At 40.8% G+C, this 72,089-nt stretch overlaps 1 long non-coding RNA gene and 1 pseudogene across 2 annotated transcripts; both read right to left on the bottom strand.

Annotated features, from left to right (window-relative positions):
* Positions 1–9,017: 9,017 nt before the first annotated feature.
* Positions 9,018–22,359, bottom strand: LOC309630957 (ATP synthase subunit beta, mitochondrial pseudogene; annotated as a pseudogene). Its single transcript has one exon. The product of its transcript is annotated as an ATP synthase subunit beta, mitochondrial pseudogene (transcript).
* Positions 22,360–29,368: 7,009 nt separating this feature from the next.
* LOC309630967 lies at positions 29,369–41,981 on the bottom strand. The gene is made up of 2 exons (XR_014245983.1): positions 32,073–41,981; positions 29,369–31,777 (listed from the first exon to the last, which is right to left on the bottom strand). It is a non-coding gene; the product is annotated as an uncharacterized lncRNA (long non-coding RNA).
* Between the last annotated feature and the right edge of the window lie 30,108 nt (positions 41,982–72,089).

The following is a 72,089-nucleotide window of genomic DNA, read 5'->3' on the forward strand; positions in this document are numbered from 1 at the left end:
ATACATACAAGGATATAAAGCTAGGTAGATAGATATAGATTGTTACAGCTATAACATGTTATATATACATATACATGTTACATACGCATATGTTATATAAATATGTAGAAAGATTTTGTTGTTTGTTTACGGGAAGTGACTATTGTTTTGCATATTTGTCATTGAGCAGCATTTCTGTCCTGGTGTCATCAGCACTAATAAAACTTGTTTTAATTAAGTAGCTACACCAAGATGTGTGTGTTTGTGTGTGTATATCTACACCCTGGGAGGAATGGTCTAAGGCAAGAATAATACACAAGTCCTTCACCGAGATCTTCCATCATATTTCTGATTTCGTCCTTGCGTATGGACATCCTTGAACTGTTATTTTTAACAGATTTTTTATGGTATTATTTATATGCTATGTAATTCACACATTGTGAAATACAGTTCAGTGATTTTTAGTTAATTTAGACAGTGTACACCATCATCACCATCCAGTTTTAGAGCATTTCTATCACCCCATAAAGAGTCTTTATTAATTCCCATTTACAGTGGATTCCCATTCTACCTCTAGCCTAAGATAGCCGCTGATCTGCTTTGTCTCTATACTTTTGCTTTTCTAGGAATTTCATACAAACGAAATTTTACTACATGTAGTATTTTACGTCTGGTTTCTTCCACTTGGCACAATGTTTTCGGGTTCAGCCGTGCCGTTGCATATACCAGTAGTTTATTCCTTTTTATTGTGTGGATAAACTGCATTTTTATCCATTCACGAATTGATGGACATTTTGATTGTTTTGGGGTTTTAGCTAGCTATTATAAATAATGCTACTACGAAAATTTGAGTAAAAGTTTTTTTCTGGGGACACATATTTTCACTTCTCTTAAGTAGATACCAGTAGTGTAATTGCTGGGTATATGGTAAGTGTATGTTTAACTTTTTAAGAACCTGCCTGTTTTCCAAAGTGGCCACATCATTTTACGTTCACACCAGCAATCTGTGTGCTTTGAGTTCTCCATATCTTTGCCAACACTTGGTATACTGTTAGTCTTTTTGATTATAGCTATTCTAATGGGTGTGTACTAGTATCTTCTTGTGGTTTTAATTTTCATTTCCTTAATGATTAATGATGTTGAGCATCTTTTCATATACTTATCAGTTATTTGTATATCTTCTTTAGTAAAATGAAAGCCCAATTTTTACTTGCTTGTTTGTCTTATTAAGTTTTGAGTGAGTATAATATTTTAAAAGTTCCTTTGTTTGTGGCTTTTTTCAATAGCATTAGAATTGTCCCTTGAATGATGGTGTCATGGTCAGATAATGTTAATACATTAAGTGGCCTTGGAGATCATTTCTAGTATTTCCTAAAGTGGTGCTCCAGGGAGGAATGTCTTAGGAGCTGTTAAAAGTGTTCTTTGGTTAAGAGTTCCTTTGGAGAGTTCTATTTACTGTATCCCTCATCTTGGAGGGTCATAACATATGTCAGTATATTAAAGGCCCTGAGAAATTCTGCAATAACAACCTGTTAGCTCTTTAATCTAAGATCTTCTAAACTCACCTGAGCCTAGATCACAACAACAATTAAGTAAGACTAATGATATTAACATATTTATAAAGCAGAATTTTTCCAATCTGTGTTCCATGGACCTCGTTAATAGATGAAAGGTGAAAAAGGACGTCCAGAGAGTTTAAATGATTTGTTCAACTTAGTGACAAAGTTGGTGGGTAGAACATAGATTTTTGGACAGCCACCTTAGTCCTCTTTCTTCACTGCTCCCTTAGGTTGCCACCAGCTACTGTCAAAAACCAATAGAAAAGAAAACAAATGAAGTTGAAATATGTATGATCAATTCCAGCCAATGAGTTGACAAAGGATGCCTTCCAAAAGACCTCCTCTCACATCCAGCTGGTAGGGTACATGCTATTCTACAAATATGCTTCTTTTCCCTAATCTTTTGTTTTCAAAGGTTAATCTTTAATTTAAAAATTTATATATTTTTATATTTATATTTTTTATAGATAAAAATTTATATATTTATCTGTGAAGTAGGGTTAGGGAGACCTTAGTCTGAAGCTTCTTTAATAGAACTGATTATAATACAGTAAAGCATTGGGCCTTCCTCTACTTCCTCTTTTTCTTGCAGGATTCTTTGGTTTGTTATTTCAGTAACTACTTAATTATATCCAGGTATGTAACAGGCAAGGCCTTAGGGACAAGGAGAAGACCAGGGGACAAGGCAGAGTCCCTGTGTTCATGCAGTGGGTGTGAGCACAGACAATCAAGGAATAGGTAGATAGATGATGTTATGTCTGGTAGTGTTATGTGCTATGAGGAAAAAATAAACAGGGAAAGGGGAAAAGGAATATTAATAATGGAGTGATTTTAGTAGAACCTTGGATGAAAGGAGGGTAATAGTCATGTGACTATCTTTGGCAAGAAAGTATAAAGCACATGAATGGAAAATGTAAAATCTTGAGCCAAGGGTAGGCTTGGTGCCCTTGAGGGGGGCTAAGGGGAGTGAATGAGCGGGAGAGTGGAGGAAATGAATGAGTTTAGGTGGGTCACTAGAACCACAGCGGGGGATACAAAGAATTATAAGGTGCATCTGCTGCCCCCAAGGAGTTGATAACCCTGGAGGGTTGGGTGGACATTGTTTAAAAACATGAAAACAACCTTTATGATTGAATTCAATTCAAAAATATCTGTTTTTCTACATGAGTTTTCATGGCACTGATTAATAGTTGCTCCAGGAAAATAAAAGGTGGTAGGAAGGAAATTTCTAGATAATTTTGGGAATTGCTCACCACACACTCATCTTGGAGATTTACAGTGTACATACCCACTCACCCCCACCCCCGACATGCACATGGCTCTGAGACATTCAGCAATGAAGAAATATCTTGACTTTTTAAAACTTCACGCATTTTACATTTTATTGTTGAATATTCTATTATTGAAATCTTTTTCTTCTTAAAGAATGTTTAGCAACATCCTGAGAAATTGTAGGGTGAGGAAACTTATTTCATAAATTGACGACTCTCTCCTTGGATGATCAGAATTCTCAGGGATTGTTTTCTCTGGTTTCCAGTAGACATATTCTGTTCTGTTCACAGAAGGTGTTGAATGCAGCACATTTAATATGCACTAAGTCCATGGAACTAAAAAGGTATAATTAGGAGTTTTCAAAGTTGTATCTTTATTTAAAATTAGACAACTGACACTTTTTACTTTGAAGTACTCTCCAACTTTTTATCATGTCAGCTGTAAAGACCAAACTTAATAAAGATGAGAAATGTACAGTCTTCTTAGATCCTGGCTCAACTGTTTGGCTCCTCTAAAGTCTAGTCTTCTGATTTATGACTCATCTGAAACATAATAATTTAAAAAGTCCATCGTAACAAAATTGTTAAAATGCTAGATAAATTCCACTGTGGATATCAGATGAGAAATATACCTTCCATGAATGATATATTTCAAGAGCCAAAAAAAGTGGAATTCACATGAAATGTTACGTGCTTCAGAATGAAATAATCCCTGATTCGTGCAGAGAGACCATAAACACGAATGTATGCACATTTATGGACACGAAACTGTGAGACTTGGCATGCTGCCCCCATCTGTGATGGCTTTTCTGAAAAGGACAATAAAGTCCACCTGTTTGACTTCCATTAGGCCTGCAAATGTAAGGCAGGCCAACGAGGTCCTGAGCCTACTTTTAATATGTGACTTTTGGAAATTGGTCTCATTACGTTGAACCCCACATCAGAGGAAACGCAACTACTCAAAACAAATTTGTCAGGAAAAGCAGAAAAATGAATAAAAAGCCAGTTAACCAAGTCAATATCCTGCTTCCCTTCACAAGTACTTCTTCCTTGGGCATATGGCAATGGTCAGTGTGTGGTCTCTGCCTGATATTATGGAAACAATGCTTGCAAACAATTGGGCTTTCATACTGGGGGCCTTGGGGAAGGTGTGCCTTCATACAGGCACCACACAGGTGGGTGCTTTTCTGAAGTCCTGCAGCAGAAAGAACGCCATCCTGGGAGGGGGTAGATGTGGATATTCAATAAGACACTGGGTTAAGGAGTTGTGTGAAATTAGGAAAACCACACCTTCTCTCCTGGCTTCAGTTTTCTTCTCTGAAGGGAATTTTGAGTTCTGAAAGCTCTGTGACCCTACATTTTTTATGCCAAAATTATTTCCAGGTTATTGTTCCTTTCAATGGCTTAAAGGCCAAGTAAATAAAAATAATTAAGAAATTCACTTTGGCAAATGTTTCGCGCTTTTATATTCAATATTGTATCTTTTGGAACCAAAACCCAAAAGCCTCAAATTATTATTTCACTATTTCTCTCACTACACTTTTAAGCCGTACAGGAATTTTAGAGTACTCTTAGATATGTGTTGATCTCCCTGTGCTTTTTTGGATAGCCCGTTATACCAGCTCTCAGCGGGACCCGGAGATGGTTTACTTCTCTCATTTCTCCCAAATTGGGGCCACATGGCCTTCTCACTGAGTTCCTGTTGGAGGAAAATGGGATTTTAATCTATGAGACTTAATTGCCATCAAGGTTGGTCTGTTCTTCTACTGAAACCAGAGTCCACTTTTCTTAGTTGCAGCCTTTCCAAAAAGCCCACCTACTGTAATTAGAAGGGAGGACCTCTGCGCCCGAAATGCCTGTGGTCCCTGACTTGATCTGTTACTTCCCCGCTTCCTCCTGATTGCTTGCATGTCGGCCACTTCCCCAACATCTACATTTGTGTTTTCACATTCTCCGTGTGTAAGAGAGAAAGAGAACCAGCACCGTATCCGCGTCCTCTGACGCATGTCTGCTCCCCAGGATCAGTTTCACAAACCCTCTTATTTGAAACACTGAGGTTAAATATCCAGCTGGAGAGAGACCACGATGGGAGGTTGCATGACAAGTTAAATCATTTTCTAGGGAACATCAAGGAATCGTCTCAGTTCTTTGACTGCTTGGCAATTTTGTTTCACTGCTTCTTGCCTTCTTTTTCTGTTTTTGTAATTCTGTTTTATCGGCAATTTCTCAAGGTGAGTACACTGCTAGTCTTGGTGACATGTTGATTGTATTCAGGTCTTTAGGACAAGGAAAATTTCTTGTAATGTTCATGAGCTTGTAGATGTGAAGATGAGAACCTTCCTTTGCACTGCCTCATGTTTCCATGGTGTGGGAGTCGTGTGTTAGAGGAAAACCCCTATTGTCCACTGTCCCACTTTCATTGGTCTCCAGAGCATAAAGAGGGGCTTTCTGATGGGTTAGTTTGGGAGAAAGAACATGATAGAGCCCTTTCCTCCTCTCACTCTCTGTTTCTCTGTCTCTGTCTCTCCTTTTTGTATATCTGTCATACTGCAGACACCATGCATTCTGGTCCACTGCTGGCTAGGGGGTTTGTATTTGCCCAGCTCCGGAGACCAGAGAAATGCACAATCTGGTTAAATTCAAAGGTGAAGTATCAACACTTTCAGTCATAACTTTAAAGCCACATCCTCCCAAATAGCCTTGCTTCCTCCTCCTTCTTCTCTTTTCCTTTTTCGTAAGTAATAAACCTAATATTTTGGTCTCCAAGTATCTGATTCCTATGTCTTTCAGTTTTCTCTGAACTCTGGAGGGGTGCTTGGCCCTCAGTCCTTTTAAGTTTGGAGACGAATGGCTTCTTCTGCTCCTACATTTTCCATTTTTTAGAAGATTTTATTAGACTGAAAGAAACTTCCAGAAACTTTTTACAAATAGAAACTAGATTAGTCTTTCAGAATCAATTAAGACAAATAACAACGTCGCTAGGGAAGTTTACTTAGCAACATAACAATCATCAGGATGGAATGATTTAATCATCTCCACCTAAAATGGAAATAGGAATAATGACCCAGCCTCAATTTTCAGAAATGTTTAAGTGCGTAAACATATGTCCTTTGGGGCTGCAGTTTTCCAGCAATCATTTTCTGTTTCTTACCCACCTGTACAACAGTAGGGATTAGTTGAAAACTTTCAACTACACATCCTACCCCACACACGCCATGTGGGAAATGCAGTGTATAAAGAACACAATTTCTAGCTTTCAAAACAAACATGAAAAGGGATATTACACAGCGTGGCTCTGGAAAATGGAAGAGTGCATATAATAGTTATGGATGTGTGCAGAATTGCGTATGTTGAATAGAGAGAAAACTGGCTTGGGACAAGTGAGAGAGAGGGTTTCAGAGGTGGTCCTTGAATGCCCAGCTGGTTGCGTAGGGCATACTGTAATATTCTTCCAGGAGCATCCATATTATGTATTGATTTTGTTTTTAAATTTTAGCTTTCAGAGGCAAGAAAATTTCCATACAGTATTGTACTTTAGTGATACTGAGATTGTTTGACCCCTAAGGAAAAATGGCAGCTAATAAAGGTCTCTTAGAAGAAATTTTTTTCCACGAAGCTTTAAGTTGACCTAAAAAGTCTAACCTTTATTTTTTAAATTAATTAATTAATTAATTATTTTTGGCTGCACTGGGTCTTCGTTGCTGCGTGCGGGCTGTCTCTAGTTGCGGTGAGCAGGCTTCTCATTGTGGTGGCTTCTCTTGTTGCGGAGCACGGGCTCTAGGCGCACGGGCTTCAGTAGTTGTGGCTCACGGGCTTCAGCAGTTGTGTCGCACGGGCTTATTTGCTCCGCGGCATGTGGGATCTTCCCGGACCAGGGCTTGAACCCGTGTCCCCTGCATTGGCAGGCGGATTCTTAACCACTGCACCACCAGGGAAGCCCTAACCTTTATTAAGGTGGAATCATTTTGGAAATAGAGGTGTATTTTCAGAAATTTCACTTGTTTTTCAAATGTTTCAATATTTCTTACAATTATGAAGATATGTATGAATACAAAGAGTTTCCAAAAGCTTTGACTTTTCTCATAAATATTTTACATGGCAACAGAAAGAATATTTTTCTTTCTCTGGTGCTCCTGGCAAACCTTTTCATTCCCTGGAAAATGAAGCAGAGACTGAAAGCATTGGGGTAATGCCTCCTCTGGTTGTATAGGTCAAGAAGGCTTTATCCAGGCCATTTCTGATAGCAGCCCCTCCCACCCCCATGAATGTCTTTTTGGTTGGAGACTGAATTTTTGTCCTCGATTTGGCACCTCCCGTTCTGCTGGCGGGGACTCTTTCCTGTGCACCTGTGAGAGTGCTCAGGGAAGCAATTCACAGTTGTTCTTGGACTTCTTGGAGAATTCACAACAGCCTGATTTTAAAAACATGGGTGCTGGAGCACTGCTTGATTGTGAAATGTTTTTGAGGTGTTATTATGTTTTGCAATGCCTGCATTTTAGACACAGAAATAAATAAAAAGTTCGAAATGGAGCCATGCATAGGTAGAAAGAAAATATTTGAAAAACAGTAATAAAATGTTGAAAGTAATTGGATGTGTGGAGAATTGTGTCTTGGACTGTCTTCTTTTATGATTCGGAAAAAAAAAAATTACCAGGCTTAAGAGAAAAGTAGAGTAAATGCATTTATACTGACGTTTCTCCAGCAGATTCCTTTTTTTAAAAATTTTATTGGAATAGAGTTGATTTAAAACGTTGTGCTAGTTTCAGGTGTACAGCAAAGTGAATCAGTTATACATATACGTATATCCACTCTTTTTTTTAGATTCTTTTTCCATATAGGTCATTACAGAGTATTGATAAGAGTTCCCTGTGCTATACAATAGGTCCTTATTAGTTATCTATTTTATATATAGTAGTGTGTCATTTGTAGCAACATGGATGGACCTAGAGATTGTCATACTGAGTTAAGTAAGTCAGACAGAGAAAGACAAATATATCACATATGCGGAATCTAAAAAATAATGGTGCAAATGAACTTCTTTACAAAACAGAGTCACAGATGTAGAAAACAAACTTATGGTTACCGAGGGGGAAGGGATGGGGAGGGGTAAACTGAGAGATTGGGACTGACATATCCAGCAGATTTCTTTACAGTCAACTCAACTTAAAGTCATGTAGGTTTGATTGAAAAATAGTTCTGTATATCTGGCAAGGATGTGTTCCTCAAGGGAGCATGTATCTTTGGGAGAGGTGCACGTGGGATAGAGGAGGGAGAAGGCAGTATCCACTTGCAGAGAGATGGCCACTGGTGTGGAGGGCACGGCTGATTGGTTCCCTAGCACCCACTTCACCTCTGCCCCACTGTAGAGCTGCATTTGGTTTATGTAGGATTGATCTTCAGCTCTAGTTTATTGGGTGGACATTGAAGGGCCTGACCCTAGAGTAATTCTGCACCACGGGCTGCTATAGTGAATGGTTCACAGGTGAGCGTATGATAAATAGAGTGGAGCTTAGGTCAGTTGTAGAATTAGAAGCATCTTCTAAATGGGTGGTCTATGGATGTGAGGCCTGGAATTGTTATCCATTTTGCTACCAAGAGAGAGGAAGCCAGCTTGAATACAACCCAACTAAGACTAAGCCAACCAATGCATATTATTTTCTTGGTCACTGAGGTTAGTTCAGAGGTGGACACAGGATTAGAATTGGTCCTTAAGAGAGAATATGATGACTTTTGTTCAATGATTGGGAGGACATAATTCTCACTTCTTGTGTGTGAGGTGGTTTGAGAATCTAAGGCCATTTTCCCTCAGGAAGGTGGAGGAAGGTGACCTGAAGCCAGATTCAGCACACGGAGGAGGCAGAGTCTGAACAACTGTAGAGAAATGGTGCTGAAACTTTGATCAAACCTCTCCTGAAGGTTTTTTTAATTTGACATACAATATTATATTTTAATTATTTATATTTTATTTTATATTTTAATTTGAAATATATTTGACATACAATATTATATTAGTTTCATGTGTACAATATAGTGATTCAACATTTGTATGCATTGTGAAATGGTCACCACAGTAAGTATAGTCACCATCTGTTACCATACAAAGTTAATACAGTGTTCGTGACTTAATTTCCCATACTGTACATTATAGCCACATGACGTATTTATTTTACAACTGGAAGTTTGTACTTCTTTTTAAAAAAATTTTATTTATTTATTTATTTATTTTTGGCGTGTTGGGTCTTCGTTTCTGTGCGAGGGCTTTCTCTAGTTGTGGCAAGGGGGGGCCACTCTTCATCACGGTGCGCGGGCCTCTCACTATCGCGGCATCTCTTGTTGCGGAGCACAGGCTCCAGACGCGCAGGCTCGGTAGTTGTGGCTCATGGGCCTAGTTGCTCCGCGGCATGTGGGATCTTCCCACAACAGGGCTCGAACCCGTGTCCTCTGTATTAGCAAGCAGATTCTCAACCACTGCGCCACCAGGGAAGCCTGGAAGTTTGTACTTCTTGACCCCCTTCACCCATTTTTGTACTCCCCCAACTTTCCTTCTTTTAGGGAGGAAACAAACACCAGTTTGTTCTCTATATCTATGAGTCTGGGTTTTATTTTTTTGGTTTTATTTTTTAGATTCCACATATAACTGAAATCATGCAATATTTGTTTTTCTCTGTCTGCCTTGTTTCACTCAATACCCTCAAATTCCATCCATTTTGTTGCAAATTGTAAGGTTTCTTTCTTTTTTTTATGGCTGAGTAGTACTTCATTGTACATATATGCCACATCTTTATTCATTCATACCTTGATGGACACTTAGGATGTTTCCATCTCTTGGCTATTGAAAATATACAGTGAACATGGGGTGCATATATCTTTTTGAATTAGTCTTTTGTTTTCTTGTAATAGATACCAATAGAAATGGAATTGCTATATCATATGGTAGTTCTATTTTTAATTTTTTGAGGAACCCCCATACTCTTTCCATAGTGGCTGCACCAATTTACATCCCCACTAACAGTGTGTGAGGGTTCCCTTTTCTCCACATCTGGCGACACTTGTCATTGCTTGTCTTTTTGATAATAGCCATTCTGACAAGTGTGAGGCGATATTTCATTGTGGTTTTTATTTGCTTTTCCCTGATGATTAGTGACGTTGAGCATCTTTTCATGTGCCTGTTGGCCCTCTGTATGTCTTCTTTGGAAAATTGTCTATTCAGATCCTCTGCCATTTTTTAATTAGATTTTTTTTTGTTATTGAGTTGTATGAGTTCTTTAAACATTTTGGATATTAACCCTTTATCAGATACGTGATTTGCGAATATCATCTCCTGTTCAGTTGATTGCCTTTTCATTTTGTTGATGGTTTCCTTTGCTGTGCAGAAGCTTTTTAATTTGATGTAACCTCCTGAAGTTTTTTGCTTTTCTCCACTTTGAGTTTTGTAAGCCAGTAATTTCTGTTACAAATAAATGAATTGTTTGAGTTGGAAACATTAGTTGATTTAAATGAACTTGAATCAATGTTACTCCCTAAAGAGAAGTTAACACACTATCCTGTTATATGCTATCATACATACAAAAATGCACATTACTTTTTTAGGTGTCCTAAGAAGAATATTAACATGCAAAGGACAAAGAACAGTAAAACATGCACATTTAAATCTACACCTTCACTATGTAGGTCAAATGCCACAGTCACTTAGTTTCAACTGATTTACTGGAGAAAACACAAAAGCATATAATAAGAATCAGATGTACTACAAGTTGCATATAACTAATTGGATTCAACAAAATCTTGGAGATGTTTCTGCTTGTTTTTTTGAGCAATCCAACAATTTAATCAAAATAAAAACGGTCTTCTTTCAGTTCAGAGCAACAAATGAAAAGTATACAGTACAACATAAGAAAACAATGCAATTTTGTTCAATTGAGAGACACACACACACATACCAAGAAAACTACAAACATATACACAAGCACACAGAAAAAATTATGCAATGACACACACACAAATAATTTACCTAAACACAAAACTAAACTATCTCACATGCTGAAGTCCATGGATACCAATGTACAAAGAAAGGGTATCTGCCTTATCTCAACAATTACAGTTTGCTCTAAGGTGACAACCCAAATAATTGAAATACCCAGTGGTTATTAAATTTATGATACTTTAATATTTTTATGTCTTTTCCTTCTTTAACAAAGCAAAGGGCAAAGCCATTTCATAAAATTTTTCAAGAACCAAATCAAACTCTAATGTAAAACTAATGGAATTATAAAGTGCCTTGAACTTCATTTTTTGTTTGTTTGTTTGTTTGTTTTCAATCTAAGACCACAAGGCGGGTAGAATAAAGGAGGAAGAAGACAGAGGGTTTCATAGGGTAAGAAAGAATGAAGACACAAGAAGAAGAGAATGAGAACTAGAATTGTTACTTAGCAAATGAATAATGAATAAATTAGAGGGTCAGAGGAAAATGCATAGATAGTAGTTTCAGGATCTTTAAGTCTCATCATAACATCATTATTATCATCAAGCAATCCATCAGTTTAGCTTCGGTCATGCTTATGTCAAAAAATCATTTGAGTTGGTCAAATCAGTTATATTAATAATTGGTTATCTTGATAAAAATTTAAATCAAAGTTTTTGGAATTGTCAAAGCAAAACCAAAAATTGTTCTGAAGATGATAGTTGCATAACTGTTTTGCTCACAGCCCCATCTAAGGGGAAAATGCCCTGCCTACAGTGCCTGTTAAATTGATTATCATGTTTTATACTTTATCTGGGTCCTGTGTTCACAGATTATTAAACTAGATATGGGCATCTGATTCCAGGGTACCAACACCATAAGCTCTCCAGCAAATCTGAGCATGTTCTGGTGCTAGGAGACAAACTGGACCAATTAGATTTTTCCATCTCAGGGACTGAAATGAAGAAAGACAAAGGAGTCTGTCAGTTGACAATAAAGCAGAAGCTGAAAAGTTGCTTTGAGGTGAACTTAGACATCATAAGCGAAAGTCACGGGCAGCCAGAAGTATGAAGAAGCAGATATTTGGAGGAAGAACAGCAGGAAGCCGACCGTGGCGGGTATAGAGTCCTATAGTCATAAAGCACAGTCATACTGTTAGCAGAACATAAAGAGCCAGGAACTTCGGCTTCCTGGCATCCCTGGAGATATTGTGATCTCCCAATTCTTTCTGAGGTGGGGACCTATTACAGCAGCTGTTTTGTGAAAGATCTAATTCCCTGGTGGTGCCAAGGGTATTTCTGCAATAAACTCCCCTATTACTTGAGCTAACTTGAGTGTGTCTCTTTCCCTGCAAACCAGAGGAGTTGGATGAAATACTTCTCAACTCATTTTGAGCATTTCTGCCTCTAAGCCTTCGATTACATATAAGAATTAGCTGGGGAGTTCGTTAGAAATATGGTTTCCTGAAACAGAACTTTGGAGATTCTGATTTGATGGTATGGAGAAAGCCCTGGAGTCTGTTGATTTTTTTCTGATGTAGCCGTCAGGAGACTGGTATTTGGGAAGCACTGCATTGGCTTCTGTTCCCCTTTACTGGGAATCCTCTGATCTTGTGGCCCTCAAACTTTTTGGTCTCAGGACCTTTTTTTCACTCTTGAAAATTATTGAGGACACAAAGAGCTTTTGTTTGTGTGCTTTATGTGTATCAGTATTTATGATATTAGAAATTAAAATTGGGAAATTATAAATGTTTTTGTAAATTCATTAAAAATAATAAACCATTGCGGGTTGTTAGTTTCCTGGTGCTGGTGTAAAGGAATGGTTTAACAACAGAAATTTGTTGTCTCACAGTGCTGGAGAATGGAAGTCTGAAATCCAGGTGTAGGTAAGGTTGGTTTCCTCCGAGGGCTGTGAGGAAGTTCTGTTCCGTGTCTCTCTCTAACTTCTGGGAGCCTCAGTTGTTCCTTGGCTCGCAGATGATATTCTCCCTGTATCTTCACATCATCTTCCTACCTCTGTAGGAAATGTAAGAAACGCAAATGTCTGTCTGCCTTTGTGTCCAAATTTCTCCTTTTTATAAGGACACCAGTCACACTGGATTTGGTTTCACCCTAATGACTTCATCTTAACTTGATCATCTACAAACACCCTGTTTTCAAGTAAGATCACCATCGCAGGTATTGGGGGTTAGGATTTTTTGGGAGACACATTTCAACCCATAACACAAGTTAACAACAACACCAAAAAAACATTTTTTTTGTGAAAATAAGGATATTTTCCAATATAAAAAAATTTATTGAGAAAATAGACATTGTTTTGCATTTTTATAAATCTCTTTGATATCTCATTTAATAGAAGATAACTAAATTCATCTTCCCAATTTGCTGGGGTTTATTGTTTTAGTTGAAATATGTGCAGAAAATCTGATCTCACACAAAAATACAGTTGGAAAAAGGAGAGTTATTTTAAAAGTCTTTTAAGGTAATTGTGCGTAATTTTCTATGATACTATACCGAAACTTGACAAATCATAGTTTCATAAAGTTTATTGTTATGTGGAATTTGAAACCAGAGCAAAAATATTTTCAAACCTTGTTACATCAAAATTCATTGGCATCTCTTGCAATTTGAAGGGTTCTTTTACCCATGTGTGATTTTGTAACATCACGCAATGATCATTTAAAAAATATTGGTTTCCTGAATTATGTAGATTTTCAAAATTTACAGTGGAAAACTCCACTGTATCCGTATGAGAGAATGAGAAAAAAGTCATATAAAGTCTTAGGATTGTTAGCAAAATAATTTTTCACCTCATGGGTCATCTGAAAGGCGTCCCAGGGACCACCATAGGTCTCCAGGCCACACTTTGAGAACTAATTCATTCTTACTTGAGGAAATTCTCCCAATATTTCAAGTACCACCTTAAATTCTCGTCTCCCTAGTATTCTAACTGACCTCCCCACATAGATGGGATTACCTCTTCCTTTGTATGGCTCTATTTGTGCACTCATTATATGGTCTCCATGTGAGCTCCAGGGACTGAATCTTAATATACATTTTTATTACTGTAGGGAAAGAACACAATGCCTTAAGAAAGATTCTTTCTGGTTTGAACTAGATCAAATTCATTATGTTGTTTTTATGCAGAATAGTTTTTAATAATCAAGGGACCCAGCTTTAACTGTTGCTATTTCCATTGTTTATTGTAAAGCAGACTTTCTCATCAATTAAACATTTTTTGACTTTCCTACCCTGAGATGGAAAATAGTTTGTAAAAATGTTGTTTACATTTATTTTCTTGAAATTCCACAAATGATGTACCCTTAAGCTTTTACATATGTCTCTTCCTCTCTCTAGATTGCTGTCTACCTAGCAAACTTCTACTCATCCTTCTTGATGCAAATCAAAAATTACCTCCCCCAGCTCCATGAGACACTGTTCATCTCCTAAAGTAATTGCAGTCATGCTGTATTGTGCTAAAGTCGTTTTTGCAATTTTCTCTTAAAAGAATCTTTCAAAGATGCTCAAATGGGCCAGAGAAAGAGATCTATTTCTCACTTCTGTTGTGTAGTTGGTAAGGGCAGGAGTGTTGTGTTATGTCACTCATATCTACATGAGTAGAAAAGAGTATAGTACCTTGGATGGGGTATTCCCAGCCAACTTAACAAATGATAGATCATCTTTCAGTCAGACCCCCGTTGGTTTCCAGAGGCAGAACTTCGACTCTAACTGAAGTCAAATAAACGTTTATTTGTGAGTATATATTGGTTGATTGGAAGGTTCACAGAATTGAAAAGCAGCTGTACCACAAGCCTCAAGCATACAGGAACCAGGCCTGCTCCAGGGAATTCAGAGATTGGAACTGGGACCAGCATGCTTTCAGGACTTCATGACTCATCTTTATTTTTTTTTCTATAGACCAGCTTTCTCTATGAAGCTAGAACCATGGCTGCTACCAATAGCTCCTGGCAGCGTATCTTACCAGCACTGTCATCTACAAGAAGGGACTTTTCTCCCAGAAACAACTGAAAAACCTCAGGACCATTAGATGGCCTTGTTTTGGATTACCTGTCCAATTCCTGGACAAATTATTATGACCAGGAGGGTGAAAAACTAGACTTGGCTCAGATTGGGTCATAGGCCAATCTTAAGCACAATTGCTGTGTCCAAGGAGGGGGTTCATGAAAGAAGAGGGCAATAATCTTTTGAAGCTAATTATTGGAACTGGGGCATAAAAGACTGGGGAGAAACAGTTCCCCTCCAAAAGATGGCAAGTTCTGTTTTCAGAAAAGAGGAGGAGTCCTAGATAGACTAATCATTAAATGTCCACCATAATAACTGGCTGGTCTGTCTTTACAGAATCCCTTGTGAAGGCATTTGAAAATACCATGTTAGCCAGCCATGGCCAATTTAATCATGTTGTATGCTTTGGAGTATTGACATCAATTAATATATCTGTGACTGAATGAACATAGTTATTTAATAATTGTACTTTAATATTTCAGGTTACATGCTTTCCTAGTATTGCAAATCAACACTTCACAGAAAACTGTTATTGTTTTCCTATGGCGAATAATGTAATGAAATTACATGAGCACTACCAGATTTTGCACAGAATTGGCATTCACATTAGTTTCCCCAGGATTAATTTGGGCTGGCCATATAACGTGGTCTTCCTAGGGTAGCTATTGCCCTGATAAGACCTTCAAGAGGCTTGAACGGGTGACCCAGAGCCACTGTGCCATTCAGAGGACTCTGAGCCTGTACTTGAATACCAAGCACAGGGCTTGGCACAATGGGTTGACTGCTCTCCTCAGAGCAAACCCAATGCCTAACTGCTTCACTCAAAATAATCCAATGTCATATGAATAAATCTCATACTCCATTTTCACCTTACACCTACTTTCTTATTTAGTTATCAGTTATCCTTAATTTTCATAATTGCCTATCATTGTTGACAACCTAGTTTAATTCAGTATACATAGAAGTCTCTCAAATATTTCTGCCCTCATCCTTCTATTATAGTTGCTCTGGCTAAGATCCCCAATGTTGATCTCAGGTTAAATGTCAGAGGGTCCTCTTCCTAGGTTTCAATCTACATTAGATTTCCTATATTAAACTATCTCATCCTTCCCTTTTTTTTCTTTCATAGCACTTCATATAATTTATAATTATAGACATATGTTTATTTAACTAATGTCTTCTCTCTAACTCTAATCTCATGAAGATAGGTACCAGATCTTTGTTCATTGTTGGACTTGATGTATTAGATGCTCAGAGAATTTTTGTTCAGTGACTGAATGAATAAAAGAAAAAGTACCTTTATGAGCCATATTCCTCCAGGAAATAAAATCTGCCTCATATGCAACGGGTAATTCTAAGTAATGGAGGAAGGGCAAATGAAAAAAGAAATAGCAGGTAGCCCAAATACGAAGACAACATAGGTTTTAATTTTTAAAGTATGTCTTCAAAAATGGCCTGTGCCCTGTAATGCTCTTGAACATTGTCTGTGAAAATAAAGTGCACATGTTTTATATTTGAATACACAGAAGCAGGAGACATCTGTCTCCCCACTGTGAGCACTCATAGGCTGGATGGTGGTGACTAAATTCTGCTCCCCTTGAGTTCCCTTTACTTTTCGGGCCAAAGAGATTGACCAACAGAAGCCAGTGGTGTGACCATCTCCAAGGACTGGTGCCCAAGCCTTTTCCTTCACATATTGACCACCTCTGAGGGGAAGAGGGAAAAATACATTGAATCAAAGGTCATTTGCACTGAAAACATCTTCCTTTCTCTGAACTCTAGCATGTGTTTTTCAGTTAAATTGGAATCATTTTTTTCAAAGGAAGCAGAAAAGCTATATTTGTTTTCCAACACTTCATCAACATCAAAGTATTTACCAAGTTTCATCTGTGTGTAGCACTTTGCTACTTGCATTCCAGCTTTGCTACTAATTAGCTGTGTAACTTGGGCATGTCATTTTGTTTCATGTAATTTTTGACTCTAGCATCCTTATTTGTGAAAAATTAAAAAAAGGTTGGAGTAGACTAAGGTCTTTCCAGATCTAACGATCAAGGAAGAAAAACAAGCATCGTATGTCTTGTGAGTTTATTTAATACAACAACAACAAAGCAATCATTTGCTCAAGGAAACTAGGAAATTCATTCACTTATTCATTCTACAGTCCTGCCTAGACTTAGAGTGTAGTGAATAAGAACATTGACATGGGAGCCTGAGCTTGGATTCTGGCTTTGCCATCTCCCTGACTCTAGGCAAGTTTCTTAACCTCTTTGTGCCTCATCACCTTCGATGTAAAGGGAGAACCATGACACTAGTACTTAACTCAAAGGATTTAGTATTAAATGTATCAGATGTTTAGAATATATAAAGATATTCAATAAATATTAGCTATTATTATTTATTGGGAACTGACTCGGTGCCAGGCACACTGTTAAACATTTGGGGTATAAGAATAAATAATGGGGCAGTTAGACTTTACTGAATCCAATCAAGCCTCTTAGTGGTTCTTAAATCTGGTTGCACGTTAGAATCACCCGAAGAGCTTGTAAAATTCCATCCTTGTGTCACTCTGTGGGAATTGGGGCTCAGAAACCAGCACAAATGCTGATAATCTGGCTACTGTTATTGTTGTGAGTAATAACTGTCCTTCGTCTCTGTCCTAGGAGTCTTGTGCCTTCTCCCAGCACTCATGGAACTGAAGCAGAGTGACCTGTTAGCTTAAAAGTAGGATAAAATCTCAGACTCTTCATATTTTTTTATACAATCTAGATCTAACCATGAGTTTATAGGAAATATAAGGGAAAGAGAACAGGATAAACAACATTATGAGGCTATAATCAGCCAAACTCAGAATGTAGGAATTCTACAGAAGAAATAATCTAATTTCTTCAACAAATAAACAGCATGGTGGGGAAGGATGGAGAACTCTTAAAGAGACTAATATCAATCAAATGAAATGCATGAGCCTTGCACAGACCATTATTCAAGTAGAACTTGCCATTCATTCATTCATTCACTCATTCATTTTGCTGGGCTAGGAGCTAGAGATACAAAGACATAAGATATAGTTTCTATTCTTAAGAATATCATCATTTAAAAAAGGGAGGCAGACATGTAAACAGATTATATAGAAACTGTGATAGAAGTAGGTACTGGATATAGTGGAGGAAAGAGGGACCATTAATTCATGGGGCCTAGATAAAAATTTAAAAAATGAATTCAGGTTGGAACTGATCCTTGAGCTTAATTTTACAGCCACCTGGAATAGCTGAGATAAGAACACTGTATTTTCCATGCACAGAGCACAGTTAACTTGTCTTCTTCAGAAAGTTCATCCATACCCAGGATGGCAATGATGTCCTGGAGGGATTTGTAGTCCTGTAGGATCTTTTGCACCCCACAGGCAACATCATAATGCTCATTGCCAACAATGTTGGGATCCCTGATGGGACAGGTGGAGTCCAGCGGATCCACAGCTGGATAGATGCCCAGCTCAGCAACACCACGGGACAGCGCAGTGGTAGCATCCAAATGGGCAAAGGTAGTGGCAAGGGCAGGGTCAGTCAAGTCATCAGCAGGCATGTAGATAGTCTGCACAGATATGGTAGATCCCTTTTTGGTGGTGGTGATTCTTTCCTGCATGGTACCCATGGCGGTGGCCAGGGTAGGCTGATAACCCATAGCAGAAGGGATTCTGCCCAATAAAGCGGCCACTTTTTTTTTTTTTTTAATTTATCTATGTATTTATTCATGGCTGTGTTGGGTCTTCGTTTCTGTGCGAGGGCTTTCTCTAGTTGTGGTAAGCGGGGGCCACTCTTCATCGCTGTGCGCGGGCCTCTCACTATCGCAGCCTCTCTTGTTGCGGAGCACAGGCTCCAGACGCGCAGGCTCAGTAATTGTGGCTCACGGGCCCAGTTGCTCCGCGGCATGTGGGATCTTCCCAGACCAGGGCTCGAACCCGTGTCCCCTGCATTGGCAGGCAGACTCTCAACCACTGCGCCACCAGGGAAGCCCCTAAAGCAGCCACTTCTGAGCCAGCCTGGGTGAAGTGAAAGATGTTATTGATCAACAGCAATGCATCTTGACCTTTGCTTGGTCTCTGAAGTATTCAGCTACAGTTAATCCAGTCAGAGCTACCCAGGCCTGAACACCAGGCAGTTCATTCATTTGACTGGACACCAGCACTACCTTGGAGGTAGCATCTTTTAAGTTGATAACACCAGACTCAATCATTTCATGGTATATAAGTCATTGCCCTCACAGGTCCTCTCACCAACACCAGCACACACAGAGTAACCACCGTGGGCTTTGGCATCGTTGTTGATTAACTCCATGATCAGTACTGCCTTGCCAACTCCAGCACCACCAAAGAGCCTAGTTTTGCCACCCTTGGCCTAGGAAACCAGCAGATCCACAACCTTGATACCAGTAACCAGAATTTGCTGCTCAGCACTCATCTCCATGAATCCAGGAGCCTCAGCATGAAGAGCAGCAAATTGTTTGGTTTTGATGGGACCTCTCTCATCAATATATTCTCCAATGACATTCGTGATTCTGCCCAAGGTCTCAGGGCCAACAGGAATTTTGATTGGTGCACCAGAATCCAGGACTTTCTGGCCTCTAACCAAGCCTTCTGTATCACCCATGGCAATGGTCCTTACTGTGCTCTCACCCAAATGCTGGGCCACCTCCAAAACCAGCCTGGTCTCCCTGCCTTGCACTTCCAGGGCATTTAGGATGGGTGGCAATCCCTCATCAAATTGGACATCCACCGCTGCACCAATGACCGCTACAATGTGCCCAGTGGTGGCGCCTGCCTTTGGCGAGGGATATATTTAAGCGGCATTGTCTCTGGCAGGCTGGAGGGCTCACAGTAAGAGATAGGCTTGCGGTAGCGGCGCTGAAGGGCTGAGTCCCTGAAAGGCCCCAGAGGCTGGGGCAGCGGCCACATGACCCACAAGACAAAACATAGCGGAGCTCGGGGCGGGGGTGGAATGAAGAGCATTTGACTTTAACACCTCACCTCCCAATCAAGTGAGAAAAATCCCTGCTGGGTTCCTTGTCTCAGAAAAGAGTCTTTTAGATTCAACACAAAATGTGATGTTATCGTCTGGAGCAGAATGCCATCCTTAAGTCCCTCACATCTCTAAGCGGAGCTGAGATGCTGGGCTAATTCACGACACTCACTGATGTGTTAAGGGCTTAGATCTTGATCAATCATCTTAAGTTGTTAGTTGTAGAACAGTGTTTTTATGCTGTTGCGTTATATAAACCTGATTTCTTTATTCTGGTGTGTAAATATTATTTCTTGGTATAAATAATTGGTTATATCAATTTGCTGGTTTTACTCATCTGTAAATCCCGAGTCTCTAGAAAAAAAAATATATACATAAAACTTATTTGATGCATTTTTTTACAATCATATAATTTAGCCCTTTCAAATGTACAATTCAAAGTTTATAAAGTAACTTTATCAAGTTGTGCAACTTGTATCAACATACATCTGTTTAAGAGCATTTCCTTTGGGCTGAAATTTGAAAGATGAATAGGTATTTGATAGGGAGACAAGGGAAGAGAAAGATAATCCAGGGAAAGTGGAAAGGATGAGCAAACGACTACAATATTAACTAAAATTAATAGAATTTTCATTACTTACCCAGCTAAGAGCTTTATATGGATTATTTCATTTACACCTCATAACAACAACATAACAATGATGTAGGTAGTATTATTATAATAACCCTCATCTTACAGATGGGGAAGCTGAGGCACAGGGAGTATATTGCCTTAGGTCCCACCATTAGTGATGGTGGGATGGAATTGTAATTCAAATCCAGGTAGTCTGAATCCTTTCTCATTCTGTTTTCCTGCTTGGAAGGTCTTGAGGTCTAAAAGCAGACTGGTATAAAGGAGCTTGAATGACTTGAGTGCAGAGGAAGTGGGAGTGGGCAGGAGCCATGGGGCTGCTGAGAGGGTGCTCCAGCTTCTGTCTGGTGTGACTAATGGATTATGAAGATGAGAAAACAAGAGGAGGAGCAGGTAATATAGAGTCTGAGATTTCTGAGGGTCACTCAAGTGGAAAGATCCAGAAGTTGTCTGGATACACACAACTGGGCTTGCAATAAAGATTTAACTCTCACTTATGTATAAGTAACTGAAGCCAAGAGTGTAAATGAAACTATCCAGGCATAAGGAATGAAAAAAGAAGGGATAAGACAGAACTCTGCAGGATGTGAACTTTTGAAGATAGAACGAAGGAAGATGCTATGGACTGAATTGTTCATAAAATAAAATTCATATGTTGAAACGCTAACCCTCAATATGACTGTTTTGGGAAATAGGGCTTTTTAGGAGATAATTAAGGTTAATGAAGTCATAAGGCTATGGTCCTAATCCAAAGGGATTGGTGGCCATATAAAAAGAGGAAGAGAGAGAGAGATCTTTCCACGCGTAAATACTGAGAGAAGGCCATGTGAGGACACAGCAAGAAGTCTGCTATCTGCAAGTGAGGGAGAGAGCTCTGACCAGAAACGGACCCTGTTGGACCTTGATCTGGGGCTTCTAGTCTCCAGAACTGTGAGAAAAAAAATTTCTGTTGTTAAAGCCACCCAGCCTATGGAATTTTGTATGGCAGCCCAATCAGACTAAGACAGAAAAGGAGCCAGTTGTGCAGCCTAAGAATGGATGATCAGAGAAGGAGAAAAATATCAAGATAGAGTGACATCATGGAGGTCAAGGTAGTAGTTCCACAAAAGGAATAGTAAACCGGATTCCCCTCTAAGAGGTCATAAATTTTGACACATACTCATTTGATTTGACAAATAAGAAGTCATTGGTGACCATGCCAGGGTGTGGAAGTGGTGGGGCAGAAGCCAGATTACAGTGGATTGAAGAGTACATGTGAGTTGAAGAAGTGGATTGTCTAGAGACCCTTTGTACTGGCCTCACCCAGGAGCTTATCAGAAGTTCAAACTCTCAGTCCCCATCCTAGATCTACTGGATCATAATCTCATTTGAATAAGATGCCCATAAATGAAATTTGAGAGTCTAGACCATTCCTTCTGGGAAGCTACGTGGGAATGAAAGGAGGGAGGATTAGGAGATAGTCAGGGGGAAGCAGAAGGGAATTTTAATTTATTTTTCAGAAGGGAATTTTTAAATGTGAGGCACTTGAATTTACTGACAGTCTGTGAGGAAGAAATCAGTTGAAAGGGAAAGACTGAAAAAAAAGGAGAAAGAAAGAATAACCAATGGAGCAAGGACATAAAGGGTGAGATCAAGAACTTAAGTGGAGAAAATAGCCTAGTTTGAGAGTAGGGACACTTCTCCATTTGGCCTGGGAAAAAGAAAATCTTGGTTATGCAGACATAGATTTTTAGGTAGGGGTTAAGCGCTGAGGAAGTATATGTCCAACAGCTTCGTTTTTTTCCTCTATAAAGTTGGAGGCATAAACACCTTCTTAAAAAGAGGAGTGAATTTATTGAAATGCAAGTGGTTAAAATGAGGGTCCATGGGATCTGGGATGGATAGGAAAGTATGTGTCCATGAATATGTAAAGGAATTCATCTTGGGTGGCCTTGGCCTGCAGCAGCTTGAAGCAGGATTTCGGCTCCCAGCCAGAGATTGAGGTCCGGCTGTGGCAGTGAGAGTGCTAAATCCTAACCACTAGACCAGTGACTAGTGACAAGGTCCTGGCCCAAAGGGCTTTGCAGAAATGAATTCCCACAAAGACGGAAAGTAGTGAAACAAGTAAAGTGTTTATTAGGAGGAAAAATAGTACGTGTGGATAGACACATGGGCGGGCTCAGAGAGAAAGTCGTGCCCTCGTGGTAGTTTGATTCACTTATATGTGGCATTTCTTCTGGGTTTCCTTTGGCCAATCATCTTGCTTTACCTGGTTCTGAGTCTGTATTTGGTTTATCCCAGGGTCCTCCCATGTGTGCATGTGCATCTCTTAGCCAAGAAGGATTCTAGTGAAGAGGCTTATGGGTAGGTTGACATCACTCCCTTTTGATTTCCAAGGAGCCTTTCTGCACATGTATAGTCGGAAAGGTCTCCTTGACCTCGAGAATGAGAAATGTGTGGTCTCTTATCTGGGTAGGGCTCAGCTCCTCCTCGTCTTCATCTTGGAGTTATCTGTCCACAGGGGACAAACTCTAGCTGCTCAGCCAGGGACCCATCTATCTCCTGCCTCAGAATGGAATGAAAGGGAAGGACCGAGAAACGGGAAGATATAGTAAGAGCCATGAGGTCAAGAGAGTGTGGTCAAGCACTGGTACATTGGAGTTAAACACGTCAGAGGTGAAGCAGAAGCAGTTCTGGACAATGCCAAAGTCTTGGGGGTGGCCACGGAGTGGGTGGTCGATGAGTGACAAAAGATTGTTAGAGTCATGAAGATTAGAGAATTTTGAGCAGAGTAGGTCAGATAAGTGGTCAACGTGGATGTTAAGGTCATTCCTGGTGACAGTCAGATGGAGACAAAAGACTGAGAGCTGGATTTGGACCTCAAAGTTCTCAAGGGGAGATTTGTTGTGACTGTCAGGAGAAAGGCACAGAGGATGGAATAGGAAGATGTGTGAAAGCTCAACGAAGTGAAGATTTTGTATGATGGTTTAAAAATAGCAGTGGGGAGCAAGGAGAAGGAGGGCAGTGCTTCTCACTCCTGGCTGGGATAAGGAGTCAGGAATGCCAGGAAGGGAAAGCACAGTGTGTTCCACGCTGCTCTGAGCTCACCAGTTCCTGCTGTGAGCGCTAATCTTGCTGTCTGCAAGTCACACTGCTTCTCCTTCCTACCTTGTCAGGTCTTCCAATATCACTGGTGGTCACCAGACTGAGCGGCTCCTCATCTGCAGTCTCCATGCTGGTTTCAACCATGCAGCCTCAAGGCCCACAGTCTGGGATGGGACCCTGAGGGCCAGTGAGGACTCCAGCACACGAGAGATGCTCTGTTAAGTGTTGGACCTCTTCCTTTCCTTCTCTCCTTTCTCCTGGTAAGTTTTGTACACTTGAAAATGGAGTTCAGTGATTGCAGCCACAGCCCAGCCACTGCTGATGGTGAGCTGGTGAGCCCTGAGTGAACCCAGGAAAGAAAAGACTACCTGCCATCTAGCAGCCATCAGACTGCAACCACTCCCTACAGGAAGTCCTGAGGAAACTCAGGATGTGAAAACACTGGCCCCCAGATAGCTTGAGGTGCCTAACAAAGGAATGATTTCAGTGAATGATTGCATCATCCCATACATAGAAAAGTGCTAAATTCCTTAGCTTGAGATTTCTAGTTTTCTTTAATTAACAGTAATCTTTTGTTCCTACTACCTGCCCTTTGTTGCAAAACTCCTATATATCCTAGCTTCCCACCTCGCCTCCTCGGAGCAGCTCTCTCAGGGTTACTTGAGAGGCCACCTCGTAGGCTTGAAATCCTAAAAATTTCTGTCAAATAAAACATAACTCTAAAAAAATAATAATAATAAAAAGAAAGAAAAAAAAGAAAATGGAGTTCATAAAGATGGGGAAGTGTAGGTGTTGGAGGGTTGTGAGAAAGAATCTGTTGGGAGAAGAGTCTGGAGAGATCGGCCAGAGACCTACAGAGGTGACATTTGGCAGCCAGGATTTATAAAATGGAGGAAGCATTGGAGACGTTGAGCCTGGCGAGTGATAGGATCACTTCTGTATCTGACGAAAATAATTCTGTAGACAGCTGGAAGGATGACCTGGCAGGCAAGAGGTTAGGAACCGGGAGATGAGTTAGTACCTGATGCTCAGGACTGATTAAAGGAGAGTGAGGTCTGGATCAGAGAAATACTTGGAAGGTAGTTTTAAGTCATTTAGGCCCATGACTTAAATCAGTGTGGGTCAACATTGGAAAGAGAAAGGAGAGAAGGTGTGAAGGTTAGTTCTCCTTGCAAATATGGATTTCAAGTTGCGTTACAATTACCTTATGACTGAATTCTTCTTCGTCGTCTTTTTTTTTTTTTTTTTGCAATTATTCTTCTTTGAACTCCTCCAATTGTTTTTGTTTGTATAGTCCTATTTAACTAAAATAGAAACTCCAGCTAAAGTTTCATACCAGTTGTTACAGCAGAACCCAGGAATTAAGGCACTTTGATTTGTGAAGTAAGCAAGGCTATCAAAAATATTTTTCATTGTAGAATACATCTTACATTCTTGTATTCCTTAGCTATACGGTTTTAGGCATATCCTAGACACTTCTATTCTTTATTGCTGATTTCTGAACTTGTCTAAAACAAACTATGAGAATGTGTATCTGTCAATATTACTGTTACGGTGATTGAAACCAGGAGGAAGGTGTGAGGTGAGGGAGAAAAGAGTTGTATGTGTCCTACAACTTTACCAAGACACAAAAATCTGGATTTACTTTCACCTGGGTGATACACTTTTATCAGCTAGACCTTTGGTTTGCAATCATTAAGTGCACGTTCGTGTAATAGCGGCACATGATTCTCTTAGTAAAGCCACTTGGTTATAAATCCAGACCTGCCTCAGTTTCTTTTAAAAATGGGGGTGAGGTGAGAATTTTCTTTCTATTTACTTCTTATGTGAAGCCAAGTGAAGTATTTTAAGAGTGAGTGCACTATGGAGAAATAGGGTCAGATGGTCTCAGTTCAAGTTCCAACTTCCTTTCTGCTTAAGTCATTTGTCCTTCTAAGCTTCGTTAGTTTCATTTGTAAAACGAAATGTGAAATAACATAGTGTACCTGAGAGCTGTTAGGAGAAGTAAATGAGATAGTATCTACCAAGCTTGGCCACAGCACCTGGCTCGTAGAAACTGTTCAGCATTATAGTTTCTCTGATACCCCTTTTCATAGAGATCTGCAGAGTTTTCAGTAAGGAAAATTATTTTTCTATTTAAGCCAATAGTGCTGCAGATGTAGAGAACAAATGTATGAACACCAAGGGGGGAAAGTGGGGGGTGGAGGGGGGATGAATTGGGAGATTGGGATTGACATATATACACTAATATGTATAGAATAGATAACTAATAAGAACTTGCTGTATAAAAAATAAATAAATTAAATTAAATTAAAAAAAAACAATAGTGCTGTAACTAGGAGGTATGGAAGAATTTGGGGCCAGAAATGAGATGAAGATATTTCCAGATGCAAGAGCCAGAAAATGATTGCAGTGGGAAAGAGGAAAGGACAAACAAAATTGACAGTAATCAAAATGCTGGAAAGTGAAATAAACGTAAGTCACAAGCAATGTGATACAATGGGAAGAGCTAGGGGTCAGCAGATTGAGTTTCAAGACCACTGACATGACCTCAGCAAGTCACTGCCTCTTTCTGGGCCTCAGTTTTATCATAAGTAGAGTAGGGACCATATTTCCTGACCTGCCTGATGCCGAAGCTTAATGTGAAAATCAGATGGGAAATAATGAGAGTGTGAAAGTGCTTTGTAAGTATAAAGGGAAGTAAATATGTTGTCTGAATGCAGGTGTCAAGGAAATGACCAAGAGGGCATCTTTTAAAAAACTCTACAAATTATCCACCTTCCTTATTTAACTGCTATTATTTGACCACCAGTCTATCAGCATAATCTCAGAGGGACAACCTTTGTGGAAACCAATAGAATAATCTAGGAGTTCAAGATTTGGTGATATTCAATGAGGCCTGGATTCTGTTCTTCAGATTCCTGGATGTGTGAACCTGGACTGAAGATTTTATCCCTATGGGTCTCTTTCTTTAGCTATCAAATGATAAGACTAGCTGTTCTTTCTCTCTCTTAGGGTTATTTTGAAGACCAAATATATTGTAAAAGATCCAATATAAACAACTTATACAAGCAATCAATGAATTAATTCTTCATCAATTAATTCACTTGAATTGTAGATGGTATGAAAATTAGGTGAGGTAAAGCATAAAAATATATGGCCTCTACATAGGTCGGAGTATTGTGCCAGCCTGACCAACTGTGCTTGTGAAGAAAATTTAATAATGTGGGAAAATGTTTATGAAATAACATTAAGTGGATAAAAAGACATGCACACACACACACACACACACACACACACACAAAATCTTAGAAGAAATACACAAAAACAGCAACAATGATTGTCTTCCTGAGTATTAGGATTAGTATAGGATATTTATTTATTTATTTTTTGCTTCTTTAAACTTCCCTGCATTTTCCATTTTTTAAACAATCAAAAGCATGTATTGCTACTTAATAGGGGAAAAGGTTATTTTAAACAATGAGACAATGTGTGTCAAAGGTCTGCAAACAGTGCCAAGCGCACACTGAGTAGGGATTTCATAGACATTAGTTGAATCTGAATGAACTCTTAAAAAAGAAATCTTGGAAGGAGGCTGTATGTCCAAGGCTCTCCCATCAGTTGATGTTCTTCAAAGGAAATAGAAAGACAAGACCCATCAAACATACCCTCACTAGGAAGCCTGGACATAGGCCTTCAAGTGGATGTTAGGAAAAACTTTGACCCCTAAGCCCTGAAGGGGTACTGTGGCTTGTACTTTCTTCATGACAAACAATTAACGTTTCAGCTGTTCTTGTTCTGAGTAAGATCAGGACCACGTGAAGGATTTAAAATATCACTGGGATGACATGTTACAGAGCAGCTGGCTGGCTGGAGGGGTCCCATAAATGTCACAAGGAAACATACCAATTGGGAAGGCAGGAGACAAAAATAATAACAATAATTCTTCCCATTCACATGGCATGTTTCATCTGAAGAGCTCAAAGTATTTTACAGATGTTATATCCATTAAAACTTATGTGGCAAGCATTATTCTCCCTGGATTACAGATGGGGAGGGGACTCTAATCCTGTCATTCAGACTAAAACTGGAATAAACATATAATTATCTTTGAGAGGAAATCTTTCTAATGTAACCCTTTCCTTCTGCAGTTTCCTACTGCTTCTGAGTGAACAGGACACGTCACCTCCTTGGTCCTGCGATATCAGCTCCAGGTATCCAAACACTGAAATGAGATCACCTCTCTATCTTTCCTCCCAGACGAAACATATTTAACTTTTCAAGTCTTTCTTCAGAAGCCTGAGCTTCCCTTTTCTCATTTCCCTACAACCTGGAGGTGGTTTTCAAGTTGAGTAACTAAAACCAGTACCTGATACTTCAGCCCAGATTCATCAGCGACTTTACCTGAATAAATCGACAAACTTGAAGTTAGGTTTGTGTTTTTGCAGCTGGGCTTTCCACGAAAACACGTTGTTTTTGGTTTTGACTTGTTTCTGATAAGGCAATGACTTCTATTTCTGATGTTCAAGATCTTTGTTCCTTTTTTCTTTGATTTGGGAGTTCAACTTCCTTTAAAAAGGCCAAGTATCCGTTCTCCTAACAGAGCAATGATTATCATTTGTACATATTCCATTTTCTCTTTATTTATATTAACCTTTTAACAGCATTAGAGTAGTATTGTATATGTTATTTTGCATTCTTTGCATTGTATTCTGCTTTTGAGACTCACATTATATTGTAAGTATCTTTTTCCATTGCTTCTTGGAAAGTAAGCACAGTGTTGACTGTATAATCAGGATTCTAAGTTTGTATTATAATTTGCTCAATCATACTATTAGAAGATATTAGAATTGCCTCCAATTTTTCTATTGCTGTAAGTTGTTCTTTGCTGAACATGTCCTTAAATCTTCTTTTATATTTTAAGCTATTTTATTAAGAACTTTCAATATATATTTCCAAATAGATTTACCAAATGGCTGAAGCTAATTACAGCATCCCCAATAATGTGTGGCAGTATCAGTTTCACTGCACTCTTGTTAGAATTGAATATTTCTATTTGAATTGGCAAAAATATTTACTTTGCTTTAAAACTGATTTTGAATTTCATTACTCTCAGCAAAATTAGCTATTTTTATCTTTTTTTTTTTTTAGCAGAATAAATGTTCTACCTCTTTTTTTGGGAGTTTCACATTGGATGAAAGATGGTTATAAACCTAAACTATGTTAAAAAAAATCTTGATATACAAATAGTTGTAATAATAAAATCTTGCACTATAAAACACCTTTCACTCAGGGACCCAGTGTGTCCCTTTAATCTTCAAAATGCTTCTGTGTGGTACATGCAAAATACTATCAATCAGTTTTAAAGATGAAGAAAATAACATGACTAGTACTTAGTGCCATGATTTAGACCAATTGCTATGTTATAGCGAATGGCACTGATCACATTTTCTCACTGGTTCTCACTATATTCTCATAGCAACAGCACTTCTGGCTCTGGCTTAGCCTTACTCAGATTCTTCAGGCATTATTGCTTTTCCCTTTGTGTCTTGAATATACATATGATTGTTTATCCTATGCCAGATAGTGGGAAAAAAATCAGTTGAGCCAGTCTGGCAACATGTAGGGGAGGGAAAGGCACTTGTGAATTTAATCTGTTCTCAGAACCAAAATGATTTTCATATGCATCAAAGAGCCAAACTAGTTTGTGCATGCAGACACAAGCTCAGACAGACCGACTGTCCTTAGTGATATATTTAGTATTGGGATCTAACTCAGATCCCTAGGAAACCTTATTTATAATTTACCTCTATGAGGAATCCTGGCCACAGACCATAGATTTTTTTAAAAAATAAATTTATTTATTTTATTTATTTATTTTTGGCTGCGTTGGGTCTTCGTTGCTGTGCACGGGCTTTCTCTAGTTGCGGCGAGCGGGGGCCACTCTTCGATGCGGTGAGCAGGCTTCTCATTGCGGTGTCCTCTCTGTTGCAGAACACGGGCTCTAGCCGTGCGGGCCTCAGCAGTTGTGGCACGCGGGCTCAGCAGTTGTGGCTCACAGGCTCTAGAGCACAGACTCAGTAGTTGTAGCGCACGGGCTTAGTTGCTCCGCAGCACGTGGGATCTTCCCGGACCAGGGCTGGAACCCATGTCCCCTGCATCAGCAGACCGAGTCTCAGCCAGTGCGCCAGCAGGGAAGCCCCCAGACCATAGATTTTAAATTCTTTGACAGTCTGAGGTTCAGCCTTTCCAAAACTGTGTTTTCACATTATCTCAGTGTGAAGCTGTCTTAGCTTATAAAGTCAGATGGCTTCTCCCTTTTGCCATCATGCAAACATGTTAACTTGTAAACTGGCACCTACGTAAACTAGGTTTCCTCCTGAGGCTTATGGGAATAGGGTTTCCACTCTTTCAAGTCAGAGCACTGAATTTCATTCCTCTTCAGCCATCAGTGGTCCTTGATCCTTTTCAGAGTAGGATGTACTTTAGTCAACACACCTGGGAGGGAATTGATTTTTGATAGAATGGAGCCCAGTGAAATTTTTGGAATTTAACTAAGTTTGGGGAAAATCACTGTCTAAATAAAGAGAACTTGATGTGCTATTTATTTCCTTACGGTATCTCTCTTCCCTATCCCTCTGCCTTGTTCACATTTATGTGAAGCAGGATGAAGGAGAGAGCAGTTTCAGGACAGACTTGTCTTGCAGCTCAAACATTTGGACTGGATTCATTAGCAGAAACGCTGCAGATTATTAAACAATGAAACCTTTTCAAGTGGGAGATAAAGTAATGAGAAGTGGCAGGGGAGACGTAGGAATGCAGACAGCAAAACAGCAGAGAGTGACTCTGATAAGATCTCAGGGAATCTGAGACAAATCGGATTCAGGGTCAAGATGCCCTCCACCTTGTACCTACTCTGCTCCCTGCCCATGACTTGGTCCTGGCACTTTCCAGTAACTTCTGCTGTGAAGGAAACCAGGCCCAGTTCCTTCCCTTACTTTCTGTACCTGATCCTTCAGGAGGGCTCAGAGCCCAACTACCCGCTCCTGACAGGCTTTGGTTGCTGTGTAGCTAAGACCCTGCTCTTGCTGTTTCTGTCTGACCACCTGAGAGTAATTAAGCGGCCTCTCCTACCTAGAGCTGAACGGATTGGTTCCAAAATTATATTTTCTTGGAACATCTTGTTGAACTGGAATGCTTTGGCAGTTAAAAAAGCCACTGCTCACACCTGAACAAATCAGTCTGCTTTTCCTGAAATGAGTTCATGTTCACCTCCTGGCACATGCGAAGGTAACTGGCAGACCCAGGGGTCTGGCTGAAACCGGCCACGGTGAGATCATTGTATCATCATAAAGTACAAAGTTAAAGATGGCAGAAAATCAAAGAGTTATATTGATTGATTTGTAGTCTAATCATGCAAACAGGTCAGATGAAAAAACCCAGAGAGACTAGTGAATATGTCCAAAAATACTAGGCAAAGTGAGTCTGCCTCCGATGAAGTCGATTTCCCAGAGAAACAAAATTATTGACATATAAAATAATTCTTATGTGGCATAACACACACACACACACACACATACGCATGCATACAGAATGTGTATTCTATTGCCCATACGCTACCCTTTTTGTTGGAAAGTAAGTAAACTCTTTCAAGATTCAGAGTTCTGGTCTACACTTGCCTTACCATTATTACTATTTGCCACCTCTTTTTCTTTGGGCAAAAGGCAATAATTCCATGCTAATTTGTAGGGCAATCTTAGGAAAAGAGTGCGGCCAACTTAAGTCAAAACAAATGCTTAAAAAGCACTTAACTAAATGAACCTTTGAAAGTGGTTCTCCCATATCCAGATCTAAAGGTAATAATTTTGAAAAAAAAAAAAGTACAAATTAGAAGCATTTAACAAGACACATGTATTAGAACCGGAAGGCATAATTTTTTTCCCTAACATTCCATTCCAGGGACTGGGTTGGCTTCTTACTTTCTTCTCACTATAGGGGAAACTGCTCTTGAGATGCTGCAAGGAACCACTGTTACTAAAGCACCCAATATATCCTTAGACTGATCTCCTCAGCCCCTTCCTGCCCAGGAGAAAATGTCTCCCTCATAACCCATAAAGCAATACCGAAGAATCCTGGGGTCACTACCTGCAACCAATGGTGAACTGTACAAATTGTGGTGCTCTGGGACCTGGCATGCTGGCTGGAAATATTAGACATGGCAGCCAAATGATTCTGAACACCATGCGGAAATAAATAGCCCTTCTCAAGTAAACACATAAACGCAGCCACAAGAAAACCTAGAGATGAGACAAACTCCTTTTGTGATCTACTCTCATTTCATTCATTCAAGCTTCTTTGGGTTTTATCTAATACCAGCCTGCTTTCTAAGGCTGCCCTCCCCTGCATGGACCCATAAGTACTTGCCCCAAAGCAGTAGAGTGGTAACAAGCATTAAGAATGGCCTCTTCAGGTTTGAGAGTTTAATTCCTTTTTTCTTTTCCTTTTCCTTGTTGGAAAGGAAAACCCTTATTTTTGCATTCATGGCAATCTTAACTTTAGGAGATGTAATAAACATTTTGAAGGTTGCTATGTCTTGGGATGAAATTTTAAATTGGGGAAAGCTAAACACAAGTCTGGCTTTTGATGGTAAATTGAGGTATAAATATTTAGAATGAATTACCAGATTCCACACACTCAAATGTGGGCTTGTCAATCATGGCTCCAATGGCGATACCTATCAGAGGCTGAGAGGATGAGAATACCACCTTCTCAATGATAACCAATCAGATTCCTTCTCTTGTTCCAAATGATAAATACAGTAGCTGGCACTCATTGATTTATTTCATGTGATCTTACATGCAGTATGCAAAGTTATGAAAAATTAACAGCAATCATGTTTTACACCAAGGGCATACAACAGTAGGACTTCAGTACTACTAGGAATATATCTTGATAGTGCTTCTTGCTGTTATGTTACTTTAGTTGCTAATATAATGAATGTGCTTATTTTGAGAGACAGTTTTAAACCATAGTTACATTTTATTACTCCCTTAAAAGTACTTCTCACAAATCCCATATCACTGTAGAGTGTGTTGGTCCAATTTTTTATTAAGTGCAGCCCTTGTCCTATTTATGACCCATGACTGATGCATCAGCCCAAAAATGTGATTTCTCCGAAGCACTGCAGGACAAGTATCTCAGCTCCTATGACAGGAAGGCATTTCATAGAATTGTTTCACTACTCTAAAAATGCTCTGTTGCCAGCATCCCAGATAGGAAGCAAGGCTTCCCATGGCTTATGTTTTTGCAGGAAAAACACAGAATGTTTTAGAGAAGGTAGTTCTAATTGGTGTGAAACATCTTGAATTACTGAAGTTCTAGTGGACTTGAAAAAGCTTCTGGAGAATCAAAGGAATTAAATGATGTAATGGTCTTTAAAAGATAAAATACGAATAGAATGAAAAAAGCTTTAATTCACTTCAGAAAAAGATGTCAACTCTTAGAGTTTGTGGATAAAGTTGCCACATAATCTTCTTCATTTCAAATTCAGGTTTTTTTTTGGGGGGGGGTTGGTGAGGAGGGGATATGCCAGGGGAAAGATGAATATCAAACAATCAGTGCCATCTAGCGGTTTTATGGGATAAAGACAGAATTTCAGCAAACGGAGAACTGGTTTTTGCAACTGTAGTGCCTGAGAAATGTTCAATCAGGCCAAACTATAGATTTCTAGAGAAGACTGGCTACAATTTATATCTCCATTTATTCACTGCATAATGAACATCAAGTGATGTGGCAGTAGTTTTAAATAGTTTTGATGAAGGCTCAACAGAAAGAGAGTGAAGCCCTTAAAAGTCACAGATAACAAATAAGCCCTTTAACATATTTTAAATCTGTGAACTTTGCTATGTTTCAACCTTGTCTGAGTTAAAGCTACCAAGTGATATTTAAGGAGGAAAATCACATCTATCTCAAAATATCCTGTTAATGAGAGTTTTTTTTTTACCTGTAAACAATAAAAAACAATTCTGAAGTTAAACAACTGTCCTGAAGGTCTGAGCAAGAGGAAGGGAATAGAATCAAAGGATCCACAAGCTTGGATGGAAAAAATTACATCTTTATTTTCAGCACTGTAAATCTGAAATTTAGCATTTCCCTCAATTGAGAATGTAGGCTGCAAACCACAATAGCGTTAGCAATATCTGGGACTCTGACACCAAAAGAAATCAGGTATTTTCATATTATTTTACATGTTCTTCACCACTTATAAAGGATAGTAATTATTAGACCTGATACCAGGTATAATAAAGAAACAAATATATTATCGTGTCATAACTTTAGTTTTAAAAACATTTAAATAGTTGTTTTCAATATAATTTATCTTCTTTGTACTCCTATGTATTTTATTTAAGGCATTCAGTTTTCTCACCCACATTTCGGTAAAAATTAGACTTCTCTCACAAGGTTTTTGTGAGGATTAAATAAGCGAATGTTTATGAACATCTAGAAAGAAGGCTGGTCCACAGTAGGCAGGCAACAACTCTGGGGTGGATATGGCCCTCTCTATTAATATTTACTTGTGGAATTAACCAAGGAGGCGGTGGAGACTAGGAGAGAAATAACTTACTTACCTTGTTGAATCTTATCTTCATCTCTAATGCAGATAGTATCTGCCAAACAAGAGTGGTAGTTGAAGTACCAGCAATAGACCATATAATGCACCTAGTAGTTTCCGACACAGAGCAAGCAGTTGTGAAATTGTACCTGTCGTGATTATTACTGCTTATGAGTCTAAGCACATATTAACTAGGCCATTTGTGAAATGTGTTACAAATTTGGATTGAGGTACTGTTGATGTTTTTAGTACAAAGACTTTGGAATATTTTGACCAAAAAGCCTTAAAAAAAGAGAAAACATTGAAAAGGCTAAGAATGTTAAATTCAGTGGAGAACATAGGAATAACAACTAGGAGTTCGTACGATCTTAATAAATATCCCTCAAAAGCATATCTTCAGAATTCAGTTTTTTTTCTGGCTTCATGTATAAATGAAAAACCACATATATACTGCTTGTGAGGTGTCAGATCTCTCTAGAAGGGAGGCATGTTTATAGGGACCAGATTTTTTCCACTGACTCACAATTACCTGATAAGTGTGTGTGTATTAATGGTTCAGCAGGACTGAATATTTAAAATTGAGAAAGTTTGGTACTATAGGCACAGACGTTGGGAGGAGTTAAATGGGAGGCGAGTTTATTTTTAAACAGTATTTGGAAAACCAGATTCCAATTTAAGTACTTGGGCTCATGTCATCTTTACAAAAGTAGTGCCCTGGGACTGGTCCCTGTATATCTGCCTGGGTCCAAATTTACTCCTACAGTTAAAAGGTGTGTTGTCTTACAAAGGAGGGAGTTGGTTAAGTGAATATATCATGGACATCATGCTTTTAAGCTTTCTGATTGGTTGAGGAGTGATTTCCTCCTCGCCCCCCCACCCCTTTCTCTCCGAACTCCATCAGCTCTTGTTATTGTGGGGTAGGTAATTGGCAATTTAAGACCTCAACCCTCACTGCAGTCCTCTGGGGGACATAGGGGCTTCATCTGCAAGAATGATGTGGGAGGTAGTGGCTACAAGCTGAGTGATTCTCTCAAATGAAATGAATTCTAGCTCTGTTTGAAAAAGCTCCCTGAGGCCAAGCCTGCAGGCTGGGCTTGGACTTACTTCAAGAACTGTCCCCTCCAGGATGCAATCAGCTGGTTTCCCTCTTGTCTTCCTTTCTAACTGCTTCCTGCAACTTCCCTCTCCTGGGGTCATATACATGATTTCTGCTCTTTCTGAGGCACTCCCTCCTTAATTAGGGCACTCTACCTCCCTACAAGGCCCAACAGCTGATGTTTTGGTCTCTAATTGTGATTGGTTTGCTTATATCTGCCCCAGGGAGAAGCCTGTTGCCTGCAGCCAATTCCTCTTCTGCTGCCCTTCACTGCTCCCTACTGGCCAAAGAGGTAACTTTTGTTAATTCTTGAGGTTTAGACTCCACCCTAGAGAAAACAGATAATTAAAGCTTTCAGATGTTTGTGCAGTCAGGCTTCCAAGTAGATAGTTGGTTAAAAAAAAGGAAGAGAGACATATTATAGAGGCTGGAGTACTGTTCTTGTTTTTATTTGCATCTTAAACATAAGCAATTATGTTGAAAAATATACTGCTTAGGTAATTTGGTTTCAGTGGAATAAGCAAAAACAAGTGGTTTATTTCATTAGAGTAGCAGCTCTTGTTTCTCATTCTCTAGTTAATTGCACACTTCTGCATTTTACATAGTTCGGAGGGTTTTGCACATGAATCAGAGCTCTGACTCAGATTCATGGGAGCATGAGGGTAAGGGTCTCCTAATACCTGGGTGTACCTTCACTGTAATTCAGGTGCCTTGAAGAATTCCATAACCTCTCTTGCCCAATACTGCAGCTGACAGGCCAATCACGAGGGTCTGAGTTAATTCTTGTACATATGTAGCATATATGGTTCTTACGTCAACACCATCAGTTGAATCTCACAGGTCTCAGCAATCCATTATACAACCAGGTGATTTCCAGTGGAAGCAACTATTTTCAGGCCACCAGGTCCTTATGGAACATACTAAGAAGGCCAGTTTGTCTTTGGCACCTTCTGCATCCTCTGCAGTCTTTCCCACCCATGCCTTAAAGACGTCTAGGAACCACATGACCTCTTGCCTGAACCAGTCAAGTTTGCATCTTTAGAACTGCTAAGAGAGAGCCTCTCAAACATCCCAGTGCACGTGAATCACCTGGGGATCTTGGCAGACTGCAGATTCTGCTTCGGGGGGAGTGGGGTGTGCCTGAGAGTCTGCATTTTTTACAAACTTCTGGGTGATTCCGACTCTGCTGGTCCTTTGAGGACCACACTTTGAGTAGCAAGGCAATCAAATCATCTGATTAAAGGGATTACTTCTAATTAAGTGTAAGTTAGGTCTAACACAGCTGGTGTTTGTGTTTTAATAAGAGTTGTGTTCTTTCCAGCAACCCTTGATTATATCAGGAAGAACAGTGGTGTGACGTGTACTCCTCCTTTTAAGGCTCCTTTTCTGAAGTGATGTGGGGGGAGGATAGGGTTAATTCTAGGAAATTTGCAAAGGTGTTTCTTTGACTTTCCATCCCTTTTCTGTGCCCACCGCCACCTCTTCCATCCATGGCGCATTGTTTCCTATACCCCCTTTCTACTCTGTGGTTCAAGGACAAGAAAATGCTACACGTTTTTGTAATATTTAAGTATTTTTGGATGATAAAAATGTTTGTAAACCTTTGGTAATGAATGGGTTCCTATCCCAAGTTTGCCACAGAATTCAGGTGCATATGTGGCCTATTTCTTGACCAAGTGCTTGGGCAGCCAATATTAGCTTCCAAAAGCTAGTAAAGCTTCAATAATTTTAGAGACAAAAGACCAGTAAAAATAGGGTTTGAAGTTAGTGCTGTTATGAATTAACCAATATCTATTTAATGAGGACCTTACTCTAGTAGAAAGAGTGTTGAGTTGGAGCTAAGAGAGCTTGGCTCTGTTCCAATTCTATGCTCTCTAGCTGAGTAATACTGAACAAAAGCAGTGGAAACTGGGCTTCAGTTTTCCCTTCTGTCAAATCTATTCATTAGTTGAACAAATATTTATGGAATACTTATGAGGTCTTTAGATATCTAGTTAGTACTCAATAGTCAAGTATTGATCAAGTCCTTATGTATTTTTAAGTCATCGGGTTTTTGAAGTTGCATTTATTTGCTCCCGGAAAGTGATTTAGGCACATAGAATAATGACTCTACTTCTTGCTATGCACTCCTTCATGTGGTAAGAGGCAACCCCCTCCTGTCTCCTGCTGTTTTCTTGAATCTAAAATTATGTCTGGAAGCCCTAAAGACTCAGCAGGCTGGTTCTTGTAGCAACTTTCTCTGTTGGGTGATGGCCAAGGAAGGTGTCCTGTTGCATATGAATAAACTGTGTCTGGTGAGCTGGGGCTGTTATAACTTGGGTGGGCTCAACGGTCAGGGGTGCTGCGTGACTGGCCAAGAGGAAGTGCTGGAGAAACCTAGGACCAGATGGGCCCAGGGCTGGGGAACTTTCTCAGCTGAAGGGCTCCAGAGCCAGTGGTGCAATTTGCAGTGTCAGAAAGGTCAGCCACGTCATGACTCCTGAGGATAAACACATTTGGAATGGTACCCCTGCCAGCAACTGGGAATAGAAGGAACAAGCTACAGCCTCCAGGGGAGGGATAAGGGCAAGGGTGCCGCAAGGTGTTGGATCCCTTCCCAATGGGCTGTGAAGGTTCCAGGCAAAGCTCCAGACCCAGCAGTAGACTGGAATAATAAGCAGGAAATTGAGGCTGAAGTCTGGTGAGAGAACAGGGCTGCAGCCTCGTGCTTGGGGCTCATCAGATACCAGGCCTGCAGCAGCAAGATGAATTCCAGACTCTACACACTGGTGTTAATCCCTTCCCTGGTCAGGGCTGATTGAATCAGAGTCTGGGCAGGGCTGTGTCTATAACTGGCCAGGACTGGGAAGGCAGGGGTCATGAGGGAGGAATCAGAGGAGGAAATCTTGTCGACATTCTCAGTCCCAATATTGCCACCTCCATCCCATTCCTTACTGGAACATTATATTTACTGGTAGGAAATCACGTCTTTGTCCCAGAAGGGTTTTTAAACAAGAGTAAGATTTGCTAAGTGTTAATACTTCTGAGAGATGTAACATCTTAAGTTCTGCTTCCCTTTTCCTGTACTGAAAATTCTGGGGCAAATGTGTTGTCAATGCCTTCTGGTGAAAGACCACCAGGGGCATACATGTAATTAACATGCTGAATTGATTACTCATTGCAATAAGGGAGAACACACAACATGGGGATCTGTGGGATGTCTTGGTGAGAAGGTATTAGAAATGACTTATTACAGGATCTTGACTTTGGTTGGGTGACTTTAGGGGAGGGTCTAGAGTGGCTTCTGTTAGAAAGCAGGGACAATTCAATGATTAGGCATCTCAGTAAGTCTTATCTATAGGGAGAAGAGTCTAGAGCAAGCATAAAACTGTAATTAGTAAAGAAAGAGCAGTCAATCATATTAGCTATGAGCAACTGGATTGTTTGGTATTTTGTGGATTGCATAATGACTGTATTTCTGTCTGTTCTTAGATAAAATTAGGAAGTGCTTTTCTTTTGCCTCACTTCATCATGGCCTCAGAGTGACTGTGTCTGAGGCCAGTGTTCTGGGAGATTGTTTGTCAAACAGGAAACCCCATGCCCAGCTGTGAACGTCAGGCCAGCTCTCAACGATACCTAAACCTAGTTGTACGTGCCAGGTCAGTTCTCAGATGACAGTATACTTTGGCCCATCTATTCCTAGTAGGTTGGAAGGAGTAGGTTTAATATGTCTATTTTTGATAGTTAAAGTTTTGGAAACACAGAGAAACTCATGTCCCCATGCTAATATTTTGCTGTCAGTTTTCACACTTCACTTTGTTGTCGGGAAACACATCCCATGACACTTCTCCATTAATCCCACTCAGATGTTGTATTTACACTTCGCAAAAAAAGAAATAAGAGCGTAGAAAGTTAGGAGGGTTATCCTAGATCATGCTAAAGGTGAATCAGGCAGGACTAGAAACAACACATGCTAAGCTTCTCTGATCACACACTAGTGGCTGGTCATCAAATCATGGGAAGGCTGCCCTTTGCTAATAATGCATCCATGGTGGCTTTCTGAGAAAGCATGCTGGGTGCAGTTGGTGATGAAGATGATAATGGTCTTCAGGGTTAAGAATGTGTCATAAGCATACCTGACTTTACTTTAACATTGGTATATTCATTCTTTATATGATAGCTCATGATATCACTAACTACAAACATTTTCTTAAGCCAAGTTATAGGTGTGGCCAGTTTTGTCTTTCCGGACAATGAGTCCCTTGAGTTTACTGCCCATTCTGTTAATAGGCCTGCCCTCATTCAATTTATTTACACTTTCGTTTTCTTCACTAGATTATGTGTTACTTGAGGACAAAGTCAATATCCTCATGAGTTGCTAGAGTACAATACTGAATAAATGACCATAGGTGAAGGATGCTTATTTATTGTCCAAGGAGCTATATCATCCCAGTACTAAGATTTTATGACACAATCAAAATCTCAGCACTGCCATAACTGAAATTGTAATTCCCAAATTTCTTTGATCTTAAGCAAAAACATCTGCTTGAATGAAAAACAAATCCACAAAAGACTTAAACATGAATGTTTATAGCAGCTTTATTCATAAGAGCACAAACTAGAAACAACTTACATGTCCATCAATAGGTAAATAGGTAAAAAAGCTGTGGTATATCCATGCAATGGAATACTACTCAGCAATGGCAAGGAAGTATGTACCAATCCACAGATCAACATGGATAATTCTCAGAAACAATATACTGAGCAAAATAAATTGGACGTGAAAGATGACATACTGGATGATTCCATTTATGTGAAACTAAAAAAGACAAATTTCATTTATAGTGACAGAAAACAGATCAGTGGCTTCCCGGGTCTGGGGATGAGAGGCCGATTGATGGGAAGAGGCACCTAAGAGGTTTCTGAGGTGATGAAACTGTTCTGCATCTGGATTGTGGTGGCACTCACACTGATGTACACATTTGTCAAAACTCATTGAACGGTACACCCGAAGTTGATGAGTTGTATTGTATGTAAGTCACACCTCAATAAAGCTGATTTAAAAAAAAATTGTCTTGACTTCATATCCCTCTTCATCTATTGTCCTTTTCCTTGGTCCCCATTCAGAGCAAAACTTCTTGAAAAAACTGTCTATACTCTTTTCAGTTCTTCTTATTCTCTTTGGAAGAAAAGATGCTCACCAAGGTCATCAGTGATCTCAGCATTGCGATCCTGGTGGTCAGTTCCATCCTCATCTCATGAGACCTCAGCAGAGCTTGACAGAGCTTTTCAGTTCCTCCTCCTGGACACACTGTCATCAGTTCTCAACGTGCTCCCACCTCACTGGCAACTCTTCCTCAGTCTCCTTCTCTGCTTCCTCATTATTGCATAGGTGATTGAATTTTAGAGGCTTACCCCTCGATGACCTCATCTAGTCTCAGAGTTAAAAATGTCACCTCTATGCTGATGACTCCCAGAGTTCTATTCTCAGTGCAGATCTGTCCCCTGCCCTCCAGATTCGTATAACCAACTACTTATCATGTCTACTTGGATGTCTGACCATACCCATCATTTCCCAACTGGAACTCCTGATTTCCACAGTGTTTCCTCCCATACTGCTGCCTAGCCAACCTGCTTTTCACACTGTCTCCCTCACCTCAGGAAAGGGAAACTCCATCCTTCTATTTCCTTGAGCCAAAATCTTGCAGTCATCCTTTGTTTCTTTCATAACCCACATTCATTCCATTGACATTCTGTTGACTCTACCTCAAAAATATATCTAGAATTCAACAATATTTACCGGTCTTATTTCAGTCCAAACCATAGTTGTCCTGTGCCTTGATTATTGCAATGGCTGCTACTTGATGTCCTTTGTTGAGTAAGCAGTTGCATTCATGTTCCCCTATAATCTAATCCTCACACAGGAATTAGCATAATCCTTTTAAAGTGCAAGTCAGATCATGCCACTCTACTGAAAACAAACACTCTAAACTCTGATGCTGTAAGTCTGGTGCTTTAAACCCACATCCTTATAATGTCCTAAAAGGCCTGACAAGATCTGGCCTCCTAATGCCTCCCCTTTGCTCACTCAGCTCCAGCCCCACTGGCCACCTTGCCATTTTTGGAATGCACCGGGTGTCCTCGCAGCCCAGGGCCTTTGCATTTCCTTTTTCCTCTGGAATGCTTTCCTCCAGATATCCACATTGCTCATTCTCTCACTCCTTCAGAACTTGGCTCAAATGTCACCTTCTTAGGAAAAGTCTTGAACAGCCCCATTTAAAATTATAATGTCTTTCATGCCCTTCTACACTAGGATCCTCTATTTTCTTTACAGTTTTATTTTTCATAGAATTTATCACTATCTGACATACTATATATTACACTTACATATTTGTTTGTTCATTGTACACTTTCCTCCACTTGAATGTAGGCTCTGTGAGGCAAGTTTTTTGTTTTTTTTTTTTTTAAAGGGAACGCTATTTATTTATTTATTTATTTATTTTGGCTGTGTTGGGTCTTCGTTTCTGTGCGAGGGCTTTCTCTAGTTGTGGCGAGCGGGGGCCACTCTTCATCGCGGTGCGCGGGCCTCTCACTGTCGTGGCCTCTCCTGTTGCGGAGCACAGGCTCCAGACGCGCAGGCTCAGTGGTTGTGGCTCACAGGCCCAGCTGCTCCGCGGCATGTGGGATCTTCCCAGACCAGGGCTCGAACCCGTGTCCCCTGCATTGGCAGGCAGATTCTCAACCACTGCGCCACCAGGGAAGCCCCAAGATGATTTTTTTTTTTTTTTTTTGTCCATTTCTTTGCCATTTTATCTACAAAGCTTACAGTCTGGCACATGGGAGACTCAACAAATACTTGCTAATTAATGAATGGAAGGAAACTTGAGGCATGGAGAGACTAAGTAAATTGATAAACGTTGTCTAAAGGAGAGGTAGAATTGCTTTCAAGAAGAACAAATACCCTGAATTTGGACTTGGTCCTTACGCCAGATTTACTTCTTGTAAACTAACACATATGTATAATAAACTTCTCCACATCAGCAAGATGGCTCTAGAAATTAGTTATCATTTCTAAGTTGACTGACTTCAGCAAAGCGTTCTGAAAATTTCTAGAGGATGATCACCGACTAGTCAATGAATTCTCCACTGTCAAGGGGCTTGTGATCACTAATGAAAAAAGAACAGCCATTGTCCACCAGCCTCTGAAATGCTTATATTTTTAGATATTTCTGTATTATTTCTATGTAAAAAAGCTGAAAGTTTGCTCAGTGGTGAAAGGATTCATATGAAATTTCCACCTAATTCCGGCAAAGAGGAACACTTGGTGGTGAGGTCAAAGATTCTCAGCCTTGGGTCTCCTTGGGCAGAGGAAGTCCCTGATTCGGAAGTTGTGAATCTGGACCAAACTCTAGTGGGTATGTTCCCGAACTAACTTATGAGTAAAAAATCACTTTCAAGGTCCCCAGCATCCTAAAAAAGAGTGAGCAAATACCTACAATGTGGTTTTAGAGCAGGTGGTTTAAGCTTGCACACAAATAGAGCAATCATTTTGACATATTCTTGTGATTAAAGATAATAGTGTTTTAGCGACTGTAAGCTTACTCAGGTGTGTCGTTTGTTCCATATATCGTAACACACTGCCTAGGTGTACGGACGGTGCAGGTTTTCTGGGTAATTACCTCACTGAAAACCAGATTACTTACTGTTCAGATGTCAGCTACTGAGAGTGTGCCAAATAACCCTCAGACAACTGGGAATTACCCAGCAATACTTGCCTGATGAAGGCACCTGCATTTTTCATGTCACGTGTGCTGCCAGGGTAGGCAAACTGGTTCAGAGAAGTGAACTTCATTCCATTCCAGGGGAGGCAGCAGGCCTCCCCTGATCCACCTCCACCCCAGCTGGGCAAACATCATGACAATAATTTTCTCTGATGGTGTGGTGCCCTGAGACAGCTCCTGAGCCTGCAATCAAGAAGAACAAATAATCTGACGTTTGTCCCTCTGACAATATCATCTGCTTGGGAACTTCTGCAGTCCTAGCGACATCATGACATCAGAAAATTTGATATTCTAGACATTAGATAAGTTTTGAAAACTTGAATACACATATATTTATATAGTTACAAATAAATATATGTGCACCTGAAACACAAGTCTTAGAAATGTCTGCTTTTTGTGATAAAGGGTTATTAAGTCAGGAGTTAGTTTGCTGGATTGAAATCTGCTTCGACCTTCTGCTTGTTACTTAATCTCTCTAAACTCATTTTCTTCTTCCAAAAATGAGGATAAAATAGTAATTTCTCATAGCCTTCTTTTTCAAAATTAAATGAGGAAAAATACATGTACAAATATCTGACAAGGAACCATGCATTAGGTATGAACACCAACTAACATATATTGGGAGTTTATTATCAACCAAGTTCAAACAAACAGAAATCCAACTGAAGATAAGTCGGGGCTTCAGCTGACAGGATTACTTTTCTAATCCCCTAATGTAATACGCAGTGTCCTCATTTGCAGTCCCTGAGGAGTGCTGAGCATAATTCCTGGTCCACAAACAGAGATTAGGAAGCATCAGCTATTACTATTATTATTGTTGTGTTATGCTCTGAGGTTTAGGAGGCAAAGATCATCCAATCAATAAACAATTATTCTAAATCTTACTAAGTACGGGGGTAGGAGTGAGAGAAATGGAGGAAATTAAAACACGGAAATTGCAGTTTAGTTGGTGAGGCTGACATATACATTTATAGGTATCTGGGCTACAAGACCTGATTTTTGAGGAAGAACATGAGGTTTGGAGCTAGAAGTCTTCAAGTTCCAGTCCGCCACTTACCAAGTGGTTCCTTGAACAATCCAGTTACTCTGACACTTGGACTTTTGAACCTGTGAAATCACTGTAATAAAAACTACTTTTGGGGTCAGGATAAAATGAGATAATGCATGTGAAACTCTACTAAAGCACATATATATATATACATATATATATATATTAGCTATTGTTATCAGGCATTAAAAACTGAAATCTTATATAACAGGTATCTAATTAGGCATACAGTAAAAGGTGTTCAGAGAAAGGGGAGATCACTGTGGCTAGAATAGTCTTAGAATATTTCATGGAGAAAATCCACCTAAAGCTAAGCATCAAATGAAGGATATGGTTTAGAAAAAAACAAACAGATAGAGGGAATAAATTTTCCAGTGGGGAAAGCAGTATGAGCAAAGGCAGAGAAATAGAAATGCAAGGCACATAGCTAGCAACTGTGAGTCGACCAGTACTCTGGGGATGTAGAATTCAGGTAGGGAAGTCGTGGCAGTCAGGGTCGCAGGTTTTTTTGCAGAGTGTGTGATCAGGAGTGATATGGTAAGAAGTCAGCCCAGAGCTTGATTCTGGGTCCTGCTGCTTACAGTATAATCTTGGGTAAGTCAAGTCTTCATGGAAATGGTACTTAACTTTCAGGATTTTTGTAAATATTAAATGGATCAATACATATAAAGCATATAAGTATCATGCCTGGTACTTAGTAATCACATAGAAAATGCTAGATATTATCCAGTGGCATTTAAGCATTCTGACCCATTCACATTGATCTTTATTAGATCTTTATTATTATCAGACAGCTGAAAGCAGGATATATTTAATTACTCATGGCCTAAATAAAACAGGAATGGAAAACACCCATGACTCCACCAGCCAAACAAATCAACCACTTTATTTTTTCAGATTTTCTTTTGATCACATATAGATCAATATGTTTCTCATCGCTTTAAGAGTAGTATAGATAAACGTTTGATACTAAGGGCTCTGTGTATATTTTTTCAATTATACATTCAAATGCTAGGTATAATTTTTTTTTCTAATCTTGAATCTCCTGGAATTTTGGTAACCTGAACACTTGAAGGTATCTTTGAAGCTTCAGATCATTTCTATCAATTTCAAGGGAGTTTTTATGAACTTTTGTTTATTTTTTGCATCTATTTATCTGTATTCCCTCACATGAATTTCTTGGAATTACAGTTGACCCTTGAACAACATAGGGTTGAACTGCGCGGATCCACTTATGTGTGGATTTTTTTCAATAAATACAGTACTGCACGGCCTGTTGTTGGTTGAACCTGTGAATTTGGAATCGTGGATATGAAGGGGTGACTGTGGGACTTGAGTATGGGCAAATTTTGTTATCAGACCAGGTCCTGAAAGCAACTCCCAGAGGATACTGAAGCACAATTGGTGGCGGGTTTCCGACTGTGTGAGGGTTGGCGCCTTAACTTCGGTGTTGTTTAAGGGCCAGTGGTACCACAGAATGGGAAAAGACCTGGAACAGTGGTTCTATACCTTGGTGATTCCACCCCACACCCCAACATTTGGCAAAGTCTGGAGAAATTTTTGGTGTCAAAACTTGGGGGGGGAGGAGATGGTGTTACTAGCATTTAGTGGGTAGAGGTCGGGGAGGTTGCTAAACATCCTATAACGTGCAGGACAATCCCTCCACCCCCAACAAAGAATTATCTAGTCCAAAATATCAATAGTGTGGAGGTTGAGAAACACTGACCTAGATAATTCTTTCATCCTCGCCTTCTTGAATTAGATTCTGTGACATGGCCAAAGGTACTTGAAATAGGAAACTATGCCTTAGATGATGTAACTCGGCAGTGTTTTTTACTCCTTCATGTCTGTGTCAACCACTTTAAGCCTATCTTCACTGGCCACAGTAGACCAGGAGCGACTGGAATACCCTGCTTTACAATTGGCAGACACAGCCCCCATGTTTGTGTTCAACTTGGTGCAACCAAGTGAATCATTACTATTCAGTCTTAATAAATTGCAAATTGAAACAGTTAATTAGAACCTCTTCAACTGCCCACAAACACCATCTAACAGAGGTCTGCTTCCTACTGGGTGTTAGCTGTTGTTTCCGGAGCTCATCTCACTCCTAATATTTCTGGTTCCTTTCCTAATGCTGCATTTCATCAAATTTAATAAGCCATCGATTCTAAGATGCAACATTATTTCTTTCTCAGTGGTGTGTATTCACTGAGAAAGAGCAAAAATGGTACCATTTTCAATTGTAAGATGCCATTGATGGTAAGATATATGCCGATTTCAGATATGCTAAAACGTGAAAAAATGTGCATCTTAAAGTTGAGGAAGTGTGGTCACTATTGTCCATATTATTAAACTTACTTTGATTTTAGAATATCATATCTTTTCAATATTTAAATTTTACTTTTGAGTAACTTCAGTATTTAAAAACTGAAGTGCTCTAAAATGTGACCATTGTAAAAGTGAGTAAAAATTGTGTTCAACAATAATAGATTGCCATCCTGGGTGAAGGGTACATACCCAGCAATTCTTGTATCTTGAGGAATATAATGGTAAAAATATTTCAAAATTCCTGGAAAAAGTATATTATGCTGTAATGTGGGTATAGTGTTACATAATATTTATGTCCATTAGTGTGTATTCTTCTATTAAACTTTAGATTATGGCTCCTCACTCACTCATTTTGACTTTTAGAATTCTATTCAGTTATTTTGTTACAATTCCTTAATCTTCCATAATAATATTGATCTATTCCTAAAAGTTCCTAAACCTCTTCTCAGTAGCCCTAAATTAGAACCTGACTCATTTTAGCTGCAGTGAGAAGCAGAGATGATTACTCCTCTGGGCTCATTTCATTTACCTGTTCTTTGCAGCTATAGGAAAAGCACAGAGAGGCAGAAATGTCAGGGTGTATAATAGGTGATGATTGAAAATCAAGGTCCAAGTCCAGTGATGGGGAGCCCTAGCCAGCCATAGAAAGGAAAGCTTGTGTTGTTGGGACTCAGCCTTAGGTTAAATCTGGAAATCTGAAAATGACGATTGTTTTAAAACAGCAAAGTTCTTTAACAGGTTATTTAGGAGTCCTCCCAGAATCTGGGCCCATCAGCCCAACATCATTGGCTGTTCACACATAGTAATAGGTTAGTTTGGGCAGCCTTTCAGACTAACTAGGGAAATATAATTTTTATAATAGTTGCTATTTGAATGAAAACATGCAAAACCCATTTCTGTGGAGCAATTTGCTATGTTCAAGATTGCTTTCTTCAAGTTTTCTCCTTCAATGAACAAAAGTATTTCTTTATAATAAAGTAAAATAGTAAAGCAATAGTGTAGTTTATACTTAAAATGGCTTGCTACACCTTCCATTTCCTGTATAACTCCACAATCTTTTCCTGAGAAAATAATCCAAGATGTTTGCCTCTTCGTACAAAGAAATGTGAAAAAACAGAAAATGAATCATTTCCATATATTTAAATCTAATTAAGGAAAAAAGATTGCAGTTTTTGAACATCATGCAACTAAATATTTGTAGCTGTTCAGGTTGAAATATGGAACCAAAAGATAAAAACAATTTATACAAAAAAGAACCAAATCATGCAAAGCAGTTTAATGAAATGACTGAAAAATAAGCTTGTAGGAAATTATTATCGACTTAACCAGGGAGATAGAGTGCCAAGACTGGTGAATTTCTAAACTGAAATGAAAACTTTAAAGTTTATTTTAAGCTGTAAAAAGAGCTTCTTTTTGACAAGAACAAAATTAAGCACAAAGCCCTATACAGTAGTCAGCTCTCTTGTGGCAAATACAGATAATGACAGAAATAATAATTAAAAAGTTCTGTACAAGACATTTTTCAAGAGTCAGAATTATCTTTCTCTATACTAAATATCAGAATATGTTTACTTAAAAAAAATCATCATAGGTGTTTGCAATCAGAAAATAGAGTGTAAGTGTCTAGGCTTTGGAGTAAAAACACTTTTGGAAAAATCCCCATTTTGCCTCTCAGCGGCTGCCGCCAAACCTCTTGGGCAAGATTCTCAAACCTCTGTTTCCATAAACATGAAATGGGGTGGAGTACTTGTTTGACAATTTCAACAAGATCCTTTGGAGGAGGGTCAACTGAAATGATGCATGTGGAAGCATTTTTAAACTGTAAAGTACCACAAATGCAATGAGCGAAAGAAGCGACTAAACACCCTTAAATTAATCCAAGGTACTGGCTTGAAAAGCAGAATGTGTCTGACCTCATTCTAAACTTAAGAACCTTTCAATTCTGAAATAGCTGCATTTTGAAATTAACTGTTCTTTTCTTTGCATTTCTCTTCCTTTACTCTTTCGGTTTTTAAATTCTTGAAGTTTCCTTTCAGCTTTCTATTGGCTTTAATACTAATTATCTCTCATATTATTTAAAGTTTTGCTGTTCCCATTGTGATCCTATCATTTCTATTCTCATCTTACATTGTCATTTATGGATTCTCTGGTCTTTTTGTAACGAAGTGCCTACAGTATGACAATTACTGTTCTACGTTCTGGGGATACAGGGGTAAAAAGACAGTGTTCCCATGTGGAACTTATGATGTGTGTGTGTGTGTGTGTGTGTGTGAGTGTGTGTGTGTGTACTGCTAGGTAGTGTTAAATGCTACAAAGAAAGAGAAAGCGGTAGCTCAGAAATAATGGGAGTGAGGTGGTGGAGGAAAAATTATTTCAGGCTGAAGGAAGAATAAGTGCCGATGTTCTGAGGCAGAAAGAGAAAGAAGGCCAGCGTTAGTGGTATGAGTGTCGTGGAGACTGGGCAGGAGTCGAGGAGAGATAGGCCAGTGCAGATCACAAATAGCTTTGTTGGCCACGGTAAAAAGTCTGTGGTTTATTCTGAGTGTGATGGATGCCACTGGGGAATTGAAAGTAGGATAATGAAATGACCTGATGCATACTTGCATAGATTGCATGGCTGCCAAATGAAGGACTGACAAAGACGAGACAAGGAAGAGATGGCTTTTGCTGTGTTCCCTGAGAGGTGACAGTTGTTGGGAGTTGGGTGATGTTGGTGGAGAAGATCCACAGAGGTCAGTTTCAAGGTACATTTTGAAAGGATATGGGGAAGCCTTCAAGGGATATCTTGGGTTTTTGGCCTGTGCAACTTGATGATCTGTGGTGCATGCGATACAGCTGAACGAGATTGAGGAAGAAGTCGATTTTTGTGATGGTGGCGGGGAACTCAATAGTTCTGTTATAGACATCAAGTTTGAGGTGTTAAATAGATAGATATTTGAATCTGGAGTTTGGGGAAGTCTGGGATAGAGATATAAATTTGACATTCTTTAGTTTGTAGATTTAATCCTGTAACACTGGGAAATGGGTCTTGATAAAAACAGAAAACCCAAGTATTAAGCCACCATTTTGGATGAGTATTAATACTCATTTTGGATGAGTAATGAGCCCTGGAGCAGTTCAACATGTAAAGACTGGGAAGAGGAAGAACCAGCGAGGGAGGGTAAGAAGGAAGAGCAGAAAAGGTAGAAAGAATATCAGAAGACAGTAGTGACCCAGAAGCCAAGTGATGAAGTGTTTGAAAGATGAACAAGCATCAGACTTTGCAGAGAGGAGTAAGATGAGGGTGAGAGTGAACCACTGGATAGGGCAAGAGGAGGGTACTGGCGATGGTACTGAATACCCTGTGCACCACCTCGGAATCCTCTCAACCCATCTCTGACGCTGTATCACTGTAGTGGGCAAGTTCCAGGCACTTGCTCTGCACTCACACAGGCACAGTCAGCAAGTGCAGGGGATTTACTGTGCACAGGACTACCCTTGACCAAAGGGGAATAGGAACCTATGGATTAAACCTTCCTACTTTTATCCTCCTGATGAACATTTCTGAGATGTGTCTCATAAGGGTCCTCAGAAGGTCTCAAAGGGACTTGGCACCAGTCATCTGAAATGGTGGCCAACTTCATAATAAAACCTTGTATTCCTTTCCCTCTTTCCCTGTTCACTTCCACTGTTGTTTACTCCTGCTCCCTGGGATCACAGTCAAAAATAAAATTCCTCAAGCCGCATTTTTCTTCCATGCCAGAAGGTGACACTTGTCCTTTTCACTGCCATCCCCTCAAGCCTGGCCTGGGCCATGGCCTAACACAGTGCCACTGGGATATGGAACACCTGTCCTAGAAGAAGATCTTACAGGCTGAAGAAGTGATAGCACCTGGCTAATATGTACTGGGAGGAATTAGGAGACATGCAGACATCAGATCATCTGGCTGCGTGCCTAAGTGATGGGTGAGGGGTTAGAGTGGAATATAAAAGCTGTATAGGGAAGAATTTATTAATGTGAAAAGGCTTTCTTTTGACCTGGAGTTCGACATTCTGGCAAAGGTGCTAGGATTGCTCCCAGAACACTTTTGGGATAGCTCCTGAAACGTTGGCCACAATGATGGCCTTCCGTAAGTTAGGTGGAGCTGCTGGAACTACCATAGCGTGGTACTGAGGAAGGGGTCAGGGAAGAGGAAACGTTGGGATGGTTTTATCACGTGAGACTGAGAACCAGGTGGACCCAGAGGACATTCCCTTTTTTCACAAAGGGTAAGGAGAGTTCTGGTGAGGGGCACTGGTGTCTTTGAGAAGCTCCAAGGATGGCTGTTCTCTGTAGGTCGGGGCTGAGCAGGAGATGCTGCCCTTGGCCTGGGCTCCCTGGCCTTATTAAGAATGATGGGATTCTGGTGCAGAAGAGGTCAGGGGCCAGCACTTAGCCATCAGAGGCAAAGTGGGGATAAACTACAAATGAGCAGCAAGGCTGGAGGGCGGTCATGATGGCTTGGTTTCTGGGTTTTGTGGAGAGGGCTTCCGATCACAGTTTCTGGGGGAGGAGATAGATGGATAGCTTATTGGGCTGCTTATTAATGTATTTTTTTAAATCCTGTGAGTTAGTAAGACCCATAACAGGACTGTCAGCTGCTGCAATAGAAAATTGCAGTTTCTTCACCCAGGCCCTAAATCAAAGTCAGTGCAGAGACAGGGAGCCCATTGATCGAAGGGGAGTTCAAGTCCCCTGGAAGAACCACTATGGTCTGAATGTTTGTGTCCCCCCTAAAAATTCATGTTAAATTCCTAATGCCCAGTGTGATGGTATTGGGTGGGTGGGAGGTTGGGAGGTGTTTAGATCATGAGAGTGGAGCCGTATGAATGGGATTAGTGCTCTTATAAAAGAGAGCCCCACAGAGCTTCCTACCACGTGAGGACACAGTGAGAAGTTGACAGTCTGCAACCCACAGGAAGGGTATTCACCAGAACCTGACCATGCTGGCCCCTAATCCTGGACATCCAGGCCTCCAGAACTATGAGAAATACATTTTTATTGTTTATAAGCCACCCAGTCTGTGGTATTTTTTCTTACAGCAGCTGGAACAAACTAAGACAGGAACGTTCCAGGTTATATGATAAACATGCTCCTGAAATTTCCCCAAAGAAGCCTGTGGCCACCTCCCAGGCAACAGGGTACTGGGACAAAAGGAGTGCCCAGACTTTTCAAGGACTGCTGGATCAAGGGCGTCTGAGCTCTCAGTAGTACCAGAACTTAAACATCACAGTTCTTCTGTTAGAGTGGGGTTTTTGGAGACAAGGAGATACATGGAGGTCTGGTCCAAGTCTATCCTCTACTGGGGCCAACACATGTTCATCATTGGGGAGAGAAAGATGTTGAAATTGATCGGAGAATAAGGGGTAATAAGCAGGAGGGGGCTAGGTTATTGCTAAAGGGAAGGGTAGCAGTGGGAGTGGTCTGATGGCATGGGTTTCAACCACCCTGGGATTCTTGAGGGAGGAGAAATGGCCTGGAAGCACGGGCAACAAAGGTGTTTCCCTCACTCCAGGCCCATTCTGGAAAAAACAGGCATCACTTTAAGAAACGATAAACTGATACACGGCACCATGAGATAGTGACTGTGAATTGTCCTCATGGTTTACCACACATGCTTCGTCTCACAAGTCACTTAACCCTGCCATCTGACAGCTTCCTAGGGGATTTGCTTAAACACCAGTAACCATCAGACTTCAGAAACAGAATGGCGACTGTACATTCATTGCTGTTCAGCTCAAAGTCTAAAGAAAAATGCTTTTCAGCCTCCTCGCCTGCCTGCCCCCTGCCAATTGAGAGCATTAATGAGGTAATATTGTTCAAAGGGCTTTAAGCTCCTTGGAAGAACGGCGGTCCATAAATAAAAGGTATCATTATTTCTCACTGCCAGGTGATTCTGCACAGGTGTTCCTCTCCTGCAGCCTTCGGCTTCCCAATGCTTTGTCATACCCATAATGGATGTCACACTCGAACAGGAAGAGTCCTGGTAAAGGGGAATTCTCCACTGTGTGTTCCTTACTAGTCTTATCTACTCTGGGTACCCACATCCTGACTTCAGTCCTCAGGCAGGTCTCAGGTACCACTCCTTAACAATACCTCAAGGCGTTTGGTAGAGGCGACAGAAGGTTTGTTAGGCCAAACAGAATATATACTGTATATGATAGTATATATTATGTATTTATTTACTCTCTCTCTGCATATATATATAAAATCAAATGACACGAAACAGATCAAAATTGGGGGTAATATTGCTATGAACTCTCCCTTAAGATACTGATGAACCTGGAAGTCAGGAGGAGCTGAGATATGGGTATGTCTTTGTTCTGCTTCTATTCAGATTGCTTTCTGCTGCGCATCTTTGATCCGCTTTGGTGTCCCTCACTGGTTTATTCCAACCTGATTCACACAGATAATTGACCCTCTTGACAATACTTGAAGTTCAGACCATAAGGTATAGATTTCTACTCTCTTCTTTTATGATTAGCTTCTGTGTAGGTCATTGCAACACTGGAATATCAAAAGATGTGAGTCTCCTTCAATCCATGCTAAGAAATATCCAAGTTTGAGCCCTTTCAAAATAGCTCCCATATGGCCTCTCTCCCCTCTGCCCAGAAATGTGGGAAGGGCTGTGACCCTCTTGGCCTGAGTGGACAGGTGTTTAACTTGGTAGGCTGGATGTTGCCTAAGAAAGTCAGCCTCGTCGTAGAGAAAAGGCAGAACCGGTGTGAATTGAGGGCTCACCATGGGCCAGACCCTCATCTCAGAGTTGTTGAAATGCCACCTTCTTTTTTTTTTTTTTTTAAGGTTATTTTTTCTCCATTGAATTACTTTTACATCTCTGTCAACAATTAGATGGGCATATTTCTTTGTTCTTTTTAGACTTTTTTTAATTGCTTTTTTTTGTGTTTTTTTTTTTAATTTTTAAAATTAATTAATTTATTTTTGGCTATGTTGGGTCTTCGTTTCTGTGCGAGGGCTTTCTCTAGTTGCGGCAAGCGGGGGCCACTCTTCATCGCGATGCACGGGCCTCTCACTATCGCGGCCTCTCTTGTTGCGGAGCACAGGCTCCAGATGCGCAGGCTCAGTAGTTGTGGCTCACGGGCCTAGTTGCTCCGTGGCATGTGGGATCCTCCCAGACCAGGGCTCGAACCCGTGTCCCCTGCATTGGCAGGTGGATTCTTAACCACTGTGCCACGAGGGAAGCCCCCACCTTCTTTTATGATCTCTTTTTCTGTCACACCGCCAAACATCCCCCTCTTTAACCCCCAACCTAAACTGTGGTTAAACTTTTTATTTGCTGCCTCCCATGAGTTTCACTGTGAATTTCACAACATTGAAGTTACAGTTTTCATGCATTTCTCAGTATTCCCCAGAGAGAAGTTACAGGAGCCAATGAGAAAGCAAATTCTGTGCACTCCTGTACTCTTTTTTTTTTTTTTTTAAACATCTTTATTGAAGTATAATTGCTTTACAATGGTGTGTTAGTTTCTGCTTTATAGCAAAGTGAATCAGTTATACATATACATATATTCCCATATCTCTTCCCTCTTGCATCTCCCTCCCTCCCACCCTCCCCATCCCACCCCTCTAGGTGGTCACAAAGCACCGAGTTGATCTCCCTGTGCTATGCGGCTGCTTCCCACTAGCTATCTATTTTATATTTGGTAGTGTACATATGTCCATGACACTCTCTCACCCTGTCACATCTCACCCCTCCCCCTCCCCATATCCTCAAGTCCATTCTCTAGTAGGTCTGTGTCTTTATTCCCGTCTTGCCACTAGGTTCTTCATGGCCTTTTTTTTTTTTCCTTAGATTCCGTATATATGTGTTAGCATACTGTATTTGTTTTTCTCTTTCTGACTTACTTCACTCTGTATGACAGACTCTAACTCCATCCACCTCATTACAAATACCTCCATTTCATTTCTTTTTATGGCTGAGTAATATTCCATTGTATATATGTGCCACATCTTCTTTGTCCATTCATCCAATGATGGACACTTAGGTTGCTTCCATGTCCTGGCTATTGTAAATAGAGCTGCAATGAACATTTTGGTACATGACTCTATTTGAACTATGGTTTTCTCAGGGTATATGCCCAGTAGTGGGATTGCTGGGTCGTATGGTAGTTCTATTTGTAGTTTTTTAAGGAACCTCCATACTGTTCTCCATAGTGGCTGGATCAATTTACATTCCCACCAACAGTGCAAGAGTGTTCCCTTTTCTCCACACCCTCTCCAGCATTTATTGTTTCTAGATTTTTTGATGATGGCCATTCTGACCGGTGTGAGATGAAACCTCATTGTAGTTTTGATTTGCATTTCTCTAATGATTAATGATGTTGAGCATTCTTTCATGTGTCTGTTGGCCATCTGTATATCTTCTTTGGAGAAATGTCTATTTAGGTCTCCTGCCCATTTTTGGATTGGGTTGTTTGTTTTTTTGTTATTGAGCTGCATGAGCTGCTTGTAAATCTTGGAGATTAATCCTTTGTCAGTTGCTTCATTTGCAAATATTTTCTCCCATTCTGATGGCTGTCTTTTGGTCTTGTTTATGGTTTCCTTTGCTGTGCAAAAGCTTTTAAGTTTCATTAGGTCCCATTTGTTTATTTGTGTTTTTATTTCCATTTCTCTAGGAGCTGTGTCAAAAAGAATCTTGCTGTGATTTATGTCATAGAGTGTTCTGCCTATGTTTTCCTCTAAGAGTTTGATAGTGTCTGGCCTTACACTTAGGTCTTTAATCCATTTTGAGTTTATTTTTGTGTATGGTGTCAGGGAGTGTTCTAATTTCATACTTTTACATGTATCTGTCCAATTTTCCCAGCACCACTTATTGAAGAGGCTGTCTTTTCTCCACTGTATATGCTTGCCTCCTTTATCAAAGATAAGGTGACCATATGTGCGTGGGTTTATCTCTGGACTTTCTATCCTGTTCCATTGATCTATATTTCTGTTTTTGTGCCAGTACCAAACTGTCTTGATTACTGTAGCTTTGTAATATAGTCTGAAGTCAGGGAGTCTGATTCCTCCAGCTCCATTTTTCGTTCTCAAGATTGCTTTGGCTATTCGGGGTCTTTTGTGTTTCCATACAAATTGTGAAATTTTTTGTTCTAGTTCTGTGAAAAATGCCAGTGGTAGTTTGATAGGGATTACATTGAATCTGTAGATTGCTTTGGGTAGTATCATCATTTTCACAATGTTGATTCTTCCAATCCAAGAACATGGTATATCTCTCCATCTCTTTGTATCATCTTTAATTCCTTTCATCAGTGTCCTATAATTTTCTGCATACAGGTCTTTTGTCTCCTTAGGTAGGTTTATTCCTAGATATTTTATTCTTTTTGTTGCAATGGTAAACGGGAGTGTTTTCTTAATTTCACTTTCAGATTTTTCGTCATTAGTGTATAGAAATGCAAGAGATTTCTGTGCATTAATTTTGTATCCTGCTACTTTACCAAATTCATTGATTAGCTCTAGGAGTTTTCTGGTAGCATCTTTAGGATTCTCTATGTATAGTATCATGTCATCTGCAAACAGTGACAGCTTTACTTCTTTTCCAATTTGGATTCCTTTTATTTCTTTTTCTTCTCTGATTGCTATGGCTAACACTTCCAAAACTATGTTGAATAATAGTGGTGAGAGTGGGCAACCTTGTCTTATTCCTGATCTTAGTGGAAATGGTTTCAGTTTTTCACCATTGAGGACAATGTTGGCTGTGGGTTTGTCATATATGGCCTTTATTATGTTGAGGAAAGTTCCCTCTATGCCTACTTTCTGCAGGGCTTTTATCATAAATGGGTGTTGAATTTTGTTGAAAGCTTTCTCTGCATCTATTGAGATGATCATATGGTTTTTCTCCTTCAATTTGTTAATATGGTGTATCACGTTGATTGATTTGCGTATATTGAAGAATCCTTGCATTCCTGGGATAAACCCCACTTGATCATGGTGTATGATCCTTTTAATGTGCTTTTGGATTCTCTTTGCTAGTATTTTGTTGAGGATATTTGCATCTATGTTCATCAGTGATATTGGCCTGTAGTTTTCTTTCTTTGTGACATCTTTGTCTGGTTTTGGTATCAGGGTGATGGTGGCCTTGTAGAATGAGTTGGGGAGTGTTCCTCCCTCTGCAATATTTTGGAAGAGTTTGAGAAGGATAGGTGTTAGCTCTTCTCTAAATGTTTGATAGAATTCACCTGTGAAGCCATCTGGTCCTGGGCTTTTGTTTGTTGGAAGGTTTTTAATCACAGTTTCAATTTCAGTGCTTGTGATGGGTCTGTTCATATTTTCTATTTCTTCCTGGTTCAGTCTCGGCAGGTTGTGCATTTCTAAGAATCTGTCCATTTCTTCCAGGTTGTGCATTTTATTGGCATAGAGTTGCTTGTAGTAATCTCTCATGATCGTTTGTATTTCTGCAGTGTCAGTGTGTACTTCTCCTTTTTCATTTCTAATTCTATTGATTTGAGTCTTCTCCCTTTTTCTCTTGATGAGTCTGGCTAATGGTTTATCAATTTTGTTTATCTTCTCAAAGAACCAGCTTTTAGTTTCATTGATTTTTGCTATTGTTTCCTTCATTTCTTTTTCACTTATTTCTGATCTGATCTTTATGATTTCTTTCCTTCTGCTAGCTTTGGGGTTTTTTTGTTCTTCTTCCTCTAATTGCTTCAGGTGCAAGGTTAGGTTGTTTATTCGAGATGTTTCCTGTTTCTTGAGGTAGGCTTGTATTGCTATAAACTTCCCTCTTAGCACTGCTTTTGCTGCGTCCCATAGGTTTTGGGTCGTCGTGTCTCCATTGTCATTTGTTTCTAGGTATTTTTTGATTTCCCCTTTGATTTCTTCAGTGATCACTTCGTTATTAAGTAGTGTATTGTGTAGCCTCCATGTGTTTGTATTTTTTACAGATCTTTTCCTGTAATTGATATCTAGTCTCATAGTGTTGTGGTCGGAAAAGATACTTGATACGATTTCAATTTTCTTAAATTTACCAAGGCTTGATTTGTGACCCAAGATATGATCTATCCTGGAGAATGTTCCATGGGCACTTGAGAAAAATGTGTATTCTGTTGTTTTTGGGTGGAATGTCCTATAAATATCAATTAAGTCCATCTTGTTTAATGTATCATTTAAAGCTTGTGTTTCCTTATTTATTTTCATTTTGGATGATCTGTCCATTGGTGAAAGTGGGGTGTTAAAGTGCCCTACTATGATTGTGTTGCTGTCAAATTCCCCTTTTATGGCTGTTAGTATTTGCCTTATGTATTGAGGTGCTCCTATGTTGGGTGCATAAATATTTACAATTGTTATACCTTCCTCTTGGATCGATCCCTTGATCATTATATAGTGTCCTTCTTTGTCTCTTGTAATAGTCTTTATTTTAAAGTCTATTTTGTCTGATATGAGAATTGCTACTCCAGCTTTCTTTTGATTTCCATTTGCATGGAATATCTTTTTCCATCCCCTCACTTTCAGTCTGTATGTGTCTCTAGGCCTGAAGTGGGTCTCTTGTAGACGGCATATATATGGGTCTTGTTTTTGTATCCATTCAGCCAGTCTGTGTCTTTTGGTGGGAGCATTTAATCCATTTAAGGTAATTATTGATATGTATGTTCCTATTCCCATTTTCTTAAATGTTTTGGGTTTGTTGTTGTAGGTGTTTTCCTTCTCTTGTGTTTCTTGCCTAGAGAAGTTCCTTTAGCATTTGTTGTAAAGCTGGTTTGGTGGTGCTGAACTCTCTCAGCTTTTGCTTGTCTGTAAAGGTTTTAATTTCTCCATCAAATCTGAATGAGATCCTTGCTGGGTAGAGTAACCTTGGTTGTAGGTTTTTCTCCTTCATCACTTTAAGTATATCCTGCCACTCCCTTCTGGCTTGCAGAGTTTCTGCTGAAAGATCAGCTGTTAACCTTATGGGGATTCCCTTGTGTGTTATTTGTTGTTTTTCCCTTGCTGCTTTTAATATGTTTTCTTTATATTTAATTTTTGACAGTTTGATTAATATGTGTCTTGGCGTGTTTCTCCTTGGATTTATCCTGTATGGGACTCTCTGTGCTTCCAGGACTTGATTAACTATTTCCTTTCCCATATTAGGGAAATTTTCAACTATAATCTCTTCAAATATTTTCTCAGTCCCTTTCTTTTTCTCTTCTTCTTCTGGGACTCCTATAATTCGAAAGTTGGTGCGTTTAATGTTGTCCCAGAGGTCTCTGAGACTGTCCTCAGTTCTTTTCATTCTTTTTTCTTTATCCTGCTCTGCAGTCGTTATTTCCACCATTTTATCTTCCAGGTCACTTATCCGTTCTTCTGCCTCAGTTATTCTGCTATTGATCCCATCTAGAGTATTTTAAATTTCATTTATTGTGTTTTTCATCGTTACTTGGTTCGTCTTTAATTCTTCTACATCCTTGTTAAATGTTTCTTGCATTTTGTCTATTCTATTTCCAAGATTTTGGATCATCCTTACTATCATTATTCTGAATTCTTTTTCAGGTAGACTACCTATTTCCTCTTCACTTGTTAGGTCTGGTGTGTTTTGACCCTGCTCCTTCATCTGTTGTGTGTTTTTCTGTCATCTCATTTTGCTTATCTTACTGTGTTTGGGGTCTCCTTTTCACAGGCTGCAGGTTCGTAGTTTCCGTTGTTTTTGGTATCTGTCCCCAGTGGCTAAGGTTGGTTCCGTGGGTTGTGAGGCTTCCTGGTGGAGGGAACTAGTGCCTGTGTTCTGGTGGATGAGGCTGGATCTTGTCTTTCTGGTGGGCACGTCCACGTCTGGTTGTGTATTTTGGGGTGTCTGTGGCCTTATTATGATTTTAGGCAGCCTCTCTGCTAATGGATGGGGCTGTGTTCCTGTCTTGCTAGTTGTTTGGCATAGGGTGTCCAGCACTGTATCTTGCTGGTCGTTGAGTGAAGCTGGGTCTTGATGTTGAGATGGAGATCTCTGAGAGATTTTCGCTGTTTGGTATTATATGGAGCTGAGAGGTCTCTTGTGGACCAGTGTCCTGAAGTTGGCTCTCCCACCTCAGGGGCACAGCCCTGATGCCTGGCTGGGGCACCAAGAGCCTTTCATCCACACGGCTCAGAATAAAAGGGAGAAAAAAATAGAAAGAAAGAAAGAAAGAGGATAAAATATAGTGAAGTAAAATAAAGCTATTATAAAGCAAAGCTATACAGACAAAATCTCACCCAGAAGCATAAACATATACACTCACAAAAAAAGGAAAAGGGGAAAAATTAATATATCCTGCTCCCAAAGTCCACCTCCTGAATTTGGGATGATTCGTTGTCTATTCAGGTATTCAACAGATGCAGGCACATCAAGTTGTTTGTGGAGTTTTAATCCGCTGCTTCTGAGGCTGCTGGGAGAGATTTCCCTTTCTCTTCTTTGTTCGCACAGCTCCCGGGGTTCAGCTTTGGATTTGGCCCCGTTTCTGCGTGTAGGTCGCCTGAGGGTGTCTGTTCTTTGCTCATACAGGACGGGGTTAAAGGAGCAGCTGCTTCGGGGGCTCTGGCTCACTCAGGCCGCGGGGAGGGAGGGGCACGGAGGAGGCGGGGCGAGCCTGCGGCGGCAGAGGCGTCGTGACGTTGCAGCAGCCCGAGGCGCACCGTGCGTTCTCCCCGGGAAGTTGTCCCCGGATCACGGGACCCTGGCAGTGGCGGGCTGCACGGGCTCCCGGGAGGGGCGGTGTGGAGAGTGACCTGTGCTCTCACACAGGCTTCTTGGTGGCGGCAGCAGCAGCCTTAGCGTCTCATGCCCGTCTCTGGGGTCCGCGCTGATAGCCGCGGCTCGCGCCCATCTGTGGGGCTCCTTTAAGCGGCGCTCTGAATCCCCTCTCCTCGCGCACCAGGAAACAAAGAGGTAAGAAAAAGTCTCTTGCCTCTTCGGCAGCTGCAGACTTTTCCCGGACTCCCTCCCGGCCAACTGTGGTGCGCTAACCCCTTCAGGCTGTGTTCACGCCGCCAACCCCAGTCCTCTCCCTGCGATCCGACCGCAGCCCGAGCCTCAGCTCCCAGCCCCGCCCGCCCCGGCGGGGGAGCAGACAAGCCTCTCGGGCTGGTGAGTGCTGCTCGGGGTCGAGCCTCTGTGCGGGAATCTCTCCACTTTGCCCTCCGCACCCCTGTGGCTGCGCTCTCCTCCGTGGCTCCGAAGCTTCCCCCTCCGCCACCCGCAGTCTCCGCCCGCGAAGGGGCTCCTAGTGTGTGGAAACCTTTCCTCCTTCACGGCTCCCTCCCACTGGTGCAGATGCCGGCCCTATTCTTTTGTCTCTGTTATTTCTTTTTTCTTTTGCCCTACCCAGGTACGTGGGGAGTTTCTTGCCTTTTGGGAGGTCTGACGTCTTCTGCCAGCGTTCAGTGGGTGTTCTGTAGGAGCAGTTCCACGTGTAGATGTATTTCTACTGTATCTGTGGGAAGGAAGGTGATCTCCGCGTCTTACTCTTCCGCCATCTTCTCGACTCTCTCCTGTACTCTTTTTATCTCTGGACTGTGCAGCTGACGGTTCATATTTTGGAGACCCCGGGTGCCCTGTGAGTGTTGAGATGGACTCTAGAGTCTGTCTTGTTTCTCTCGCACCAGCCCTTGTGCACAAAGGCCCTCCACATGCATGTTCTCTTCTATATTTGGTGCCACTTGCAGGCTCCAAGCCTTCTCCCTGACTTCCTACGGGAATCCTCATACTTCTGTCTAATTTAATGTCTTATTGTCAGTGTTAGGGGTTCGGGGCTGTCTTTCTCCTGCTGTGGAGATATTCTGTGGCTGTTCGTCTTATAATTAAGGGGATCTGCCACCACCATGCCACTGGCTCTGTTCAAGGTTAAATTACCTCCCATCATTATAGGGCAGGAGGGGAGGAATGTAGTTACATGAGGCAAGACCTTTCAGATGCATGGGGGCCAGAGAGAGGCCCAGAAATTATGTTCTCTCCTATTTTCCTATCCTCGTTTGACTGGTTGAAGCAAGTTACTTTGGTTGAGCTAAGTTGTTTAAGTGGGCATGGTAAGTGGCTCTGTGTGTGTGTGTGTGTGTGTGTGTGTGTGTGTGTGTGAGAGAGAGAGAGAGAGAGAGAGAGAGATTTAAAACAGAGAAATACAAACAGACTAGAAAAGAAACAATGAAAAATAAAACATAAAAAAGGAAGCAGAGAGAGAAATGAAGGTTCCCCAATCCTCAACAGAGCTATAATAAGTTATATTTCCTTTATTTGCCCAGTAAACCTCACCTCTTTATTTACTCTTGCCTTTTATTTTCCCACTGAACTCTGCCCAAGTAGCTGCCCTTTGCATCTCTCTGCCTCTCTGTGTGCCTCCCCACCAACTTCTGTTTCCTTTCCTTCCTCAGATTTAATACAGTCTGTTCAGCTCTAGCCCAGGAGAAGGCTCTTTGTGGCTTATATTTTTAGGTCATCTCTGTAGTCTCTAGTCTCTGCGCCTGCCTTAATCTAAGGGGATCACTCAGGATGTTCTCTGAAATGTTCTACCACAGGATCTCCAAAAGGTTTGGCCTCTGTGGCCAGCACTTGGGAGTTTCATCTTAAATATGCCTGGTCTGCCTTGTCTGAAATTGCCTGGGCGTGCAGGCATTTGGGGACTGTAGGGTGGCCAGACTTCTCCATAGACTTGAGGGTACTGATGCTGGCGTGAAGGGGAGTGCCAAAAACAAAGCAAAAGTACACCCAAAAAAAGCAGAGTTGGAAAACAGAGCAGAAAGTCCTGACACTGCAAGGCAGATGTGTTGTGTAAGAGATTATTTCTTCCCCTCCAGCAACCGCCTGTGTGGGATGACAAGGGTGTCTTTCCCCAAGCTATTCACCCAGTCTCCACCTACCAGGAAAGGGACTCCAGAAGTGCTGATTCTTCTCCAGCCAGCAGCAGCCAGAGCAGTGACCTGGTCACCAACACTGCCAAATAGAACTTTAACTCACCCAAAACGTATGAAGACACTAAGATGTGGAGATCCCGTGCCAGATGCTGGCATTCGAAAAGATAACTACGGTAGAGAAGGAACAGCAGGATTTGTTGCTCCATTGGACTTGGGAAGTTGGAGCAAGGGTGGAGTAGAGGATGACTCCTAGGTATCCTGCTTGGGCAATAGGAGGAGGGTGATGATATTCGTGAACAAAAGGACCATAAGAGGAGCAGGTTTGAGCAAGGTGGGGCAGGGAGGGAGCAGGGGGTGATATGTCTGGTTTGGTAGGTGCTGAGTGAAGCATGCTGTTGAGGCATCCAAGTGGATATTCCAGAAAGGGGTGGAAGTATAGGTCCAGCGTTCAATGCGGAGTTCAGAATTGAAAACATGATTTAGGAGTCAGCAGTGTAGATAGAGTGTAGAATAGCTCTGATTTTAGGTTTCCCAATGTGGATAAAGGGAATAAATATCTGTTGCAAAATTATATATATATATATATGTCTCTCCTGCTGGTTCCTGGCATAGAGCTCCTAAAACCCTCATCATTTCCCAAGTGGTAAGAACACTAGGAGCAGGACTTCCCTGGTGGAGCAATGGCTAAGAATCCGCCTGCCAATGCAGGGGACACGGGTTCGAGCCCTGGGCTGGGAAGATCCCACATGCTGTGGAACAATTAAGCCCGTGCGCCATAGCTACAGAGCCTGCGCTCTAGAGCCCATGAGCCACAACTACTGAGCCTAAAAGCCACAGTTACTGAAGCCCGCGTGCCTAGAGCCTGTGCTTTACAACAAGAAAGTCACCGCAATGAGAAGCCCGCGCATCGCAACGATGAGTAGCCCCTGCTTGCCGCAACTAGAGAAAGCATTCGCGCAGCAATGAAGACCCAACACAGCCAAAAATAAATAAATAAATTTATTAAAAAAAAACACACGAGGAGCATCTATTTTCCTTATATTTGGTCTTTGACCCCAGTTTCTGATACAGGGCTCTTGAAACCCTTGAAATTTCCTGGGTGATAGGAGTGTCTTTTGTTCTAATGAGGCAACTCTGAGTGGGCTCCTGAATAGCTTCAGGATGTGGACTTGTCACCAGAAAGACCAAGCCATGATTAGAAACTTGGAACTATCCACCTCACCCACCCATCCTCTGGGAAGGGGAGAGGGAGTAGAGACTGAATTAATGATTGAACATGCTGATTAGATGAAGCCTCCATACAAGTCCCAGAATCACAGGGATCGGTGAACACATCTACATGTTGGGAGGGTGGCACACCTCACCTCCACAAGGACAGAAGCTCCTGCCCTCAGGATCCTCTTCATCTGGCTGTTCAATCATATCCTTTTCTGTATCCTTTATAACAAACAAGTACAAGTAAGTGAGTGTTTCCCTGAGTTTTGTGAGCCTTTCTAGAAATTATCAAACTCAAGGAGAGGATCATGAGAACCCCAATTTATAGCCAGTCAGTCAGAAATACAGGTGACAACCTGGGACTTGCGATTGGTATCTGAAGTGGGGACAGCCTTGTGGGACTGAACCGTTAACTAGTAGGATCTGACACTAAGGGCAGGTAGGTAGTGTCAGAACTGAATTGCATCATAGGAGACCCAGCTGGTGTCGCAGAATTGCTTGATGTGTTGAAATCCCAAGCATCTTGTGTCAGAAGTATTGTACTTGTGAGTAAAGGGGAAACACAGGAGTGTTTTCCCTTTACAGCTGTGCCCTGCCAAACTCATGGGGTTATTGCAATCATCAAATAAGACAATTTACACAAAAGTGTTTTTAACATGCAAAGGGATGCAATTGTAATATCTTAGTAGTATTGTTTGACCACTGTATTTATAATATGGCACTTTGCGGTGTGGGATGTAAAGTGAGAGAAGATGAAGCCCTTCTCTTAAGGAGCTTGCAGTTAAAGAGGGGTCTAGAAAGAATAACTATGCCTACTAAACAATGAAGAAGGTGAATTTTGGGGGGGTTCTTCTAGGATTTGGATGGAAGAAAGGGTACAACATGGCAAAAAATTGCTGGTGGGGAAATGGTAAAGTGTTCAGGCTCTGCTTCATGATCCAAAGCCTAGGTCTAGGGTTGTACGATTGTTGGAAGAAGACTTTGTCCAATTTGAGACACTTTTTTCATGTTCTCTTCCATTATGCAGGCAGTTTTTAGGACGCCTCCTCTATTTGGAAGATGGCCCCTTGTCGATAACCCTGAAACACCCTGTCAGTACCTTCTCCGCAGGAACCAATAGTGTCCTTTGGCAAAGGATAAAAGCTACAGCCAGATTGCCTACATAATTTGCAGGGCTCAGTGCAACATGAAAATGCAGGCCCCTTGTTCACAAATTATTAAGAAATTCAAAAAGGCGACAGCAGAGCACGACACCAAGCGCAGGGTCCTTCTAAGTGTGGACCCAGTGCTACTGCAGAGGCTGCTCATCCAGAGGCTGACTCTGTCTACAGAATTTCCAGCATCTGCTAGAGGACATCATCTGGGTCTCCACTTAAATTGAGGGAAAGCTCTTGAGTCTCCATGCATTCCACAAATTGTTGTTAAATCACCACATCAAGCATCCATTACGCAGTGGGCCAGCTCGGAAGTGGGCACAGAGATATGAGGATAGATAAAGCTTTCTTCCTTTGAGAAGCTTGCATAATAATAATAATAAAATAACATACAGTCTTTCTTTAAGGTTCAGTTTAAATGCTACTTCCCCAATCACTCATTTAGAATTTTCCCCTTTCTTCTATGTTCCCACAGTGCTCTGGACCTTGACTGCAATCTTTCTTAGGGGAAATGGACAGAACTTCATGGCTGACTGGATGAGGGCTTGAACCCACCTTTCTGTCCAGGGGGTCTTTCCTTTAGCAGGACTTCCCATGGCATCATGCCATAATGCGGTGATAGGGATGAGGAGGTACTGGTCTCCTAGGGGGAGCCAGGTGAGGCTGTGGCAGTCTAAGTCCCCAACTGGCCCCTCTGGCCATGAGCACTGGACTTTCCATGCATGCCACCATCTGGAAATTATCAGGAAGCCCTGTATTCCAACAAAGTTCTTCTCTCAGGCACCAAGGTTGCTCAACCATGGGAACTCTCCCACCCACATTCACATACAACCTTCCTCCTGGGTTTTCACTTAGTTCTTACATGTCTTTTTACTATGGTATTTTAGGGCTTGCAACCAGGCCACAGGACACAGGAGTCACGGTCAGTGGGCCAGACCACAGCCCCACAGAGCATATTTCACTGATCTGAACTCCTTCATCTTTTCAAATGTAGGCAGACATTGAAAACCTAGAAAGGGTTTGGCTGGTCTTCCTTCCTCCTAAATGGGAGAGACTGTGTTAAGTGTTACTGAGTCCAAGCTTGTATTGCTTGCATCACGACAGGCCAATAAATCGAGAAACGAGTTTTTTAGGGAAGGAATAGAGACTTTATTTGGAAAGCCAGCAGCCTGAGAAGATAGTGGACTACTGTCCAAAGAACCATCTTGTCTGAATTAGAATTCAGGCTTCTTTTTTTTTTTTTTTAAGAAATTTTTCGTTTTTTTTTTTTTTAACCCCACATTTGTTTATTTATTTATTTATTTTTGGCTTTGTTGGGTCTTCGTTTCTGTGCGAGGGCTCTCTCCAGTTGTGGCAAGCGGGGGCCACTCTTCATCGCGGTGCGCAGGCCTCTCACTATCGCGGCCTCTCTTGTTGCGGAGCACAGGCTCCAGACGCGCAGGCTCAGTAGTTGTGGCTCACGGGCCTAGTTGCTCCGCGGCACGTGGGATCCTCCCAGACCAGGGCTCGAACCCGTGTCCCCTGCATTGGCAGGCAGACTCTCAACCACTGCACCACCAGGGAAGCCCCAGGCTTCTTTTATACTAAAAGAGGTGAGAGTAAAGTCAAACATTTCCTGGTTCCAGAGGTGATGTGTTCATTTCTTCCTTCCTGCAGCCATTCATAGGTGGGCCTGGTCAGGATGTTTCCTGTGAACTAAACAAAGGTATTTTAGCTTAATGCTCATTACCTGGGGGGCAGGGTTCCCAGGGATAGGCCATTATGTATAATTTAAACTTATAGGCAACATCCCTTTAGGGATTAACTTGTAATAGAATACAAAGATTCTCCCCTATTACATTAAGATCTGCCTGAGGAAGAGGATGACTTTTAAGGCCACATGTCCCTTCTCTGCTTCCCTCCTACTCCCTCTGCAACCAGAAGAGGTTGATTCTGCCCTGTACATCCTGCAACATCCCTTCTTTACTCTTTCCTTCCTCTATTTGCACCCCCCTGCACCCACACATCATTGTCTAACCTCTACATTGCTTTGCCCTCACAGAACCCCTTTCTTTACCCTCACAGAACCCCTTTCTTTACCCTCACAGAACCCCTTTCTTTAGGCTGAGTTTTATCATTGGGCCACCAGCCTACTACAGATCTCCAAAGCCTAGTGTTGAGCTTACTGTTGGGGTGGTGCCTACAAGTTGAGAACTGAAGGAAGAGGTTTCTCAGAGGCCTTGGTACCCCGATGAACTGGGTCTCATTGGAAGAGCTGCTCTGCTCTTTAATCTGATGTAAATTGTGTAACCAACAGTGTTGCCCCTTTTGAACGGCTTGCTGAGAACCAAACCCGTTTAGGATTTTAAAAGCCTGCCTGATTTTCAGGAATATTTTCTAGAAATATTTTTGCGGAACTCTACCAAAATGTATAGGATTTTATCACATGTTATTGGAATACTAACCTTTCCCTTATCTTAGTTTCCTTTTCTCTCCTTCCCTCTGATTTTCTATTTTTATAATGATATGGTGCTTGTATCATCTGCTGCTTTAAATATCTTTTTAGAATGAGGCAAGGTAATAAATACATAAGCAAACAAGTGAATACATAAATAGAAAGTAAACGAATTTCTAATATGTACTCAGAAAACGTCTCTCTTTTTTTGTTTCTTGTTTTCCACCAATTCCCTTCTCATTGCACCTCTTCCCCAAGCCCTCTACAAAAAGGGGAGAAACACTGTGGAGAAAACAAAATGCCTGGGGCTTCCCTGGTGGCACAGTGGTTGAGAATCTGCCTGCCAATGCAGGGAACGCGGGTTCGAGCCCTGGTCTGGGAGGATCCCACATGCCGCGGAGCAACTAGGCCCGTTAGCCATAATTACTGAGCCTGTGCGTCTGGAGCCTGTGCTCCGCAACAAGAGAGGCCGCGACAGTGTGAGGCCCGCGCACCGCGATGAAGAGTGGCCCCCACTTGCCACAACTAGAGAAAGCCCTCGCAAAGCCCTCGCGCAGAAACGAAGACCCAACACAACCATAAATAAATAAATTTAAAAAAAAAGAGAAATGCAGAATTTAATAACTTCTTTAAAAAATAAAAATAAAAAAAACCCCACAAAATGCCTGACAGGCACATATCTGCCCAAGAGTAAGGGACACGTGACTAAATCATCCAATCGCACGCGTTATTGCTCAGTCCCATTGCTGGTGGTTTGATTGTGTTTTGCACGAGGAGGCACGTAAGCACCTGGTGACGGGTGGGACATGAACTCCATGAAGACCGACCGAGTCTTTTCTTTCATCAGCTCTGGGCATCTAGTACATTTCTGGCCACGAGAGGAATGTGTTGAGGAGGAGGAGAATGGCGCTTCCGTAGGAGGCTGTGGATATTTCTGATGGCTGTTTTCAGCCAGAGAGATAGCTGCCTAAGATAACTTAGTTCCAGGTCTGCAACTGGGGGCGAGGGAAAGAACCAGATGAAACTTTAGAATCATTTCAGCCTCACCATTTATGGGCCAGAGGTGGAGCCATACGCTGCTGTAGATTCTTTCCCATGTGGTATTTTCCATAAATTTAAATCTTGCTGCTCTACAAAGTACAGTGCAGATGCATCTCGGATAACAGCTCGGTTTCTGGGCATTTTCTATGTAAATTGAGCCTTGCATAGTAAATGGAATCATTTAACATACAGCTGGGCAGCTCTCGGTTCAAGGGAACCCTGGAGTGAATCCTTTTGAAAGCAATGGTTCCTCTGTGACTTAAGTAATCACATTCTAATTTATATTTTCTCTTAATTTGGATTGGAACTTAAAGAGTTTCTTTATAAAGCTTTATTTAATGTAAGTAAATAAATTAGTGCATACCCTATTATATTTTTCCCGGGGCAAAATGATCATCCATGTATCATAATTGTATTTTAAGTCAATGATTTAAACATAGCCTTAAGAGAGGTAACAGATGTCAGGAAAGGTTTCTGCTCATTAGCTCTTATAAAGCAGGAACATCCAGAGTCTAGTTTGTTCATGTAAGAATGGCTAGCCTGGTTTCTGCCCTGGGAGGTCCTGAGTTCTTTGATGAAAGGCTACTGAGGATTGTGGGGTGGGCAACAAGCATTAAAAAGAGAAGAACTGGTTTAAATCGTTCCTTGACTCAGTTGCTTCCTTTAAACCTGTTTGACCTTGAGCTGATTTCTTAAAATCCCTGAGCTTCAATTTCCTCAGCTTAAAAATGGACTAAAACATATACAGTCTCTGTAAGAATATGGAGGGACAAATTTCATAACACACTTTATAAAGTACCAAATACAAAGCTTATTAATCATTGATGCAGGACAGGGTATTTTTTTGTTTGTTTTGTTTTGTTTTTCAAATTGGCTTCTGCTTTTAAAACACTGTGTTTTCCTGGCAGCCTTTGATTCCAGTTTTTCTAATTGCTTAGTTGTTTTAAAGAGTCCCTGAAAATTAGCAATCTTCCTTAGCCAAGACCATCTTACCCCTTTAAAAAGATGTGCATTAGAAACATTTATAGAGAAGACAAAGTTCGCCCTCTAGTGTGGTCCATGAGAAACACAGAATAAGAATATGAACTAGTTGCAATGTGCATTTTAAAACCCACTGCTCTCCAAATGATATTTTTTTCTATCATTTGCATTGAATCCTCACTTCTTTACTAATTTAGCTTGGCTACTAGGTATTTACTTAATCGCTCTTCAAATGAGCTCTTTATGTTTTATCATATTATATATTCTGCTGGCTTTTTTTTTTTTTTTAACGTCTTTATTGGAGTATAATTGCTTTACAATGGTGTGTTTGTTTCTGCTTTATAACAAAGTGAATCAGTTTGCTGGCTTTTTAAGCCATTGAAGACAAGTAAAATTTTCAGAATTAGTTCAATTTTATTCTTGCCGGGTTTTTTTATAGTCATAGATGTAAGGTGAATGCTAAGAAGAATCTTGCCTTGATTTATTTTGCTTTGATTTAATTTCAGATTAAATAACCTCAATCAAGATTATGAACTAAAGTGGCTGATGCTGTGAGTTGTAAAAGATCCTGCTCCTGGTGAGTAAAGAAAGCACAGAGAAATGAACGCTCTCATAATTTCAGATGATGCAGTTAATCACATTAGCATACAATACACTAATGCATAAAATTTCTTTCCATGGAATTACTGGCTTCTTATATTGTTTTAAATTGACATGGGCCTGTCTTCCCCAAGCTTTGAGCTTTATGCTAACATTTTTCACTCCTTGAAACACCTCAATAAAGAAAATGTAACAATGTAAGTTTTAAAAGGCACACGGTTAAATGTGCAAATATTTTACTATCTTTATTTTCCTATTACATGACATATTATGTATCCTGATTCCTCCTTCTGCCTTTTAGCAAAAAACTTAACCAAGTCACTTCCAGGTCTGGTGGTGCATCGGAGATGGCTCCTACCAGCAAGAGTCATTGTTAAATTTTGAGGAATTTTACATGCTGGGTTATTATTAAAAATTAAATTGTATAAACTTACAAATAAATAAATTATATTAAAAGCAAAGATTATAAATATGCAAAACTCGTAACTTCCTGATTAGTTTAGGTTGACATTATAATGTAATGCAAAGGTCTCCACACTTGCTATCCACTCCTGTGTGTCCATCCATCCCCATGCGTCTCCTCTTCCTGATAGTTCAGTCTTTTTCATTCCAGGTGTTTGCCCAGATGGTCAGGCCATTCATCACTGCCTGTGAGTCAGGGCCCTTCCCTTTTCCCCACAAAGTGGACGATCAGGTGCTGTACCTAACTCTCTGCCTATTGGATGGTTTTCCCTCACCATTAGCTTTCAAAGCCACCTCCCGAGTGAGGCTGTAGTGCAGCTGCCAAACACTTTCATCCTTTACCCACAAAACAAGGATGAACCATCTGAAACCATGCTCTGGCTGTTCCCCCTCCTCTAGCTGATCATATAAGAGTCTCCATTTGGAGATTGGTTCAAATGGCGGGGTAGAAGGGTGCGTGCTCACTCCCTCTTGCGAGAGCACCGGAATCACAACTAACTGCTGAACGATCATCGACAGGAAGACAATGGAACTCACCAAAAAAGATACCCCACATCCAAAGGCAAAGGAGAAGCTGCAATGAGACGGTAGGAGGGGTGCAATCACAATAAAATCAAATCCCATAACTGCTGGGTGGGTGACTCACAAACTGGAGAACACTTATACCACAGAAGTCCACCCACTGGAGTGAAGGTTCTGAGCCACATGTCAGGCTCCCCGAACTGGGGGTCTGGCAACAGGAGGAGGAATTCCTAGAGAATCAGACTTTGAAGGGCAGCAGGATTTGATTGCAGGACTTCGACAGGACTGGGGGAAAAAAAGACTCCACTCTTGGAGGGCACACACAAAGTAGTGTGTGCATCGGGACACAGGGGGAAGGAGCAGTAACCCCATAAGAGACTGAACCAGACCTACCTGCTAGTGTTGGAGGGTCTCCTGCAGAGGTGGGGTGTGGCTCTGTCTCACTGTGAGGACAAGGACACTGGCAGCAGAAGTTCTGGGAAGTACTCCTTGGCATGAGCCCTCCCAGAATCCACCATTAGCCCCACCAAAGAGCCGGGTAGGCTCCAGTGTTGGGTCACCTCAGGCCAAACAACCAGCAAGGAGGAAACCCAGCCCCACCCATCAGCAGACAAGTGGATTAAAGTTTTACTTAGCTCTGCTCACCAGGGCAACACCCAGCTCTACCCACGACCAGTTCCTCCCATCAGGAAGCTTGCACAAGCCTCTTAGATAGCCTTATCCACCAGAGGGCAGACAGCACAAGCAAGAAGAACTACAATTCTGCAGGCTGTGGAAGGAAAACCACATTCACAGAAGGATAGACAAAATGAAAAGGCAGAGGACTTTGTACCAGATGAAGGAACAAGATAAAACCTCAGATAAACAACTGAATGAAGTGGACGTAGGCAACCTTCTAGAAAAAGAATTCAGAATAATGATAGTGAAGATGATCCAGGACCTCGGAAAAAGAATGGAGGCAAAGATTGAGAAGATGCAAGAAATGATTAACAAAGACCTAGAAGAATTAAAGAACAAACAAACAGAGATGAACAATACAATAACTGAAATGAAAAGTACACTAGAAGGAATCAATAGCAGAATAATTGCGGCAGAAGAACGGATAAGTGACCTGGAAGACAGAATGGTGGAATTCACTGCCACTGAACAGAATAATGAAAAAAGAATGAAAAGAAATGAAGACAGCCTGAGAGACCTGTGGGACAACATTAAACGCACCAACATTCACATAATAGGGGTCCCAGAAGGAGAAGAGAGAGAGAAAAGACCCGAGAAAATATTTGAAGAGATTATAGTTGAAAACTTCCCTAACATGGGAAAGCAAAGTCCAGGAAGCACAGAGAGTCCCATACAGGATAAACCCAAGGAGAAACATGCCGAGACACATATTAATCAAACTGGCAAAAATTAAAGACAAAGAAAAATTATTAAAAGCAACAAGGGAAAAATGACAAATAACATACAAGGGAACTCCCATAAGGTTAACAGCTGA

The sequence above is a fragment of the Balaenoptera borealis genome (assembly GCF_965194805.1).
Source record: "Balaenoptera borealis genome assembly, chromosome: 6".
Lineage (NCBI taxonomy): Eukaryota > Metazoa > Chordata > Mammalia > Artiodactyla > Balaenopteridae > Balaenoptera > Balaenoptera borealis.